This window comes from Pinus tabuliformis, chromosome 3_2 (assembly GCF_031772625.1).
Source record: "Pinus tabuliformis cultivar Carrire ecotype Pingquan chromosome 3_2, CPIR1, whole genome shotgun sequence".
Lineage (NCBI taxonomy): Eukaryota > Viridiplantae > Streptophyta > Pinopsida > Pinales > Pinaceae > Pinus > Pinus tabuliformis.
Window position 1 is genome coordinate 93,834,027 of NC_142302.1, and position 72,089 is coordinate 93,906,115.

The window sequence follows — 72,089 nt, forward strand, 5'->3', positions numbered from 1 at the left end:
TGGGGTCCGGGGCAGCGCCCTGGAAAATTTTGGTTTTGGACCCTATGTTAGGTTGGGCGAACCCACCTATGGTTTTGTGCATGATTTTCGCACATGTTTTTGGATGCGATGGTTTTCGGTCCATGGTTTTGGACGGGATGGTTTTCGGTCCATGGTATTGGATGCTTCGACATGTATAAATATGTATTGTAACATTGAAAGGAACATAATGAAAAATCAAGCTGGTAGCCCTAGTTTTGGGATCCAGGGGAAAATATATGTGTATATGTGTTTTATGTCTTATGCTCTCACATTGTTTATTTTATGTGTTTCAGAATTGCAGGTAATTTCTGTACGGGGTTAAAACCTACAGAGTGATCGTCCCAAGGATGAGGGGCAGGATCCTTGAGGTACCCAACCTCTTGGATGAGACCTTGCTACGGGAGCCCCGATGTGGAGTAGCATGAACTGACTGATTGGGTAGACATAGATGCAGATGGAGCGGCAGAGAGAGCTACAGTGCAGGGAATCCCAGGACAACGCATAGCATGCAGGCTACAACAATGCGAGAGGCACAAGTGTGTTGCATAGTGCTAGGTGGCACAGAGAGGTGTGCAATGGTGCAAGATACATGGAGATGTTGTAGTAGCGCAGATGTCAGAGAGGGAGCACTTGTCAGTAGCAGGTAGAGCTTCAACATCAGAGTATGTTTCTAGCCCAACGGAGTGGTCAATTGGGAGTGATTTTTGTTCCAAGAGTTGTTGGAGCAAGTGGACCTGGTGGATGTGTTGCATGCAGAACATTCCAGAGTTACAGGATCGGGTTTGAGAGGAAGCCTTTCTTGTTGAGAGGGAGTGTTGAAAAATGTGCAACAAGAAATGTAAAAATAGAAATTGCTAAAAATATTTGGCCAATGAGCATTTTGGCCACCTTGGGTGAGAGGTGAAACTGCTAAAAATAGCAGTTCGGCCACTTTGGGTGAGAGGTGAAACTGCTAAAAATAGAATCTTCTAAAAATAACATTTCTGGGTCCCTTCCTATTTTTAGCAGTCCCTGGTCTAACTATAGGAAGTAAAAACGAATTTGGTCTTAACAACAATTTAAAATATTAATTAATTAATCTCCATGAGTTAATTAGTTATGGAAAATTAAACTTGAAGTCTTTGTGAGATCATGCAATTATTTTCTCCCTTGATTAAAGGAGATAAGGTTCAGTTCTATAATGAGAGAATCAGTTGACTTAGTTTAACTTAGTCAAGTCCAGTTAGATTATTTTAACAAGTTAAAATAATGAAATATAGTTTGTTAATGCTTGCATGCATGTGACAACTATTATTTCAAATAACTGAGCATTCCCTCATGGATAATTGATGCATGTCAGCTCAGACAGAGACCCAGTTGAGATCAGATGAGGGATAGTGTACTATCAGATGCTTTGATATTTCTAATAAGTATTCCTTGCATGGATAAGGATCTATTTCCAAGAGAAATACGTATTATAGGATATTGGAGGACTTGTGACCTATATATTGAGGCCTAGGTAGTCTATGATCTTCATCTTCTAATTACAGAGAGAGCAAGATAGCTATTGAGTTGATTCTTTTTGTATGTTGTTGAGGATCTCCACTTGATTGATAATACAGAGTTGGGGTTTTATGCTGGTGCTTTCCATAGTGATATATTCTGTGTTATGTGTGATTAATTCCTTCTTATCAGTTATATGTGTTCATGCTTGATGTTGCTCATGTTGATTAGCTTCCGCAAAGTTTATGGTAGATGTAGATCTAGTATTATGCTTTAGTACATTGCATATATTAGTTTGATCTGCAGGAGAAATTTCTACATGACATCAGTGAGCTAGCTGATTTGTAGAGAAAATTCTACGTGGTATCAGAGGTTACTGATTTGTAGAAAAAATCTACAAAATTCTACAAATTCAACAAGCGAAAGGGTTCAAAGAACTTGGGGAAAGCTTGCGAAATGAGCTTAAGTGTTTGCAACAATCAAGGGAAAGACCAACGAAGCCTTTGAAATTTGAGTGCAAGACAAAATTTTGGAGGGTGTTGCAGCAGCTACAACACTTGGCGCACACTGGTTGAGTTCCAACTTCTATGTCTTTGTTATTTTCTTCTGTGCAGGACCTTGGTCCTTCAGGGAGTATTGATTCATCGTGCAAATTACTTTGGCTTCCCCACTTACCCCATGGGAAAACATGGTCCCCTCTATACCTTCTCTATTAAACACAACATAAGATTCAACATAATCACAATGTTTCTAGTTGGAAAGGGTAGTTTAGCTCGTGAGCTTAAGGTTTCCAGAGTATAGTTTTTCATCTCTAGTGTTGCTCCACTACCAGCGGGCCTGAATAGTGCCCCGACGGAGTCACGTAAGAACACAAACACTGGTCCACTGCTAGAGAGCTTGGACAATACCCCAGTGAAGTTGCTTGCTTCACCTCTCTGCGCAGGAAACCTTTCTCTTCTTTCACCTTTATTTATTTATTTAAAGAGAACTATGCATCGACACTTATTTATTTTGGGGTGGAAGAGGGATCCCGACTTATTGAGAGCAGGAGAGGTTGTTCCTTTAGAGAAGCATATAAATACCTTTGATTTAGGTTTGCTCGTTTAGATTTTTCCCCTTCTCCATTTCTACTAGTTGGATAGGCTTGAAAACACCAAAGCAAAAAACTGAGTATAGGCATGAAGTTTCCATACTAGACACGGGTTCATGGTTGGACCAAAACTCTCCTTATGGATGAATCGTATTTTCCATCAAAACTTCATCGGCCAAAAGATGCAACCAACGCAAAGGAAGATAGACAGAAGGTTAGCCAAGTGTTGCAGTGTCACAAGACTCTTTAGACTTCAGCCACACACACACTTAGAAGTGCAACGCGGTCAGGCACAACACTTATTCCCATGACAGAACAACACAAAACTGAAACAAATACATAAACAACAAACAACAAAAGACTATATACATATTGTGGGATGCAACCCCACATCATCATTGAAAACATTACTTTAAGTCTTGGCGATTGACAAGGAGAGAGTCAATATTTCCATGAAGTTATTGAAGACGATATATGTGTTGGCCAAGCTTTTCGTGGACTATATATGGAACAATCCACATTGATTGAAACTTAGTGTGTTTGCCTTTGTCCTCATGGGATTTATCCCACTTTAAGACTAAGTCACCCACACTAAAGCTATTTTTCCTTGCAGACTTTCTATCAAACCACCTCTTGATACGACTCTGGTGAAGTGAAATTTTTTCTTTTGCTTTCAACCTTTCTTCCTGTAACTTGTGCAAAGTGTCCATCCTACGCTGAACTAAAAGACATGGCTTGCCTTGGGATTCTTGGGACAATTAGAGAGCAGGCAAGTAGATGTTCGGCGGGAGGATGGCTTATTTTCCATATACCAAGAAGTAAGGGGAGGTGTTCAGAGAAGGTTTAGGCGTGACTCGGTCAACCCATAAGGCATTCACCAAAGCAAAGTGCCAATTTCGTTGTTAAGAGAATATGGTCTTTTTGATGATACAGATGAGGTTCTTGTTCGTGGATTCAACAAGACCATTCCCCTATGGATAATAATTAGATGAATGTTTCAATATAATACCTTTTTCTAATGCAAATCATAAAGTCTTAACAATGATAAGTATGTTGCATTATAAAAAACAAGTGACATAGGAACGCCGAACTTAGAGATGATGTTCTGTTGTAAAAAGTTGATGACTTCTTGATCATTCACCTGTTTTAGCAGAATTTCCTCTGTCCACCGTGTGAAATAGTTTGTAGTAGTTAGAATATAGCGGTGTTGCTTTGATGAGTGCGGGAAAATTTCCCCAATGATATCCAAGCCCCACTGTTGAAAGGGTTCTTCCACTCCAACAGGCTGCAATGGGGCTATTGACTTTTGATTTCTGTCGGCACAACTTTGACAGACCATACACTTGGAGCCATAGGCATGAGCATCCTTGAATAATGTAGGCCAGTAAAACCCGACCCACATGACCTTATGTGCTGTAGTGTTGTCTGCGAAGTGTCCCCCGGTTGGTCCATTGTGGAGTTCACGTAGTACCTTTTCTGAACTGTGTTCCTCCAAACACCTGAGAAATACTCCATTGTGGTGCCTCCTAAACAACACCCCATGCACCAACTGATATGATAACGCTTTGATTTAGAGTGCCCTCTTCTGTTGCATAAAGAAGTGAGAGGGAACTGTGCCATGCTCAAGGTATTGGCGCACATCTATGTAACAAGAGTTTATGTCTGAAGTGGGGGAGGCTTGGTCAATGTTTTACATTTAAATTTCTTGCTCCCATCTTGTGAGCTCTTCTTCTTCCTCTTTTGCGTTAACTGCTTCTACTGCTAATTTTCAAAGTCCATGACCCTTGATTGTGTGAACTCGTTGGATGTCAAGATCATATCCCTGTAATCCGGTCATCCAGTTCGCCCTCCTTCCACGTAGCTCTTACTGAACAAGCAGTGATCTGACTGCTAGGTGTGGAACAAAGATAATACAACGTTTTTTAACATATAGGGTCTGAAGTGCTTTACCACCTTGTAAACTGCATAAGATTGTTTGTCCATGATGGGGTAATTGAGCTTTGGTCCATGCAAGCTTGCACTCATGAAGGAGATAGGTCGTTCATTGTTCAACTCATCCTTCTGAGTAAGTATAAGAACAAGAGAGGTGTTAGAAGCAAAAGTGTAGAGCAATAAGTCTTTAACGAAGTCTGGGATGTACAATGCAAGTGCTTATGCTATAGCTTCACTACAACAAAACCAACAATTTGCGCCAGATTTTAGTGCATTTTTTTTACAATTGTGATGAGTAACTTGGCGTTAAATATGGCTCTATTGTACAATTTTTAAAGCGTCCTTTTTTGCACCTGATTTTGCATCCTTTTTCACACTAGATTTTGCATCATTTTTGACACAAATTATGCATCATTTTTTGCGTCAAATTTTGAACCAAGATTTGCATATTATTTTATGACAGGTTTTGCTTCTAGTTTTGTGTCATTTTTTACATCTATTTTTCATTGTCTTTTTCTTCCTTTTTTGTGTCATTCTTTACTTCCATTTTTGCGCCATCATTTGCATCAAGTTTACACTGTATTTTGCATCCAATTTAATGCCTTTTTCTACATCCATTTTGTGCCAGTTTTTGCATCTAGTCTTACGTCAGGTTTTGCATCTAGTCTTACACTAGTTTTTTATTCTAATTTTGTACCTATTTTTGCACTAGATTTGGTGCCTATCTTTGCACCATGTGTTGAATTTGATTTAGCACCGATTTTTGCATCCATTTTTGTGCCCATTTTTGCATCTTTTTTTGAACCATTTTTTACATCCACTTTTACGTTTGATTTGTCTCCCTTTTTCACATCCCATTTTGCACCATATTTTGCATCATTTTTTGCATCCAATTTTGCATCGTTTTTAACACCATTTCTTGCATCTAATTTTACATCCTTTTGAGCATCCAAATTTGCATCTATATTTGCATCTTATGTTGAGTCATGTGTTGTGTCCACCTTTGCATCCCATTTTGTGTCTAATGTTACATTCAATTTTGAGCCATTTTTTACGTCCACTTTTGCATTTGTTTTTGCACCAAGTTTTGCATCACTTTTTGCATCCAACATTGCATCTCCATTTGCATCCAATTTTGAGCTATTTTTATGCCCATTTTTGCACCCTTTTTTTGTGTCTACTTATGTGTCCAATGTTGCACCATTATTTACGTCCACTTTTTCATTCAATTTTGCATCCTTTTTGGTGTCTAATTTTACATCATTTTTCACCATCCAAATTTGCATCCTTTTTCTGCCTCATTTTGTGTCCACATTTGCATCTCATTTTGTGTCTAAGGTTGAGTCTAAATTTGCATCTGATTATGCATCATTTTTGGCATCTAATATGACATCCTTGGTTTCACCTTTTTTTAGCCCCATTTTGCATCTTGTTTTATGTCTTCTTCTTTTTTGCACCCAAGTTTGCATCCCAAATTTCCACCATTCTTTGCATCATCTCTTGGAATCTTAATTTGCACCATTTTTTGCTTCTATTAGCTCCCAAATTTGCATCCTATTTTACATCTAGTTGTCTATCTTTTTTGCATCTAGTTTGGTGTCCATTTATGCGTCGTTGTTTCTGTCCAATTTGGTATCCTTTTGTATGCCATGTTTTGTTCCCTTCTTTGTGTCAACTATTGCACATTTTTTCACTTCTAGTTTAAAACACTTTGTATGTCATTGTTTGCATCTTTTTTTAATTCCTAGTTTAACATCCAATTTTACTCTCAATTTTGCATCCATGGTTACATTCACATTTGACTTCTTATGCAAAGTATATTTTTCTTTACATATATGACCCCCTTTATAGATTCATTTACTAATTTCAATTGCATATTGAAATATATCATAGTTTCTAAATATCATTAAAGAAGATATCACAATTCAAATTGATCATTGTTTGTAAAGAAATGTAAGGGAAATTGACAATATCCATCCAAAAAAATAACAATGTCATCATGTACAATGATTCATTCACAATTTTCAACACACACACACACACACATATATAAAATAGCAACATAATACTAATAATATCATTATCATTTTTAATCAAAACAACTAAAATTCAAATATGATTAACATATCAAAATATTTCATGAATATCATTATTCTACGATAAATTAGCAACATACATCCAAAGATGGTAATATCATCATACATAATAATTCTCTATCAAAATAATGATTATAATTTCCAATATATACACTAAATAAAAATATAATAATGATAATATCATCATCACCTTTAATCAAATCAAAGTCATCACTTGATTACCAAATCAAAATGTTTCATTGATATAGGGTAAATTCACAACATCCATCTAAACATAGCAATCTCATTCTACGCAATCATTCTTGATAAAAAACAATGCATGTGCATGCCTAGATACCACCACCAAGATCATCCTCATAATCATCATCCTAGCCATCCTCATCAGTCTCATCCACATCATCATCACCAACACTACCACCACCACCACCATCTCCTCCTTCACCACTATCATCCCCATCATCATCATCATCTCTAGATATATGCTGAGCATAGTCTGGATCATCGTCGTGATCATCATCTTGGCAATCATTACCTATAGCATTATGGCAAAAAAAAATCAATATTACATGCTAGTATTAATTCCATAGCACAACACATGTTTCTGTTTTACAATGCTAAGCATAAAATGAGGTAAGATATAATATCTAATAGTACTGAAAAATAAAATGAAAATATGGTTCAAAAATATATTAGAAATCTAGCTATGATTACATACTTGAGACTCCATCCACACAACAAAATCAACCCATCTCTTTTGCTACAACACCTCTTTTTCCAAATGATTTAGAGGTCTTCCATATTTTATTTTATGTTAATCAGTAAATAGGGAGGAATTAGATAACAGTGATTTTCTTCTAGTACAAATTTTATTAAAAATATATCACATATTTAATACACTTACAAAAGTTGTTATCAGTGCTTTTAACCCTTTCTGACCACTATGATCCTTGTCCTTAAACATAAACCAATTCAATTTATTTTAACACAAATACACATCTAAGATACTTATAGGTATTAATACATTCTAAATAACGTTTAATGAAAAATTCAATACCTGAAGGCTCTCCTCGCCGACCTTTCCTTGTGCATCCAACTTCTCATATGATTTTACCAATTACTTCCATACTTTAGAAGGTATGTCAAATGGTCTTTGTTTCAGCCTTTGATCTTGAGGAGATTTTTAAATTTTTCTTGTTTGATTGCAACGAAACCTGTTACAGTTGAGTGACATTTGCAGTTTTACCTTCTTAACCGACCAACCAATACCAAATCCATTCTTCATGGCCTGTACCACCATATTTTTTTAGGTGAAGTGGAATCTTGGAGAAGGTGAGATGAAGATGATCTCTAAATTGTTGAAGGCATGATTCATTTAGCCTATTTATGATTTTTTTTCCTGCATCTATTCTTCTTATCTCCCCTAAAATAGGGTCATACTCTATCTTGGTACCTAAACTACCAATAGATGATGCATAAGTTGAGGATGAACAAAAATTTATGGTCCCGGGAGTTGCCACCACACAAGATGTCTCAACACAATGTTCTTCATTTTTGGTGTTTGATGTTAATGACATTTTTTTCAATTTTCTTCTTGATCCAAAAGAGGATGGGGAATTTATGATTCTCGTAGAGCTTATTGATTACATGTACCTAGTTGATTAGCTTCAGGTGTTTTTGTCTTAAGGAAATGGATCATGGATTCAACATCCAAAGCATGAAGTTTTTTAAGTCCTTCTGTCCCAAAAACATCTTCAAGCAAGGACTCTGTTATCAGACTCTTTCCCTGTCCAAGTTTCAATGATTTACTACAAAATATAATTATAAAATTATAATTCTAACTTCAAACCTAAACCAAATAATAAAACATATTATATCATGTAATTATTCTATAAAAACAAAGTAAGCTTACCTTTTCCGATCCACTTGCACCTCCTTCTCCACTTGCCATATCCCCAAAACAGAAGAGATCGACACGAAATGATGTTTTCTAGAAAAAAAAGGGTTTGTAGGTTAATAATCCCAAAATGGGTCTCTAGAAGGGCTCTCTAGCGCGAAATATGCATACAACTTAGTTAAAAATCCAAGTGAGTAATAAAAACTTTGTAAATGCTGAAATTGAATCGTATTTTTTGTTTTGACAATATCTTTGTTTCTTGGAATCAGATTCTCCAGTCCTAAGCAATATAATTGTTCAACTCTTATGCTGTCATGTTCATAAAGGACCTCATGCCATTGTTTTTCCCCTTCATGTTTTTTTAGAAAAAAACATTTCCATTTTTACATAATTACAAAATATAAACAACAATAAAGTTTTACATAATTACATACAAACAACAACAGATTTTTACCAATTAGAAATTAGATTTTTATCTAATTAGAAATTTGATAAAAATCTAATTTCTAATTGGTAAAAATCTATTGTTGTTTGTATTATGTAATTATGTAAAAATTAGTCATTGTTTATATTTTTTAATTATGTAAAAAAATTATAAATTTGATAAAAATCCAATTTCTAATTGGTAAAAATCTGTTGTTGTTTGTATATTGTAATTATGTAAAAATCTGTTGTTGTTTATAAAGGTTATAAAGGACTTCATGGAATTGTTTTTTCCCCTTCAATTTATTTATTTTTATTTTTATTTATTTTTCTTGAAAAAGAGCATTTCCCTTCTTACATAATTACAAAATGTAGACGATAGCATATTAAATTAGATAAAAATCTAATTTCTAATTAAAATTTGATAAAAATATAATTTCTAATGATGTCTTGACATCACCCATCCTAGTTAAAAGAAAAGCAACAAATTTTTACCAATTAGAAATTAGATAAAAATATAATCTCTAATTTGATAAAAATATAATTTCTAATTTAATAAAAATATAAATAGCAATTAGATAAAAATATAATTTCTAATGATGCCCTAGCATCACCCATCCTAATTAAAAGAAAAAGCCTAGGTAAAAGGGAGCAGACCCTAAATGCAGTTGCTAGGAAAAATCTACTAGTAAAAATTTATAAAATATCACTAAGGGAATACAGAAGGTGTTATTCCTGGAAGGAAGAAGTCTAAGCTTGAGAGGAGTTGGTGGTGGTAGCTCGTAGGCTGGGAGGAATGAGCACTCTCCCACAAATTTCCCAAAGGAATTTGTAAGTTGTTATTTGTGCTTAATAACAAACTTAAGCTTATTTTGAAGTGGTATATTGGTTTGTTTTCTCAGCAAGGTTATTCTGGTCAAATCATTGTTGTGGTATCTAAAATTACATGAAACTTATCTGAGTTTATGTTCATGGTTGTATATGTATGTCCAAATAAAGAGGAAAAACAATTTGTATTTAGGATTGAGCAAGAAATCATTAACATATATAGTGATCTGAAAATGAGATCTTAAATCAATATTAAGGCATTACAGATTCATGTGCAAGAATGCCTATATTATTTAGTGCAACAAATTGAAAAGATTGCGAATAATATAGACAATTTACAGTCAAAAAACATAACAGACACACACATCAACACAACAAATAATCAAGGAGTTCACCAGACTTACTGGCTACGTCCCCTGGTCCAGATTTCAGTGTCGACCTCTATATTAAGTCTTTAAGAACAGATTATTACAAGAGTGAGCTCAAAAACAGAGTCTCAACCATCAGTGACATCAAAGAGGGATCTGCTCGAAAACCTCGAGTCTAAAAGAGTGCACAGACTCTCCCTCTATCCCGTTCCTCTATCCAATCTGCCTCAATTTGTTCCCCTCTGAATGTCTCTATTCTGTCATTGGATGGCTTTTAAAGCCTAACAACGTTGTCTGTTCATGTCCCTTTTCAGGCTCTTTGGCTTCCGATCGTTTTCCTTCTTCCCCGGGCTCTCTGGCTCTCGTCGAGCGTTCATGCACCCATTGTTGAAACGCTCGGGGGCACAAGGCTGCTAATAGGATGAAATAATGGCGGACACTGGTGGAACTGACAGTTTGGCCTTCCCCCGACCAAATCCTTAAAACAATGCATTTTTGGTCTCCAATGGAACATACATAGAAAACATAGAAAATCTGACAAAACACTTTGTATCGGACTTCAAATAATATCCAATCGCTTCCATAATCCCTATCGGGTCCGGCCTTTATCACATGTCACAAGGCGCGACCCTTTCATATGGCTGCGATCCCCCTCCTCCGCCAATTGCCGATTGCCGATATCAGCGTATCGCATATCGCGGGGTCGTGTGTCTCCTGCATTGTTGCACCAATCCACTCCGTCAATCACCAATCGTCGATATCGGCATATTGCATGTTGGCCCATTGCGATGTTCTGGGTCCTTTCCCCTTCTAGTTATCTGCGATGCGATAATCGCAATCGCATATTGCAAGAGTCAGGGCTTGCGGTAAGTCCTCCCTTCGGCGATATTGTGATGCGATTCAATCTCGCTCCACCGTTGATCTGTGCGCTTGATCAATGGTTCATATGCCATCGTTGATCGCAATCGCTTTGAGGCTGAGGTTTGATGTGCCACTGGCTTCTCCGATGCAATTTGATCTCATCCGTTGATCCTGTGGATCCAACGACCCTGGTGCATTCTTGCTGCGCTTCCGTTTTCCTTTGGATTTTCGGATTTTTCCGCCATTCTTTCATTTGCACTATTAATTAATGAAGACATTAGACTTAGAGGTTTTTATACAAGATCCATTTTGGATCACGCCTTCCCATTGAAAAGCTTTTGGACCACCAAAAGTTGGTTTTAGGCATCAATCAAGTGAGGATACTGCTCCTTCACCTGTCTAACTTCTATCCATAGTGCCTTGCTTGGATTTGAACCTTTGAGTCCTACATTCAGGTACTCAACATCCCCTTGATGCATAGTTCTTACCTTCCTGTCCAGAATTGTGTCCTCCTGTAACTCATTGAGATACTCAGGCAACAAATCCCCAATAGAAGGCAACTGACTTTGCTCTTCAGGATCTTCAATCAATGAAGGTTCATACAATCTCAAGTTTTCTGCATTAACGACTGAATAGATCTGCATATAAGCTGACAAATCAAGGCGAAAAGCATTTTCACCAATTTTATCAAGTATCTTGAAAGGTCCATACCTTATTTGTTTTAGCTTCTTACCTTCACCCTTCATTCTGTCTTTGCTGATGTATAGCCAGACTTGATCACCAACTTGGAAACTATGCTCAACTCGATGCTTGTCATATCTTGCCTTGTATTTGGCTTGACTTCTTTCCAGTTGTTCCGGTATTGCCTGGTGAATTTCCTGGATTTGTTCAATGAACTTGGTTGCTTTGTCCAGATCACTGTGTCCATCAACTGCTATGTCTTTACCAAAGACAAAATCCAAGGGAGACTTTGGTATAAAACCAAAACAAGTCTCAAAAGGAGATCTTTGAGTAGAAGAGTGCTTGGCACGGTTGTAAGCATGCTGTACATAACACAAATGCTCATCCCAAAGCTTGGGATGCTTGCTGCAATAACCTCTGAGCAACTGGATCACTGTCCTGTTGACCACTTCTGTTTGACCATCTATTTGTGGATGAAATGCTGTGCTCTTCTTCAACCTGGTGTCCATCAACTCCCATAGCTTTGACCAAAACTTCCCGACAAATCGAGAATCTCGATCAGATATAATAGAAGTGGGTAACCCAAAATGAACCCATACATTCTGAAAGAACAACTTTGTTGTTTGTTTAGATGTAACCTGCTTGTTACATGGTATTAAGATACACATTTTATTGAACCTATCCACAACAACATACAAATAATCATGAACTTTCCTAGATTTTAGCAATCCCCCAACAAAATCCATGGAAACACTTTCCCAAGGACGAGAAGGAATTGGAAGTGGAGTGTAGAAGCCTAATTTTCTATTACTGGGCTTGCTTGTAGCACACATAGTACACCCTTTAATATATCTAGAAACTGTCTCATGCATTCTTGGCCAATAACAGAACCTTTGCAATTATGAAACTATTTTACTTACACCAAAATGACTTGATATGAGAGACGTATGTGCTTCTCGGATTATGTCAACTCTTTCAGTTTGTGGAATGTGTAATTTTCCCAAATGATATAAGAGTTGGTCCTTTACATAATAATCCAATTCTTCTACTTGCTTGCCATGACTTAAAGTTGCATATACATCTTTAAAATCTACATCTGGAGCATATTGTTCAATGTAACTTTTGTGCATTATTGAGTTATGCTTAAGTATAGTAGATGCATTTGTGGTTGGTCTTGATAACATGTCTGTAACCTTATTGTGTATGCCCTTCTTATATCTGATGACAAGATGAAATTGCTGTAGAAAACCCATCCACCTATAATGTCTTGATTGCTGCAATTTAGTTTGTGAGTGCAAATATTGAAGTGGTTGATGATCTGTGTGTATGATTGTTTCTTTACCCATTAGTTAATGTTTCCACTTTTTCACACTTTGTACTAATGCATACAATTCTTTATCATATGTGGGATAATTAACTACTATAGAAGTAAATGTCATAGAATGATAGCATATGGGTTTTCCGTGTTGCATCAACACTGCTCCCATGGCATAGTCACTGGCATCTGTCTCAATCTCAAATGGATGTTGAAGATCTGGCAGTGCTAGTACTGGTGCTGTACTGATTTTCTCTTTTAAGGTGTTGAAGGCTTTCTGCTGTTTGCCTCCCCACTTAAACACCCGTTTCAATCCTGTTAAAGCATGTAATGGAGCTGCAATAAATGAGAAGTTAGCAATAAACTTTATTCAATATTGTGCTACCCCTAGGAAACTCCTAACCTCTGTAGCAGATTTGGGTTTAGGCCAATTCACAATGACTTCAACCTTAGAGGGATCTATCTTCAATTCACCACCCCCTACAATATAACCCAAATAATTTAAAGATGTTCTGCCAAATTCACATTTTGATAGTTTTACATAGAGATTTTCTCTTTTTAAAACATCTAAAGTCTGCTTTACATGCTTTACATGGTCTTCCCATGTCTTACTAAAAACAAGAATGTCATCTAAATAAACAATTACAAAATCATCAATAAATGGTCTAAGTACATCATTCATAACTCTCATAAATGTAGCAGGAGCATTAGTTAAGCCAAAAGGCATAACCAACGATTCATAAAGTCCTTGCTTTCTCTTGAAAGCAGTCTTCCATGCATCCTGTTCTGCAACTTTGATCTGATGATAACCACTTTGCAAGTCTAACTTAGAAAAGTAAATTGCTTCTTTCAATTGATCTAATAAGTCGTCAATACGAGGAAGAGGATAACGATTCTTGATTGTTATTTTATTTAGTGCTCTATAATCAATGCACATTCTCCACGAACCATATTTCTTTCTCACCAGCGCGATTGGAGGTCCACATGGTGACGTGCTTGGTCGTATAAACCCTTTATCGAGCAACTCCTGTACCTGCTTCTTTATCTCTGAATTCTCTAAAGCTGATAACCTGTACATTCCAATGTTAGGTAATGGAACATCTTGCTGCAAATAAATATCATGTACTATTTCTCACTTGGGTGCAGATATTTTGGTTCTTGAAATAGAACATCATACTCTGAAACAACTTTAACTAAATCAGATTTCTGTTTAGAATCACAGCCTTCAAATGCATTGGATTTTTCAGGATCCTTTGCCTTTACAACCATCAGTAAAAATTGCTTACTTGAATTCACAATTATTTTCATTTGCCCCGAGTTTATGAGAAAATAGTTATCTTTGAGTTTATGAGCTCTTACGATGTATTCTATTCCATTTTTAGTGAGTTGGTACTTATTCTCAGCTTTATAGAAAATAACTTTCCTATCATACAAGTATGGACTTCCCAAAACAATACCACATATATCCAATGGAACTATATCTAACTCAACCTCATCTGCAAATGTTGATCCAATAGAAAACCTAAGTTTACATTGTCTCCTTACTTGCAGCTTTGTTTTATCACACACCCAACCTAATGGATATGGCTTCTCATGAGGCTTTTTTTGTAATCCCAACTTCTTTACAATTGTTTCAGAAATCAAATTTACTTGTGATCCACTATCAAACAAGGTATCAATCTTGTTATGCTTGGAAATTACTCTAATATGAAAAAGCTCATTCCTTTCCTTCTCATTACTTTCATTATCAACAGATTGTGTAGAATTACTTGTGGATGCTTCAGAATCCTTACCTTTAATACCTGTGGCTGTAACTGTTGGTTCATCGCCTGAATCTGATCCCAAGTCCCGCGGAATAGCAACAACATTCTTTTTCTTCTTTCCACCGAACTTCTTAGGTTTCAGTTCTGGATGCAAAAGCCAACAGTGTGCCTCATCGTGTCCTTCTTTCTTGCTATGAGTGCATGAAGGTTTATCCTTATTTATAGTGTTTGCTTTCCTCTCCTTCCATTTCAGTTTCTTCTTTTCCTTACTCTTGCTTACAGAATATTTAGATGATCCCCCAACCTCTGGGTTTACATTCTTACCTCTAACTTCTAGATGTGTGGCTTGAACTGATACATCATCTAAGCTAGTGGGATTAAACATGAGAATAGCTTTAAATAGCTATGAAGACCACCTATATACTTCAATAAAGTCTCAGGTGAGTCTAATGATATACCTAGAGTTAAAGCTCTCTTTCTGAATTCCTGAGCATAACTCTGTACACTCTGACCCTTCAACTGATGAAGAGTTTTCCAACTCATCATTGCCTGCTACATGTAAGCTAAAGGATAGAATTGTTTTTTTGATAGCAGAAACAAATTCATTCCAGGTAGAAATGATTTTACCATGTTTTTGCAGATCAGCTTGTGTCTTGCCTTCCCACCATAAAAGTGCAGTTCCTCCAAGTCGAAGGCTAGCCAGCTGAATCTTCTTCCTTTCTGAATCAACGTTCTGTACCTTGCAATATACATCAATTTGTCTTATCCAATTATCTAGCTTTTCTGCATTGAGTTCTCCATCATAAATTGACAAATCAAACCTCACATCTAATTTGATTAAGGGAGTTTTCTTCTTTTTCTTAGAAGAGCTAGAAGATGATGAGGATGATGAAAGTGATGATGGAGGAGATGGTGGAGGAGGCATTTCCCCTTTCCCTTTGCTTTTTGGAGGGGCAACTAGAAAAGGTTCGTCTGCTCCTTTGTCTGGTTTGGGTGTTGAAGTGCTTTCACCTCGACCCTTCTTAAACTCCAGATACATCTCTTCCACCATGGCTCAGATTGTCATAAAACTTTCTATAAATTGAGATTTTGATCCCAATGGAGCTTCTTCTGCCATTCTCCTCTGAGAATAGACTCTTCCAATCTCTGGATTAGCCTCAACAAGTTCTCCTTCTCCTAGTCTGAGCTTTAATCTAGTTAGCATTCAAATCCAACACAAGCTTGTCTAACATTAACAAAACCAAAACCAAATGCTCTAATAACACTTGATCTGAAAATGAGATCTTAAATCAATATTAAGGTATTACAGACTCATGTGCAGGAATGCCTATATTATTTAGTGCAACGGATCGAAAATATTGCGAATAATATAGAAAATTAACAGTCATAAAACATAACAGACACACACATCAACACAACAAATAATCAAGGAGTTCACCAGACTTCCTGGCTACGTCTCCTGGTCTAGCTTTCAGTGTCGACCTCTATATTAAGTCTTTAAGAACAGATTATTACAAGAGTGAGCTCAAAAACAGAGTCTCAACCAACAGTGACATCAAAGAGGGATCTGCTCGAAAACCTCGAGTCTAAAAGAGTGCACAGACTCTCCCTCTATCCTGTTCCTATATCTAGTATGCCTTAATCTGTTCCCCTCTGATTGTCTTTGTTCTATTATTGGATGGCTTTTTAAGCCTAACAACGCTGTCTGTTCATTTCCCTTTTCGGGCTCTTTGGCTTCCGGCTATTTCCCTTCTTCCTCGGGCTCTCTGGCTCCCATCAAGCATTCATGCACTCATTATTGAAACACTCGGGGGCACAAGGCTGCTAACATGAAGAAATAATGGCGGGCTTGGGTGGAACTGGCCGTTTGGCCTTCCCCCAACAAAATCCTTAAAACAATGCATTTTTTGTCTCCAAAAGAAAATACACAGAAAACATAGAAAATCCAACAAAACACTTTCTATCGGACTTCAAATAATATCCAATTGCATCCATAATCCTTATCGGGTCCGGCCTTTATCGCATGTTGCAAGGTGCGGCTCTTTCATATGGCTGCGATCCCCTCCTGCGCTGATCACTGATCGCCGATATCGGTGTATCGCATATCGCGGGGTCACGGGTATCCTGCATTGTTGCACCAATCCACTCTGCCGATCGCCAATTGCCGATATCGGCGTATCGCATGTCGGCCCATCGCAATGTTCTGGGTCCTTTCCCCTTCTGGTTATTTGCAATGCAATATTGCGATGCGATAATCACAATCGCATATCGCAAGAGTCCCTGGCCAGCAGTAAGTCCTCCCTTCTGCGATATTGCGATGCGATTCAATCTCGCTCCGCCATTGATCTGCGCGCTTGATCAACGGTTCATATGTCATTGCTGATCGAAATCGCTTTGAGGCTAAGGTTCGATGTGCCGTTGGCTTCTCCGATGCAATTTGATCTCATCCGTTGATCCCGTGGATCCAATGGCCCTGGTGCATTCCTGCTACGCTTCCGCATTCCTTTGGATTTTCGGGGTTTTCCGCCATTCTTTCATTTGCACTATTAATTAATGAAGACATTAGACTTAGAGGTTTTTATACAAGATCCATTTTGGATCATATAGATTGGAATTACATACAGTTGAAAACAAAAGCATGCTACATGAAATTCTATAAGAGGTATACCACTTTCTAATAGTGCATGTTTGTAGAAGGCACGGGTAATAGTTAAATCTGACCATTATATACTACTAAGCTATGGTAATATTTAATTTGGTATCGTGGCAATCTATGATGAAGGTCTAGAAGAACACATACTTATATTCCAAGAGACGATCTTCTAATCGAATTGGCCATCTAATAGTACTTTTATTCAATATGATTTATTTAGGAAAACAACAGAGGAAAAATAATCTCCCTGGTAACAGTACATCTCAATCCACCAATTATTGCTAGAAGCAGTCGTTGTATTTGAAAGTTGAAACATTGGTATTCTCCTCCTACCTTAACAACAAAGAGTAGATAAATGTATTCATGACATAAATCAATCAACTTATATAGTAAATACTAAATGCACATAAATGTACAAGTATATTCACTATATTGTTTGCAAACAAAGACCACATAGAATTAGATGTAGAATTAGAATTAACAGTTGTAGAATTAGCTAAATTAGACCCCCTTCCATGATTCTAACTTGGTAGCAAAGGTTCCTGAGATGAGTCTTGTTTAACACTTTCTGCATGCCACTGGTTCATTGAATCCATTCTTACTACCTACTGGAGCATGTGCCTAGGGGGCATTCTCAACATATCATATCCAGAACTTTCACTTGAACCAGTATTCATTTTACTTAGCCGACTATATCCACAATGATTCATATTACTTAAAGATTGCAAATCATATTCCCTCTGAGGACTTTTCCCAGTGTAATTAGTTCCATCTTTTACTCTCTGATTAGGATCACCCTTGCTTGCCATCTGACCAGCACTTGCGGAATCATTTTGACTATATTGTGACCTATTTATATCATTTGTATATCTCTGAGAACTGTCACAAACATTGGGAAATGGATTTAAGGCTAGTGAACTATTGCCCTGCTGATAGACTAAAGTGTTTCCAACACATCTGTTTTTGGCATAAGAGTCCAAAATAACATTATTAGAATTCAACTGGTAGTTGCTTTTTGTTGCTTGCTCATACCATTTTGCATTGCTCTCCTAATTATCTGCATTAGGATTCCTAGGAAATCTACCCATATGAAAACCTTCATGTTGTATTATCTGCCTATTATGGCTTGAATTAATGTTTGGATATTGATGCTGGAATGACACAGTTGTGTCTTTGCCTACAGTTAAACATATCTATTTTGTAATATTTTACAATCATTTCTAGGGCTATAAAATTTCCTCTCTCCATCCCTGCCAATGATGTTGGTATCCATCTATGCCAATGATGTTGGTATTGGAGTTTCCCAACACAACACAAGTTGTTATGCATGTCTCATCAATACGGATTATTAGGAATTTGTTCCATGGGTTGTGGGTGTCAATATCCCACCAATGGTGTTATGGGTTGCAATCTGATTTAGTTGTTGTTGATTTAGATGAAATGGGGAACTTGAGCCTCTGTAGCCGGTGGGGAGCATGACCTCACTAGGGCAGGATTTCTTATCTACTCTCCACTGTGTCTTGAGTAGTTTGCACCAAATATTCATGGTCCAATACTGGGTGATCGAGATTTGTATTTGCGCTAAACATATTGAAGGCCAACCGTTTGTTCTGCTAAAATATGATGCATTGAATGATAGAAAACCAAGCATACTGTGATTCTTGTTTATGTTAGGCCGACAATTCCATAAATTGCAGGAAATACTTATTTATTTGCGGTTTGTAAGTCACTTGTTGTTTATTTATCAGATGAAATATAACTGATATCTTGTCCTGCAGAAATAGTACTACATCCACAGTTTGTAAATGATCAATTATTTATATCAAACCTCAACATTCTTGGAGAGCATTGGAATCCTTATCTCGTCTAACTATATGAGAAAGGCCCCTTAATCCTATCTAACTTTACAAGAAAGGCCCCTCAATTCCCAAAATTTCAATGGGATAAGCGCTTTTTTTTATTATATAAGATGCTTTTGAGTACCCTTCTGTTGCAATAGCCCATTTAGTCCAAAAACGTGTTTATAAGGGATTTAAACTTCATTATGGAGTAATATCACCGCTTCTGCTTTAAAATCTAACTAAAACCCATTGGAAATAATGGGATTTTGAATTGTAGGATATTCTGAGATAGATTTCTCACCCAATGAAATACATTGGTTGAGAAGTAGATGCTCAATGCCTTAACCCACATGAAAATTTTATAGATAAAATCATTATTTGAATCAGATTGAAATTCCTCGTGAAAATTTTGCATTCTTCAGTAGCATTAAAAATGTCAATGTATATGTAGTTGCAATGTTGCAGTTTTGGTCCATTTAATATGACTACATTGTAACATCTCTCACTTTGACTTTGTTCTCGTAATATTATTACAATAATGTGTGGAGAAACATGGTTTGCTAATGTGTTGAATAAATTATTAAAAAATAATTATTTAAAATTGATTAATTGATGAAGGATTGCCTTATGGATCCACCGCTTAAGGGGAAAATTGTTGGCATTATGGCACAGGTTTGGAGCTATGGCACAGGTGTTGTCCTTGATGGCAGCTCTCTCTGGTGAGAGATCTCAGTTCAGGCTTTCAGAATGAAGGAAAAGACATATACGCAGGTTCACCTAGACTAAGGTGCGTATACACGCGGGTTAGACGTTACAAAGGCGCGTATGCGTATACACGCACTTTCACGCAAGGAAAAGCGCATATATGTTGGAGAACTTACCTTTGGTCCGTGGTAGTTAGTCCTTGGTATTTGAACCTATGGTTTTGGACCATGGTATCTCGTCAGAAGTGGTGATCCCAAGTATTGGGTCCATAGTATTGTGTTATTATGGTTTTGGACCGTGGTATTGTGAAAGGCCTAAGACTATAAAAGAGGAAGGAGATCATTTGGCAAAGGATAATCTGAATTAATTGAATATCTAATAAGTGCTAGATCTGAAATATTGGTGATTGGGGTTATGGTGCAGATCTGGATCTGAATGAAGGAGGAACCTTAGCGCAAAGAGAAGGATAAGTTCTATTGATGGGTCATAATCTTAAGGCTTGAATGATAGTATCTTTGTATGATTTTGATCTGTTATATGTGGCGCAGGCTTGATCTATAAATCTAATAATCTGGGTTAATTACTGTCTGAATATTTGAAAGAGTGAATTATCCTTTATAGATCTGTATGCAGGTTCAGTGAAGCGAAGGCACGTATACACGCTGGTTCAGTGAATACAAACGGCGTATACGCAGGTTGGTCCACACTCAGAGGCGTATGCACACAGGTTTCAGGTTATTGAAGTAGCGTATATCTTTTGAGTTGTGATCTAGCTGCTTCTGTTTATTGCTGCAATGTTCTGGGTTCAGAATTTGGTGTGTGGTTACTGTTACTGTGTTTTGGGTACAACTGTCAGAGAAGTATCTACTTGATTCAGTTCTAATTGGTGAAAAGGAGATTGTTTGTTGCAGAAATCCTTGATGATTGATTGATGTTCATGGATCCAGTCTGAAAATTTATGAAACATGGTCCCTGGAAGAAAGAGAAGGTTGTAGCCTTCTGTAGGCCAGCACCTACGTACTAGTATCTTGGCTAGTGCAAGAGCTAAGGGGGTTGTAGCTCCCTTCCAAGAGAAGCTGGAGAACGAGAGAGGGTTGTAGCTCTTTGCAGGTTGCAGCCTGCGTACTGGTAAAGGACTGCACCAGTACATTGTAAAAAGAAGTTTCTAATTAAAAGAAGATAGAGACGAATTGTAGCAGGTGGTTTTCACCCACATTGGGTTTCCACCTTATATCTTGTGTTCTTGTGTGTGATTGTCTTCTGCTCTGTTTTACTGTTTTTGGTTACTAGTTATTTAATTCTGATACACAGATTAACAATCAACATCTGAAAGATAAAGTAAATTATGCATTGTATACGCGGGTTTCCTTCTACATAGTTGCGTATATACGCGGGTTTAATTAACTGAAGTAACATATATTATCTGGATTTGAAAAAAAGGGAATATTTGACTTGATAATACTGATTCACCCCCCCTCTCAGTATTATTTCCAACAATTGGTATCAGAGCAGGTTCTTCTGAAGAAGCTTGATCGCTTGAAGGAAGATCCATCATCATGAGCAACTACGAGAGAGAAGCATCTATCAGGCCACCAATTTTTGATTGGACAAACTTCGTATATTGGTAGGTAAGAGTTACTGCCTATCTTCAATCGCTTGGTACAAAAGTCTGGGATATCATAGATACAGGGTACACTTTTCCATCAGCAACTCCTAAAGATCCGGCCGAGAAGAAGAAATATGAAACAAATGCAAAGGCTGTCAATACTCTATTAGGATGTCTATCTCAATTAGAATTCGTGAAGGTTATGCAGTATAAATCCGCAAAAGAAATATGGGACAAGATTGTTCTGAGCTATGAAGGAGATGAACAGGTAAAACGAGCAAAACTTCAAACCCTCAGAATTGAGTATGAAAATCTCAGAATGCACAATGATGAAAGTGTGGCTAACTATTTCCTTCGTGTAGATGAGATTGTTAATTGTATGAAAAACTTGGGTGAAGAAATAAAAGAGGCTGTTGTGGTTGAAAAAGTTCTAAGATCCTTGTCCCCTAGGTTTGAATCTAAAGTTTCTGCAATAGAAGAAAAAGAGAATCTACGAAACCTTACCATGTCACAGCTGCACGGAATTTTGACTGCTTATGAAATGAGGAAAGGAGGACCATCAGACAGGAGAGAAGTTGCCTTCAAGGCTTCAGGCAAAGGAGATTACTATGAGTCAGGACACGTGTCAGAAGAAGAAGAAGAATCAAATTTTGTCAAAAACCTTCAACGGGGTGCTGGACGATTCCGAGGTAAGTTACCTTTCAAATGCTTTGCTTGTGGAAGAGTCGGTCACTATGCTACCAAATGTCCTCATAAGGATAAGATTGACAAGGGGAAGGAACCTGTTAGATGGAACAAGAAACAGAATGCAAATAAGAAAAGCTATTACACTCATGAAGATAGTGATGGACTTTCAAATAGTGACGAAGATGAACGAGGTAATAATTATAAACTTTTAATGGCTTTTGAAGATGATGATTACATGGATGCTATAGATGAAGAAGGTCTTTATGAAGAGATTTCTAAACTCAAAATTTGTTTAGAATAGAAAAATGTGATTATTGATTCTCTGCAATGTCAACTGGCTGAAATGGAAAAACATCATGAAAAATTGGAATATGAAATTGTTGGTCTTAGAAAAGAGATTGAGAAAACAAAAGCTCTTAATCTTAAATTTGTTAAAGGATCTGAAACTCTGGATAAGATTATCAATGTGCAGCGTTCTCCACTAATCAAGATAGGTCTGAGATATAATGGAGAAGCATCTCAAGCATCCACCTCCAAAAGTTATCTTGATGCAGCAAGGTGGAGCGAGCAAAGGCCTAATAGAAATCATAAGGTAAATCAGGGACAGTTTACCTCAAGAATGAACAAAGACTATCAAGAAAATCGGGGGCAATCTACCTTAAGGACAAATAAAAGCCACAACCAGCCACAGGTAAAATCTTCCCAATTTGCCTCAAGAATGGATGTCAGTAGAAACTACAATCGGTTGGTTGATAGATTTGATAATCGCAGGAGTTTCTTCAATGGCCAATGTTTCTCTTGCCATAACTTTGGTCACAAAGCAGCTCAATGTGTTGCCTATAAGACAATCATGACTAGAGAAGCTCAAAAACAAAGAATTATGACTGGAATCACGAAAAGGACCTCTAACAACTTTTCCGCCCTTGAAAGTGAAATTGAATGTTCTATTTGTAATAACTTCGGTCATGAAGATTCTGAATGCAGGAGCAGGTTTCGGAAGACAACACAGAAGGAACAAACCTCAAATGCCAGAATATGGAGAATGAAGGAACCGCAACCAGAAATATGTGGGATAGCTTTATATGCAGAAGGATAGGAAAATCAATGGTACATCGATAGTGGATGTTCGAAGCATATGACAGGTGATAAAGAAAAACTTCAATCATATAGTGCTTTAGAAAAAGGAAAGAAAGTTTCTTTTGGAAATGATACCCCTGCAGTCATAAAAGGAAAAGGCACTGTTCAGTTGAAAGAAAAGGTCAAGGCTGGAAATGTTTTCTATGTTGATGGCTTGAAGCATAATCTACTGAGTGTTAGTCAGATGTGCGATCAAGGAACTGAGGTAATATTTCGATCAAATGGATGTAGTGTTCGTGATCTTGATACAGGAAAAACAGTGATCAAAGGCATAAGAACTCCAAATAATTTATACATATTTGAAGAAGGACAACAACAATGCTATTTGAGCAAGAATGATGAACATTGGTTATGGCACCGGAGGTTGGGGCATCTAAGCTTTTCATAGATAAGGAAAGCATGCAAATACCAGGAAGTTCGTGGTCTTCCAGACATCAGAATTCCAGACAATACAATATGCAAATCATGTCAGTTTGGTAAGCAAACCAGAACTAACTTCCCTGAGAAGGAAGGATCAGCTAGCAGGCCTCTTGAACTAGTCCATACAGATGTATGTGGTCCATCTAGGAAAAGGTCACCTCGAGGAGAAGAATACTTTATATTATTCATTGACGACTTCTCCAGGATGGTTTGGATAGGACTTATGAAGCACAAAGATGAAGCCTTCGAAAAATTCAAATCTTTCAAAGCCTTGGTTGAAAACGAATCAGATCACAAAATTAAGTGCCTCAGGTCTGATAGAGGTGGGGAGTTTACCTCAAATGAATTTTTCGATTTTTGTGAAGAACATGGAATAAGAAGGGAATTCTCTACAGCTAGGACTCCTCAGCAAAATGGAGTAGTGGAAAGGATGAACAGAACGGTTCAACAAATGGCTCGTGCTATGCTTGATGAGTCTGGAACTCCCGCAACCTTCTGGGGTGAAGCTGCATTTGCTGCGGTTGTTATTCTCAACAAAACAAATGTCCGGGTGAACAACACTCAAACTCCTCATGAGCTTTGGTATGGTGAGACTCCTTCGGTAAAACATTTCAAAATCTTTGGAAGCAAATGCTATATTAAGAATAATGATGAACATCTTGGCAAGTTTGAACCTAGAGCAGATGAAGGCATTCTCCTTGGTTATTCTCCTCACAGCAAAGCATATAAGTGTTACAACAAAAGACTTGGAAGAATAGTTGACAGCATTGATGTAGTGGTTGATGAAGAAGGAAACATTCCTAGGCAAGTAAATTATGAAAATATCGAAGAGGATGAAGACCATCCTTCAAATCAGACTGATGATGAAGAAGAACCTCAAGAGGCACCAGAGGAACAGATAAGGATAGAAGAGAAGACTCCATCCAGGTACGTTCAGAAGAATCATCCAGAATCTCAAATTTTGGGGCAGAAAGAGGCAGGTATACAAACAAGAAGAACAATTGCAGAAGCCTCAAGCTATTTGGCATTGCTCTCCTCCACTGAACCACAAAATGTAAAAGAGGCATGTAAAGATGAATGCTGGGTCAAGGCAATGGATGAAGAACTTGAGCAGATCGAAAAGAATAACACTTGGGAGTTGGTTCCTAGACCAAAAGATAAGAATGTCATAGGGACAAAATGGATCTTTAAATCAAGTTGAATGAAAATGGGGAAGTGATTAGAAACAAGGCCATACTTGTTTGTAAAGGGTATGCTCAACAAGAAGGAATAGACTTTGTAGAAACTTTTGCTCCCGTTGCTAGACTTGAGGCCATCCGAATGTTCCTTGCTCTCTCAAGCTTTTAGAAGTTCAAAGTATTTCAAATGGATGTGAAATCAGCCTTTCTGAATGGAGACTTAGAAGAAGAGGTGTACATTGAGCAACCAGATGGTTTCATTCTTGGGAATGATCCAAATCTTGTATGGAGACTAAAAAAGGCTCTTTATGGTCTTAAACAGGCTCCAAGGGCTTGGTACTATCGTTTGGACAAATATCTTCATCAACAGGATTTTCAAAGGGATCAACAGATAGCAATCTTTATATAAAAATTGAAATGACAAATTGCTAATACTTGTTGTGTATGTATATGATATTATCTTTGGCAGCAATTAAGAAACTATGAGTCAAAACTTTGCCTTGGTGATGCAGAAAGAATTCGAAATGTCATTACTTGGAGAGCTGACATATTTTCTTGGTCTACAAATCCAACAAAATGAAGGCGGTATTTTTTTGTCTCAAACCAAGTACCTCAAGCAGATTTTGAAGAAGTATGGCATGGAAGATTCAAAACCAGTATGTACCCCTATGGTTACAGGATGCAGCCTCAGTGCAAATGATGAATCAGCAGCAGTGCATCAACCAACCTATAGATCCATGATTGGAAGTCTACTTTATTTGACAGGTACCCGACCAGACATCATGCATGCAGTGGGAATAGTTGGAAGATTTCAAGCAAATCCTAAGGAAACTCATCTTCAGGCAGTTAAGAGAATCTTCAAGTACCTTCAAGGAACTCAAAACTATGGCTTATGGTATCCTAGAGATACAGATCTCACACTTCATGCTTATACAGATGCAGATTGGGCCGGAAGCGTGGATGACAGGAAGAGCACAAGTGGTGGTGCATTCTTTATGGGTTCCAGATTAGTATCTTGGTTCAACAAGAAACAAAGTTCGATTGCTTTATCTACAGCTGAAGCGGAGTATGTGGCTGCTGCATCTTGCTGCACTCAATTCCTTTGGATGATGCAGACCTTGCAGGATTTTCAAATCACTTGTACACCACCTATCTCCATCTTATGTGATAATACAAGTGCAATCAGCATTTCAAATAACCCAGTCATGCATTCAAAGACCAAGCACATAACGATCAAGTATCACTTTCTCCGGGAACAAGTGTTGGAACAAAAGGTCAAATTGGAGTATGTTCCTTCTAAGGAACAAGTTGCTGATATTCTCACCAAACCACTGCCCAGGGAAACTTTTGAATACCTTAGGCAGAAGCTGGGAGTAGTTGATGCATCATCTTGCTGTTAAAATTTGTCTGTTTCAGAGAAAAATGGGTGTACGCGAGTTTCCTGAGGGGGATCCGCGTACATACGCCGGTTTGTGCAGAGACAATCGCGTATATGGAGGTTTGATGGATATCAATAGGGACAGGCTCTGGTTGAAGATATTCTGATATGGGTCTGACAGAGACCATCCGACACAGGTTCAAGGGGAGCAGATAAACTTCTAATGATGCATTGTTGGCATTATCTTAGAAGTTTTTGGTTCTAGTTCACAACTGTTGTTAGTTTCAGGTGGAACAAAGGCAAAGGGAGAACAGAAGGAAATCTTGGTTGCTGATCTGAATGGTGATTGACAAATGCTGCTGATATCAGTTATTGGTGACTTTCATAAGTCTTGCTCTAGTTATTTCATCTCTATGTCATGTATCTCTTTTATGGTGTCAAAGGTCATGTAACGGCCTATTTTGGTTTCCCCACTATGCCTGGGATGAAGATGTAATGTACTCGGTTGTCATATGTAATTTTCTGATGTATCCCCACTTGGTTGGGTGGATGATCCCCACTTGGTTGGGTGATGGATGTATGTATTGAGTCTTTTGGTGATAGGAAGGTCTTTTATGATTTATATGTCATGGTTCTTCTTGAACAACATCTTTTTGTAGATCTTGCCTACAGTCAGGGGGAGCATGGTCAGCATAGTAGGGCAGAGATTTCAGCATGTACTTAGGGGGAGCACAACCCTTTGCCCTTGATGACAAAGGGGGAGAATGACTTTGAGGATCTTGGATCTTGGGGTTGCCATCAAGTCCAAAGGGGGAGATTGTTGGCATTATGGCACAGGTGTTGTCCTTGATGGCAACTCTCTCTGGTGACAGATCTCAGTTCAGGCTTTCAGAATGAAGGAAAAGACATATACACAGGTTCACCTAGACTAAGGCGTGTATACATGCGGGTTAGATGTTACAAAGGCGCGTATGCGTATACACACACTTTCACGCAAGGAAAAGCGCATATATGTTGGAGAACTTACCTTTGGTTCGTGGTAGTTAGTCCTTGGTATTTGAACCTATGGTTTTGGACCATGGTATCTCGTCAGAAGTGGTGATCCTAAGTATTGGGTCCATAGTATTGTGTTATTATGGTTTTGGACCGTGGTATTGTGAAAGGTCTAAGACTATAAAAGAGGAAGGAGATCATTTGGCAAAGGATAATCTGAATTAATTGAATATCTAATAAGTGCTAGATCTGAAATATTGGTGATTGGGGTTATGGTGCAGATCTGGATCTGAATGAAGGAGGAACCTTAGCGCAAAGAGAAGGATAAGTTCTATTGATGGGTCATAATCTTAAGGCTTGAATGATAGTATCTTTGTATGATTTTGATTTGTTATATGTGGCGCAGGCTTGATCTATAAATCTGATAATCTGGGTTAATTACTGTCTGAACATTTGAAAGAGTGAATTATCCTTTATAGATCTGTACGCAGGTTCAGTGAAGCGAAGGTGCGTATACACGCTGGTTAAGTGAATACAAACGGCGTATACGCAGGTTGGTCCACACTCATAGGCGTATGCACGCAGGTTTCAGGTTATTGAAGTAGTGTATATCTTTTGAGTTGTGATCTAGCTGCTTCTGTTTATTGCTGCAGTGTTCTGGGTTCAGAATTTGGTGTGTGGTTACTGTTACTGTGTTTTAGGTACAACTGTCAGAGAAGTATCTACTTGATTCAGTTCTAATTGGTGAAAAGGAGATTGTTTGATGCAGAAATCCTTGATGATTGATTGATGTTCATGGATCCAGTCTGAAAATTTATGAAACATGGTCCCTGGAAGAAAGAGAAGGTTGTAGCCTTTTGTAGGCCAGCACCTACGTACTAGTATCTTGGCTAGTGCAAGAGCTAAGGGGGTTGTAGCTCCCTTCCAGGAGAAGCTGGAGAACGAGAGAGGGTTGTAGCTCTCTGCAGATTGCAGCCTGCGTACTGGTAAAGGACTACACCAGTACATTGTAAAAAGAAGTTTCTAATGAAAAGAAGATAGAGACGAATTGTAGCAGGTGGTTTTCACCCACATTGGGTTTCCACCTTATATCTTGTGTTCTTGTGTGTGATTGTCTTCTGCTCTGTTTTACTGTTTCTGGTTACTGGTTATTTAATTCTGATACACAGATTAACAATCAACATCTGAAAGATAAAGTAAATTATAAGTTTGCATTGTATACGTGGGTTTCCTTCTACATAGTTGCGTATATACGTGGGTTTAATTAACTGAAGTAGCATATATTATCTGGATTTGAAAAAAGGGAATATTTGACTTGATAATACTGATTCACCCCCCCTCTCAGTATTATTTCCAGCAAAAATGGCTTGCTCACTAGTGTTCCATGAAAGTTGAGCCACCAGTTGAAGGCCAATAGAATCTCCTAGCAGGGGTATGGTGAGATAAGACTAGGGGTAGCCTGTTGCATGTTGTGGGAAAACTATAGCTAGCCGCATTGAAGTTCCTAACACTCTGGTTGACCAACTCACCCACTTGCACTAAAAAAAGTTGCGAGATGAGATTGGGCGGTGTGGGCAGAGGAACACACCCATCCCCATCTCACTTGTGTATCAAGGTTGGAGGGCTCACCCCTCACCCTCAAAGATGGAGGAAGTGGCATAGTCGAACAAATCTTTTCTTGATAATAGAACAATTAGAACCAATAAAAACATATATAGGGTACACATGACTCAGGAATAATGAAAAAATAGACCCCTATACAATAATAATCACACATTTATAACCTATGATATGTGAGTACAAATGATTTTACAAATATTTATAAGTGACAATTCTTTCTCATTTAATACAAAAGTCTTTAGGCTTAGGGTCCTATGTGGATTGTTTTACATGTACTTAAATTTCCACATATCTTTCTTGGTTGTTAGCATACTCCAATTCCTATGAATCAATCCTTCACTTTGTTCCTCTAGGCTTTTCGTGTCTTACTATGCTCATTTACAAAAAAGAGCCAAAGTTGACAAAACAAATTCAAGCAAATCCTATAGAATGGTCACAAAAGATGGATGCCAAGCTGCATGAAATTTGATGACGAGCAATATTTTGTTGTTACATTGATGAGTTTTTGCACCATGCTTTCACTTCTTCGAAGTACAAACATATGAAAGACATGGAATGTTTTTTCATGATTGAAGGGGAACTTATAAATGAAAATTAAGGAAATTAGTGTGATCAAAATAACATCTTTTTACACAAATTGATGTTATCACTGTGAGCTTAAATGACGTGGATGTGTGAACTAGGTTTTTTTTTTTTTCAAAATTAGGAGGTTTGAAATATTATAACTTAGCTAGAAGAATATATTTATAGGCTATCTGGGCAATCAAAGGCTTTCTTTTTTAAATAATATGATTAACTGAGAGATAACATGCTTGATAGGCATTCCCCCATTCTTTTCTTTTCTCTTAATATATAAATATATATTAATTTAATTATATATTAAGTAAATAAACAATTTGATTAAATATTTTACCCATATTACATGTTTACATGTTTTCTTAAAAATGCTCATTGAAATAAATCTAAAACTATCTTCCAATTATTCTTAAACACAAAGACCCTCCCCTCCTTGAAAAAACTCATTCCCAAAATGAGTAACTGAAACATCAGGTGAAGAAGATTTGATTGGGGCGAACAAATGCATTCTGCTCACTAAATATAGTGCGTTGTAATGTGCCACTTTCATTTGGATTATCTGACTTGCTTTGAAGGTTAAGAACATTTTGGCTCGACATAAACAATTTATAAGCACAAATTGAACATCTCAGTATATTATAATATAAAAAAACTAGTAAAAGATGGTGGAACAACAAATAGACAAATTACTGAATAAAACAACTTGAACCAAAACCTTACCTTGATAAAGATGTTGGTTTGTTTGAACCAGACATGTTTGTGGCACTGTCAAATACATATGACTTTTCATAAGCATAACCTATAGAAAATCCTTTAGGATCTCCTCCTCCCAGTTGTTCCCTTCAATTGGTTTGTAAATTTGAATTCAAAACATCCTGCAAAAGAAAAAATTGCTTACTAAAAAAGGGCTACAAACAAATCAAGCATATGATATCAACAATCTAAGCATGAGATATTTTCAATTGAGATAAAAGTACGCCCAATACTGACAAATTGAACTTCTTACAAGGATCCACAATATTCATAGATTAGATATTTCTTTCAAGTCCAAATAGAGCGAATAAATTTAATACCTCTCCCGCATTGATAATATTATTTTGTGAGCTTGTCCTAACCACCTTTGACTGCAAAAAGTTTGTCTATTCAAGATTCCTTTTCCCTTGAGAATCCATGTTCACTATTCCTCTCAAAGATGAGTCCTGTTTAACACTTTGTGCATGCCACTAGTTCATTGAATCCATTCCTATTGCCTGCTGGAGCATGTGCCTAGGGGGCATTCTCAGCATATCATTTCCAGAACTTTCACTTGAACCAGTACTCATTTTACTTAGCCGACTATATCCCCAGTGATTCATATTACTTAAAGATTGTAAATCATCTTCCCTTTAAGGACTTTTCCCAGTGTAATTAGTTCCAGCTTTTGCACTTTGATTAGGATCGCCCTTGCCTGCCATCTGACCAACACTTGTGGAATCATTTTGATTGTATTGTGACCTATTTATATCATTTGTATATCTCTGAGAACTGTCACAAACATTGGGAAATGGATTTAAGGCTAGTGAACTATTGCCCTGCTGATAAACCGAAGTGTTTCCAACACATCCGTTTTTGGCATAAGAGTCCAAAATAACATTGTTAGAATTCAACTGGTAGTTATTTTTCTTTGCTTGCTCATACCTTTCTGCATTGCTCTCCTGATTATCTACATTAGGATTCCTAGGAAATCTACCCATGTGAAAACCTTCATGCTGTATTATCTGCCCATTGTGGATTGAATTAATGTTTGGATCTTGATGTTGGAATGACACAATTGTGTCTTTTCCTACCTCATTTCTTGTGTGATATGTTTGATCCTCACCTTTTTGCACATGACTACCCAGTTGCTCCAGTTCTAAATGCGTGATATTGTCATTTTCATTCTTGTCATGCCCTTTGTTGGCATTTACTAAAAGATTATTATGTTCAGATCCCTGTGCTTCACTTTTGCTCCAACAACTTTGCTCCTTGGACGTAAGATGAAAGATTCTGTCAGATTCAGACTTAGAGTTACCTTGGTCCCCTAATGAGTTATATTGTTGCCTCCCATCAAAATTCATATAGTGGGAAGATACCCTGCCATCAGAAGGAACTTGTTCAATATCCTGACTTTTCCAAGAATTTTGTTGCTGGTCATCAAAATTAGTGTGAGAGTGAATATTGCGACTATTGTCAGAAGGTTGATAAAGAGAATGTTCTTACAATCCACTAGCTTGCACGGGTGTTTCTTGAAGAAATTGGGAGGAGGAACTTGGCTGTAACTTAATTTTATTATTATGTTGGATGTTTTCAAGTTTTAATTCAAGGTGACCCCCTACTTCTGAACCAGACTGCTGCAAACCTTGAACACTCTGAACTCCAAGCTAGGAATTTACATTATTCAAGAAATTGAAAGATCTCCCATTCATTGAGCTTGACACTGGAACATTTTGTTCACTCCAAATTCTTTGTTGTTTTGGATTAGACTGCAATCACAGGTAATCACCAGAAGCTGGTCCTGTTTTCTATAATCTCAAGCTACTCCAATCATCCTGATCAACTTCACCAGAAGGTGACTCTGCAACAACTGATTACATAAGTGCACTCCAGCTTCCTTGCAACTTAGATGCTAGACTGCCTAAAATATCAACATTTCCTATTTGATAAGAACCCTGATGCACATCTTCAGTCCAACTTCTATGATGCTAGTTCAAATTGAAGTCCTGCACTTGGGAATTTCTTGGAATAGTGGTACCTTGAGGGAAATTATTTATTCCCTGAGGAGTCTTAGATGGATGTGTAAAATTATGTGGAAATATATTCCCACATAAGGATTTGTTAAGTGCCTTTTGTTTCCCATCATTTTCAGTAGATGTTGGATCTAATGAACTTGTGCAAGAATTACCCAACACAGAAGCTCCTAATACTGGAGTACAGACTATATTTTCCACCCCCTCTGAACCGTTCCTACTGGCATGAAGTGATTTTTCCTTTCTCCAATCCATGTCCTTATGGAGTTCTAGCCTGAAAGTGACACAGAGAAGATCAAAACCATAAAAAATCTAGTTATGATTAATTCATAATAAGATGGGCATACATGACATGCACAAGAACACTGGGCATTCTCGTTAAATGATGCCCAAAAGTAGAGTTCAAAGGAAAACAAAAGTCATGGCAGATTGAGGTTTTTGGTGATATTTTCTTTCTCATGTAGACCTCTCCCAAAAGATGATTCTCCACATACTTTCCTTTCAATTCATACATTAGACAAATGACTTCTGTAATTAGTAGCAAGCATTTTATAATCAGGGAACACATTATTATTATAGAATTACAAAATCTCAAATGCATATATTAGTAATTCAGAGAACACTACAAGAAAAAAGGACATTGGTGAGGGGCGAAAAATGTCACCATAAGCTCATTGGTGACAGTCAAAAGAGCCTTCGTCACCAAAAACTGAATGCCACCAAAAGTGGCATCGCTAGAAGTATAGGTGTTGTAGTGACATTCAAATTCCATCACCAATAATGATTTATAATGACGAATAGTGACCATCACCATTTCATATGAGCAATGGTGACAGACCATAGCCTCAGTCACCAAAAACTCAACGTCACCAAAAGTATAGGTTTTGTAGTGACATTCAAAGTCTGTCACCAATAATGATTTATAATGACAGATAGTGACCGTCACAATTTCATATGAGCAATGGTGACGGACCATAGCCTCCGTCACCAAAAACTGAATGTCACCAAAGGTGGCGTCACCAAAAGTATAGGTGTTATGGTGACATTAAAGGTTCTTCACGAATATTGATTATAATGACGGATAGTGATCATCATCATTTCATATGAACAACCACAATTTAATGTGACGTATATTTTATGGCCATCACTATTGGTGCATATATATGGTGATGTTTGTTGACCCTCACCAAAAGCCGCATTGCCATAAGTATAGGTGTTGTGGTGACATTCAAGGTCCGTCACAAATAATGACTATAATTACGGACATCAACCGTCACCATTTCATATCAACAACAATGATTTATGGTTACAGACCTTTGAGGTTCGTCACTATTTATGCATATATATGGTGGCGTTCGTTGACCATCACCATTTCATATTTTGGTGAGGGTTGAAAAATGTCACCAAAGCTCATTGGTGATGGTCAAAATCTCATTCCATATGGATCATGTCAGGGCATGATGGAATCGAACCACCAACCTCCTACTTGTAAAGCAGGTGCTCTTCCATTGAGCTAGCACCCTTTAAAGAATTAGACCTTGAAACTTCATAAATTGTAAATTCTACAACTTTCAATAAATTAAAGTCTCGACAATATTTTACTAAACAAGCAAAGCAACATCGAAGCTGCAAGTCCCTACCTAATGGTTATGGAAGTTATGAAAAGTGGTTGGAGGGAAAAATAATTATGTATAAGAGAATCAATATGTTCAGTTGAATACTCAATTAGAAGTGAAACTCTGAAGACATTTATAATCTATAAATGACCTATAACTAGAAAATGCACCAAATATTGCAAATGAAATGTCATAAGTTGATAACATATGGAAGAAGAACATTGATGAAGACAGATGCAATATGTTATAGGTTGAGTGAAAGAAAAATCTCAATGTTGTTGTTGTTTGGTGTTTAGATATCTGAATGATATCTAAAATTTTGTGCAAATGTAACATGGATCTCCGGAAAACATGAATGACATATGATAAAAAAAATATATATATATATATATATGACCCCTTTACATAAACCAACATGCAATTTGGAATTTCACAAGTCCGCACTCAAAACATGAAAGCGACCAACAAATAAAAGAAATTGACTTGGACAGAAGGCAATACCTTCACCTTCATTCTTGAGTTGCTTCTGTTTATTTGAATTTGACTCATGACATTCTTTATCTGGTAAGGAATTAAAATCATCACTAGTATTAAATTCATCCAACATGGACTTTGGATATCCCACTAACATCTGCGTTTTTTTTGCCATGCTTGAAAACCATGGAGTTTCCTATTGATAGTAGAATAAGATGTGTGCCTACTGCTCAAGAACACATTCCTTATTAACCATTGTTACCTGAAAAAAACCAAAGAGAGAACACAATATCAACGTACACAAAATCCCCTACCAAAATATAATCATAACTTAGCAAAGAAGTCTAAAAGATGTTATTAATTAATAAACTTTGTATTTGGAAATACTGTTTCTTTAGATTTAAAAAAGACTATGTTGTACAACACTTTTGTCTATTTATCCAGGTAATTATATCATAGCATATGTCACATAGTAGCAATCTATAGTACCTAAAGTAAAAGACAATTTTGCTCAAGAAAATAGATTTAGAAAAGAGCTTTGAAAACTATAAGTTTGTCATCAAAGATTTAATTAATTTAACAACAAACTAGTTGGAGTTTGAAAATCAAAATCATTCATAGGAAATGAATAGGACAATGGCCAAAGTCATTATTCATACAAATAAAGCTAGAGTCACTATGTCCGTTGCAGATAACTGAAATTTGGGCAGTGGTCTAACAATTAGAGCTTATTTTCTGGGAAGACTCATCAATACAATCATTTTTTTTCCATGGTCTATTGTGTCTCTAGATCCAGATCAGATAGCTTGCCATTCTTAAGTTCTACCTTTCAAGTACTGATTTTGGCTCACCCTTTAAAACACAATTCTACCACTCCATTTTATTTTGTTTTGTCAAGAGAATTGGCAGGACCTTCCCATCCTCTGTTTTACATAATCAATAACCATCCATCAATGATATAAAGAATAACAAATACACAACAAAGGCCAAAGATGTTCTTATTGTATACCTATGTTCTAAGATTCATCTGACCTTACTGGTGCAAAAAGCTCACCCTAAAAAAATAACATCCACGTGGAATTTACAAAACTTTTTTAAATCAAGCTCCAAGTAAACCAATCAAAATATGAACACCCTTTTAATCAATAAAATATCTGACTTAAAATAAAAGTGGCCTAGAATTGAATATTATATCAACCATGTCAAGTAACTAACATCAGGTGAGAAATACAATCCATGCATATTCGACTATTGAAATAATTGATCCGGTAAAGCTCAAAAACAGATGACTTAGAGCTAAGAAACACAAATAAATGACTTAGAACTAAGACATGAGGTTGTCCTTTCAAACCTGTCGTTAAATAACTCTTGTTTATGTCACTTACCATTAAACTTTTTCTGATACCAGGTGGAAGTGGTATTGTAACATTAACCTCTGATAATCTGTTTCCACGACTACTTCTGAAGATCCTCTCCATTACCAGCATTTGGGTCTAGATAAGATACATGCAAAAACATCAACATGAAAATGAAATCTACATCCTTGTTAAAAATGGGAGGAAAAAAAATATCCACAAATTGAAACAAACTGTAGGATACCTCATTCCTGCAACATGATTATCTTGTCATGAACAATAAAAAAATAAATCAGGTGAAATGTAATTTTTGCCACATTTTGACAATGAAATCTTTTGCATATTCTATGAACAATTGATGAAAAAAGTCAGCTAAAGCTTGTCAACATCAGGATTATAGTAAAACATAAAGGAACCGCTCCAACACATATATAATCCTAAGCATAATAATCTATACATATAAGTATTTAGTGAGAACATTGTATTTTGTGAAAATATGGAAGTCAAATCTTTGAAATAACAAAATTTATGGTACCACTGCCTTACGAAGTCCATTCATTCGAGTATTTACAAATTCCATTCAGGAATTTATTCAAAGTTCCAAGTTCAAACAATTAACATGTAGCCTAAAAAAGCTCAGATTTGAAAAGGAGATAACCCAAAGATGTAGAGTATATATCTCACATTTATATATCCTAATTTCCAGACATTGAAATGACACTTTTTAGCATACCATTGTGAATTTAGCCCAAAATGATAGAAAAAAATATTGATGGCTATTTTGCTAATGTAGAAGTTTTATACATGCATTTATTTAAACAGTTAACTTGCAATCTCAAACATATCTAAGGATGCACACAATACGTTGCATCTTTAGCATTGGTGTGTGAACTTGAGACAACGAAGTCCAACATTTAACAGTTTGCCTACAATATGCACTAGCCAAATAGGTGAACAATAGTATTGTAGGTATGTGTTATGAATATATGTATTGCAGGCCAATAAGAGTATGGTTGGAACAGTCATGTCCAACCCTTCCAAGTTTGCCTATAATTTTCACTGGTCTAATAGGTGAACAACAGAACTATAGGTGTGCATTCTATATCACTTACCTAAATCCAACACCTTCAGCATAGAAATTTTAAAGAATATGTCCAGAACGGGTAGGTAATTTGGAAAATGAAAGAGTTGGCTTGATTGTTTTTGGAGAAGACTAGATTCTTACATTGTTCAATGTAAATTCATGACACTTTTCCAAGCTTAGATTGAACAAAAAGGAACCAAGCTAGAAGGTTATTTAAAGAATCCTTCCTTAGCTAGGGTAAACTGTTAGCCCTTTTTTGTCAAAAAGCATAAATGTAAAAACTTTAAGAAATTTAGTGAAGAGACTGTAGAAATGTTCTTATCAAACCATTAACATAAACAAAGCTAAGAAATATTGCTTTGTAAAAGAGATATTCAAGGTCAAATTAACAAGAAAGTGACCTTTTAGCATAGTTAATGCACTAGTGCTCATGTCATAGTGTCCCAGGGCATGCCAGGGACTACAGGGAGTGCTCATGTACATCTAGAGAAGAGGTGGGGAGACATCGAGTTGTAGTCAAGAGGACTACAGGCAATGAGGGGCAAATCCTTGAGGTGCCCAACCTCTTGGATTATACCTTGCTACGGGAGCCTCGAAGAGAGAGTAACAGGACTGGCAGATGTGGGTAGAGACAGATGCGGATGAAGCAACAGAGAGTTCTACAGTGCAAGAGTCCCCTGGCAGGGTGAGGCTAGCAGGTTGCGATAGTGCAAGCCCTAGTTGCAGTCACAAAGGGGCCCTAGCTGCAGTCATAAAGGGAGACCTAGACGCAGTCTTGAAGGAGCTCTAGCCACAGTAAAAAAGGAAGCCCTAGCTGCAGTAAAAGGCAGCCCTAACCACAGTCAAAAGGAGGCTTAGCCATAGCAAGAGAGAGGCTTAAGACGTAGTCTAGAGAGAGGCCTAAGATGCAGTCAAGAGAGGCATAAAGACGTAGTCAATAGAGGCCAGATACGCAACAAAAGGAAGGCTCTTATCCACAGCAAAGGAGGCCCTAATCCGTAGCAAGAGGGAGGCCCTTATCAGCCATCAAGAAGAAGCATATATCCACAGTCAAGGAAGGTCTAAAGCAGCACTCAGAGAGGCCCTAGACACCGTCAAAGGGAGGCCCTAGCCACTACAAGAAGGATCCATAAGACAATAAGAAAGAAGCCCTAGAAGCAATGTGGAAGTCATATGTTTTGTTGTAGGTACAACGTGTGAAAGAGAGGTTGTTTTAAGTGTTGTTCTTGGGTGCTCTTGTAGGGAGAAAGGATGAAGTTTGAAGTTTAAGATCATAGCAAGAAGAGGCATTCAATGTGGGTGAAATAGGGTTGTTCTGTAGCCATTCCAGGAACTTGACTGAAGCGCTGAGAAGAGGCCGAGTATCTTGCTTGAAGCTTCAACTAAAGGATGAAACTCAAATAAAGGATGAATTTGCTTAATAAAGTTCATGATGGCCTTTTACAATTAGATACTTATGAGCGAACCCAACTCTTATTATTGGGACTTATCCCAGTGTCCTAATAGGTGGGATATAGAGGACAAATACGATCTCCCTTTCTCCATTGCATTCCTCCCACCTTGAAAATCAAAAGGGGACATAATGAGTTTCACATACACATACTTAATAGATATATATTCCCAATCTCTTGCCATCTGCTAGTTGCACCTGCTTTAGCCAGGCTAAAGCAATTAGTCAATCCGAAGCATGCATATCCCTACTTATTCTCCATAGGCCTCTGGGTGGATCTCTCTATCCCTGTAGTGCCAGCAAAAGGGTTTGGGTATGGTAAGGGCTGCTAGCTAGTTTTTTGAACCTCTGTATTTACATCTATTTTCACCTAGCCTTACCCTACTCTCGTCTCTATGTATTCTGAAATTAAACCAACTACATAATTAGAAACTTTGTTCTTGTGTGGTATCTCAAAATACTTTTCAAACATAAAATTACAACATATTTTCACAAGGAGACTACTCATGGTTTAATAGATCAAACTTGACATCTTACATTAACAATTTCCTTTTACATGATGCCAGTCTTCTGCCCAGGCCTTGGAACCATGGCTAAAGGGGTGTACTACATGACCGGGGGTTTGCACTGCCAGTCAACTTAATTATAACTAATTATGAGAATAATATAGCATTGTTTATATACCAGATTGCTTAAATTAAAGATTAGCTTCCTGTATGAATTACAGTGCACTGATAGAAACAGAGATAGTTTCCAACAAAAAGCACCCAAAAAAGCAGCAAAAGTCATAGGAGACACTTATTTCGCTTCTTCGATTCTGGTCTTTGAAGACCTCCACCATCATCATCACTTCCACATTCATCCTCCTGCACCTCAAGAGCTGCAAGTACCACTTTGCCCCTGTTTCTTGAAGTCTCTCTGATAGAAGTCTCTGCAGCCTTCTCAGAACAAGGAATCATAAGTGGATTGGTTCTGTGAGGCATTAACTCCTCACCACTAGCTTCCATCATCAACTTACAGTCTTTAAAATCAAACCAAAAAACAAATTGGCTATAAGAAGCTTCTCCAATGCCATTTCTATAGCTCTGGGAGAATTTTTGGGGACAACAAAATGTTTTCCATTTTCATCCACATTTATTTCAACTCTACCATCCTTTACTAGAAATGATAACACAAAGATGTTTTCTACTGTCTGGGAAAATGATATTCTATTTAGAACCAAATTATCTAATCGGCTTGCTTCTGTTTTCACAAAATGTTAAATATGCTTGCCATATTCTTGTATGTTTCTGATTTTTCATCTTCCGGGGACTCTTTCACTGCTTCAGGTCAAGTGCTTTCTGTCGGCTTAGTCTATTTTATTTGTACTATAGCTTTCCTTTGCTTGGGTTCATTATCCATTGGTCCAAGCATAGTGCAAATTACTGCCGCATCTTGGAAAACAGAAGCAGCTAAAAGCCCAATATTTCTCCATGATATTTGGGTTTGATCGTCATTTCCCTCCAAAGACCTGCTTCCATATGCTTGGTCACTATAGTTTCTTAGAATATCACTACTAATAAAATCAACTGGAGTAGCACCATCATTGTTTTGTGATTTGTTAACAGTAGCGAGGAGTGTGGATGTGAGATCAAAGAGTGTATCAGCATCTGCAACATGCTCACGAGGTCTTTGAACCAGATTGTGAAAGCTTTCCACTTTGCTAATTATAACCTCAAATTTGCCAGATTCTGCTTTTAAAATATTTTCTCTCTCCTCAACAATCGAAGTCTTGAGGGCATGATAATGGGACCTTAATATATGGTGTTGCGCCATACTCTAATTGTTACCACTGCATGCAGTAGCATCTTCTTTCTCTCTCGGGGGCTTACTGTGGCCTTGTTGTGATCCTTTTACCCCACGAAAGGAGTCTTGTAGTGTCTGACTCAATGTTTTTTTTGCTTTAACTCTAGCTTGGGTACCAAGCCTTCTACCCATCCTTTCTATCACCTGCTTTTGGAGTTGAGAGAAATGCAAATATTCAACCAAAGTTGGAAGGAAGGGCTTGAAATTGAGATTTCTGATTGAAGAACTGTCGTGAAATGGAAAGAGAGCAAGAAAATATTTTCGTGTTGCATTGAAATGAGGGAGGGCAGGGAGTTGTGATTTCCCCTACCCTGAGAAGTCTTCTTTGTAATAAAAGAGGGATGAAGGCCCACTACAGTGGATACAAAGTCCCAAGACATACACATTGTCGAATGAAATGCATAGGTGTAGTGTGCCAATTAAGCATGAGGATTGGGAGAAGTGACACATGTGGGAGAGTGGCCATATTATTGAAGAATTGTTTACATTGAGGAAGGACACCATTTGAATATGGTAAGAATGTCAATTCTAAATGGTACTCATGGTTCCCTCACCCTTCAGTCTGAGAAATTTAACGTGGAGAGTTTCCAACACCACTTTCTCATCTACATGAGGGAGTTTACAATTTGTATATCTTTGTCTCAATCCCATGGCGAATATATTAGTGTGAGGATCCACTGTTTCATGATCCATATGTTGGATGATTTGCTGAACTTGAGATTTATAAGGAAATCTCTTTAGATATCCAGAATGTCTCAAAAATTTATTTGAACAATTATTGTCTTGCAACAATGTTTATTGATGATAAATTGCTTGGTAATGTACACATGCATAGAAGAGTGTGATTGATGACATGGATACTCGGCCTTTCAGGTCGAAATGGCCACCTCTAAAGATAATATTTGGAATATCCTTTGAACCTTTCTTTGAGATGGCATCCAAGAAGTTGGAGTGAAGACATTAAGGAACTCTATATTTTGACATATTCCAGCTGAATCGCCAAACATGCAAGAGAAACTAAAACCAGGGGTTATATAAGTAATAGGCCCAGTGTATGGGAAATCCAGGCTTTTAGAGGAATATTTCCGCATTTAATAATTGGATGAGGATGAATATTTCTGTTAAATTGTGTGTTGTATTGATATTTTTGGACGTTTTGGGTGAACACTTGGCCCATCTTCAAGAACATCCAATAACTTTCGAGTCCAAGACAAATTTAAAGAGATCATTTATCAAATTAGTTGTCCAGCTATGAAAGACAATCAAGTTTTGGAAGAGATACATCATAGTACTATCAAAGAAGATTGTGGACCATGTTAGAAAATGGATCAAAAAGGTTTTCAGAATGTCTGCTAAAATTTGACATTTAGCATTGTCTTAGCATTTTCTTATCAACTTTCATGGAGGCAAAAAGTGATAGGAGAAACTTGCACAATAATGGCGGCCACTAGAATGAGAAACACGATGAATTAGCAAAATGGAATCTATTGCTATGATGACACATGGGAAGATACTTATTACTCTCAACGTGGTTGTACAGGAAAAATAGTTTTTGCCTTTGAGTATAGTTGATGTATCGTAATGTAGCAGTTGTTTCCCTGCTGCAATAAAACAAATATATATCCATCTCAAGGTGAAAGAATAACACCAGTATATCTTTGAATGATATGGGCTATGTGTTGTGCTCAACAACTAGGAAAGTCTCTATCGGTCATAGTGCGATGAAGCGAGGGGTTTGGGTTTCCGTGCTCGTCTTGTCAAAGTATATCGATACAAGTGATGAAAAACATATGTTCAATTCCCTGGAACATATCTTATTTTCATTACTTGTCCAGGATAAATCCACGACCATAGTTGAGAAACGTAATCAAAAGAAAATAAATATGTATTTTATTTAAACAAATGTGGCCTGAGCGGAAAAAATATGCAGCAAATTACAAAATGCGAAAGTCAAAGTTCTGTATAAAAGTTCTAAATTAAAAAACTTCAAACAGTTGCTAGGAAGTTTAACGAATGCAACTGCCCAACACTCATCCAATGGCCATTCGAGGAGGGTCGAAGCCATCTATCAATATGAAGAGATATATAAAAGCAAACAGGGACTTTGAAGAAGGGATTCCTGTTTTTTCATACCCAAATGTTGCCTGATTATTGAGAAAGGGCCTGACGAGTTAGTGAGGGTTTCCCTTTTGTTTTTGTTTCAATCTATTTTCATGCTTAGATTTTTGCTAATATGATGTCATTGGTGGACCTTAATATACAACGCTGCACCATACTCTGATTGTTACCACTAAATGCGGTAGCATCTTCATTCTCTATCGGGGGCTTATTGTGGCCTTGTTGTGATCCTTTTACCCCACAAGAGGAATCTTGCAGTGTGTGACTCAATGTTTCTTCCTCTTTAACTCTATCTCGGGTACCAAGCTTTCTACTCATCCTTTCTATCACCTGCTTTTGGAGTTGAGAGCAATGCAAAAATTCAACCAAAGCTAGAAGGAAGGGCTTGAAATCTATGTTACTAGAAACCAGAAAGAGGAAACGAAACGAGAAACAACAACGGGACAAGAAACGAAGTTTGGAGGTTTCATATTCAAGAAACGAGGAGATAGAAAAACAAGAAAAATATGAAACATAAAACGAAGCATTTGTTTCATATTCAAGAAACGAGGAGAGAGAAAAAACAAGAAAAATATGAAACATAAAACCAAACATTCATCATTAACATTCTCGAATACTATGGTTCATAGGTCGTTGCTCATGGGCTTTAGCTGCTCACATGGGCCATTCCTTAATACTTGTAGTTATCAACAAAGCTTCCATTGCTCACATAAGCCATTCTTGAATACCCATGTTTGATCCTCTAGGCTGGCAAATACAATAGTGAAGAAACACTTGGCACCGAATTCAAGTTTGATTTAACCTTTGCATTTTCCAAATGAGTACATGATCCCACATACATTGTATATATTCTTGGATGTGACTTGAGTGGACCTCAAATTTGGGATCTATTGTAGCATTTGCCACACAGTTATTGGGTTATTGTTTTCATGGTTGGGTAACAAGATGGTGGAGATTGAGTTGATCTCCATTGGATATAGAGCCAAAAATAGAGGGTTGTCTTGAACTATTGCCACTTGCAGAAACATAAATACTACAACATGTGTTTGAAGACAAAATCTAAAGAGAAAACTTTCAAAACTTTATCTTTAATCCGTTATAATAGAAAACTAATCTTTATAATAATAAAAATAGTATATTTTAAAAGTATAGTTGAACTAGATATTAAATTGCTAGTTTGTGAGCAAAAAAAATTAATTAAATTATCTAACTGCTAATTTATAAATATATATATATATATATATATATATATATATATATATATATAAAGTATCTATATACATTACTAATTTATAAAAGAGATTTGATCCCTTTAGGGTGTTGGTATATCGAAATTAAGATGGATCTAGGCTAGTATATATTATTTACCATAATTATTGTTAAAGTGTATAATGGTTGTCTCATATTTGTATTTGCATTGATTAAATGATTATTATATGTAGTCATGTTTTATATTAATTATTTTAATGCATCATATATATGGTTTTGTGTAGTAAATTTATTTTTATGTTAAATTTTAATAGTTAAATTTAGATATTCTTTCTTGATATTAGTTATTTTTTATTAATTTTGATTTTATTCTTTTGGATCCATTAAAATTTGTTCTCTGAGTTAATGTTTCCAATTAACAAGTGTGGTTGATCAATATAAATAAGCGAAATAAATTATTAAATTGTGATTGTTTTAATTTCTACTTAGTTAAATATTATATATAAATATCACTTGTGGTTATAACATACCAAATCATTCATTTTTAGTTGTTAAATGTGATTATGTTAAAATAACTTTTAAAAAAATGTTATCACCCATGGTTAGAACTTACCAAACCATTCTTTTTTAGTCCCTATATTTGTTTATGTTAAAATAACTTTTGAAAAAATGTTATCCTCAATAGTTTTGTTATATTCCATGGTTTTGTACTTTATATTCATTTAATTTGCTAGTTTTTGCACATGGTTTTGTTAGACCCTTTCCCGTTGGGGAATATGTTATAATATTTGGCTTTTTAACTTAGTAAAAAAAAAATCAAATAAAAAAATTAAAAAACATAAAATTCTCTAACGCATGGTTTTTTCTTGTCCATGGTTTTTTCCCATGGTACTCCTAACCCATGGTTTTTGTCCATGGTATTTTTCTACAATGTAGCCTATTCAAAGGCTAATAACTAAAGCAATCTAGATCCATTTTAACTATGGATCAAGCATTGAGAGGATCAAATCTCTTCACCTAAAGAGGTTTGTAGCTCGAGAGAGAGAGAGAGAGAGAGAGAGAGATTTGATCGATCTACGCTGGTTATTTATAAATGAAGAGGGGTATTTTCTTGTAGTAGTATTCCTATTTGTTTTGTATTTAAAATTTATTAAATGGTGGATTTTTATTTTGTGTTTTGATTTTTGAGACTTGTTTATTTTTATAAATTTACAATTATTTCTATTCACTATTTTTATGTAATTATGAAACTTTCCATATTTATCATAATTGAAATTATGTTTGTATTATAGACATATTAATCAATAGCTTGTTGCTCTTAAGCTTTATTATTGCAAATTACCTAACATAATCTCTCTTATCACCAATGAAAAAAGTATTTATGGGATAAAACTATTAATGGGATGGATAATAGATAATTATTATTTTTTATATATTAAATTAATGTCTTTGGTTAATGATATTTAATATTATAGATAGTCTAATAGTTGATAAAAGTTTCTATAGGATGGTTTTATCAAAATCCTTTTCCAATCATTTGAAAGGCTGTAAACCAGACCAATGACAAAAAAAATACTGTGTCACAATGTTTATATAAAATAATAAATTAACTAGAAAAATTAACTAAATTATTTGACCACTAATTTATAAAAATATATATAAAATATCTATATACATTAATAATTTATAAAAATATATATAAAAAAACCTTATACATTTAAATTTATAATTTTATATAAAAATACACATTTTAAATATTAGATACAATCACTAAATCCACTTTTAAATAAAAGCAACACAAAAATAACAATTTTATTTTTTGTAAAAACTTAACCATACACCGCTACACATCAATGGCTACAATTAAAAAAATAACATAACTTTAACTAATAAAATCCCTAAATAGTCAACATTGTTAAAGATATATTAAGCACTATTGCAGGGTGTTGTCACTAGGGAGAACGCCCAACCTATTTGCAACAAACCTGTTCCGTTAGCACCTAAGCTATATATGGTTGACTTCTAACCATAGACTATGAAAATGCCTTCGAAAACTATCCAGAAAACCAAACTCTACTTTTTATGATTCATGTCGATGTCCAATCGGGAAGAGACCCATATTGCAAATGAACCAGATTAACGTTTTCCATAAAACAATTTCAAGAAACGAACCTTTTGCATTAAAAAATGAAAACTATCGTATAAAACACCGTTTTTCGTACCGTTCCATTTTTTAAACGGTTTTTTTCATAGAGGAAGACTTCTGTTCCGTTTTTGGTAACAGAGCTTGAAATTGAGATTTCTGATTAAGTTTTTTATACGGTTTTTTTCATAAAGGAAGACTTCCGTTCCGTTTCTAGTAACAGAGCTTGAAATTGAGATTTCTGATTAAGAACTACCGTGAAATGGAAAGAGAGCAAGAAAATATTTTCGTGTTGCATTGAAATGAGGGAGGGCAGGGAGTTACCCTGAGAAGTCTGCGTTGTTGTTTTTTCTGTTTTCCCGTTGGGTTTTTCCGGTTTTTGTAATTTCTGGTGTGGTATACTACCAACTACTATAAGAGTTTAGCGTATATTTAATAGAAATTTCATTGTCAATATAGTAATTGTGGGGCTAGTTCATTTGAAGCTTCATTGTCAATATAGTAAATGTGGGGCTAGTTCATTTGAAGCTAAATTCTTGAAAAAACAAAACCCAAATAACCTAATTTTAGGTGAAAAAGTTGGTAGATTGTTTGAAGCAATTGAAATCGAGGAAGGAATTAAAGGAGAGAAAGGGTACATGTGCAAGTATTTTCTTGGGTTCTTGAAAGAAGAATAAGGCTTCTGATCCTTCCATCATGGTCCAAATTTTCCCAGCGAAAATAGATCCATGTTTTGTGAGCAAGCCATTGAAGAGATCCTCCTCAATCTTATCTCTCAATGCATCCAAATTCAACCATGAAACAATAACTGCCAACGAATCACTGCAACATTTCATGTGAAAATATAAAACAAATTTGCAAATCAATTCTAAGAATGACAATCGATCTAGAAACCCTAAAAATCGATCCAGCGATGCGTACCTTTTTCCATATAGCCATTGTGCCCATGGTCTTTCCTTTTTTTTTCAACTACTCAACATTCATTCGAATACACTAAGGCATAGAAGAAAACTTGTTCTGGTCTTTCCTTTTTTTTATCAATTACTCAAGATTCATTCGAATACACTAAGGCGGGGAATAAAACACGACATAATGGTCTTTCCTCTTTTTTAAACTAGTTAACATTCATTCAAATACACTAAGGCGGGGAAGAAAACGCAGTAGCATGGTCTTTCCTTTATTTTCAACTACTCAACATTCATAATGGTCTTTCCTCTTTTTTAAACTAGTTAACATTCATTCAAATACACTAAGGCGGGGAAGAAAACGCAGTAGCATGGTCTTTCCTTTGTTTTCAACTACTCAACATTCATTCGAATACACTAAGGTGGGAAAGAAAACGCGGTAGAAATTAAATTTTTAATTTGGATGATCGTTAATTTTTTTAATTATAATTATTTATTTTTTTATATATTTTAAAAACATTATATTTTATGAATATATCAAAATGTATGGAATGTATATTTTCTTATCTTATTGTATACTCATTTCAAAAAATTATATTTTTTATTTTTCAAAATTACAAAATAATTAACCATGTTGTAAGTTGTAATTTTAAACAAATTCAAATTTGGATTTTATATAATTAAACAAAAAAACTATAAATATTTTTTTTATTAATGTTTAATTATCTAATACTAATATTATGGGTTTCCATGTTATACAACAAATGAGATTTGGTTTTATAATTATTATGTCAAACTTTAAAGCTAAAAATTAACTTTTAACAATGCAATCTTTTATAACCAATTTGGATGTAGTTCATTGTTATGGCAGTAAAAAATGAATCTCATGAGTTCTGCCTTCGCATAAATCCTCTGTAATCAATTTGGTTGTAGTTCATTGTGATGGTAGTAAAAAATGAATCTCATGAGCCTAGTCCCACCCACACATTGGTATAGTTCCACCCAAGGAACCATTGATCTTTCTCCATGAATCAATAATATTGTACCAAGAAGCACCATAATGTATGGAATTTTTATTTCCCACAATTGAAAAAACACCATAAATCCTTCTACATGAGCATTTTGCTTCCGTATTGTTGAACTAAACATGGAAAGACCTTCCTGTGGCAATAAGAATTTCTGAAACCCTCGTCCCCCTATCACAATATATCTTAGAATCTGTCATGTTGGAGTGTAGTATCCCTAGTAAACATATAGGAGTGCAGGGGAACACAACCTCAAAGTCAATGGGAAGCCAAGGGGAAAGGTTTATGCATCTAAGAGGGATACCTTGATTACATAGATGTGGTTTTCTAAGCTTTTGCATTAATCAAATGTATAGTTGAGGGGCAATTCAGCCATAAAAAAATGCTTGACTGAATTTTCATACACAAGGGTTGATTCTGCTTCGAATTTTGATACTTTGTGTTTACTCACTTTAATGTCATTACATATAACTAATAATTTGCAAGTCCTTGTCTCATTTGATCTCATTTCATTTCAATTGTGAAGTGACTAAGCCATGAACCCCAAATCGTCATAGCTAAGATTTACAAAGTATGCATTGCCTCATTTCCTCTCATTTTACTTCAGTTAAATGGAGCAACTATGCCTTAGCCCCAAACCCACACAACTAAGCTTTGCACACTACAAAATCCTCTCTCTCCTAAGCATTGCACACTACAGAATCCTCTCTCTCCCTGGTATTGCACTTGGTTTAGATATACTTTTCTTAGAAGAGAAGCAATGTCTCACTAAATACCTTACATGTTAACTTATCAGCTGATCCCATTACATTTTCCAAGCATTGAGGACATTAATAAAATTTCAAAATTCAATTTCACACTCATTTGGCGTAATCACCATGTTCCATCAATTTCAGGTAAACTCTACAAATAAATGTAAGTAATTATTTTTATTTTTTTCATTGATTCTAAATTAGCAAGTGAGAAAACTGTAGATGCATCTTTATTTTTAAAGTACAATCATCCAAAAAAACTCATCAAAGACTAAAGATAGGTTAAAATCTTTATGGAGTGAAAACTATTGTTGGCATCCTCCAGAATAACACTACTTTCAGAAGCTGGGTTCAGATTTTACCACAAATGCAAGAACCAAAGTGAGAAACTTATTTTAAAGTTTTTATAACATAATATATTATAAAAAAAATTGAAGAAGCACACAATACAAAAAAGTTTTGTATCTAGTATCATTCTAGATAGAGAAAAGTACTCATTAGGCTATCTATGACACGAGTAAGAATTGCTACCCACTTACTTTCAAAATCATCATGGACATTTAAAGATTAAAAAAGGAATTGATTAGGCTACCTATGACTAAATAAGAGTTATTCCCCACCTTTCCAAACTATCATGTACGTTTAAGCTATCAGATTTTATCAACATCCTTTCTATGCTGCAACACGTTACAACTTTCCATTATGTTTATGTATTATATGAGTTGATGTACTTGTAAGGTGCATAAATTCCAAAATAATTGTCCAAATACCCATGTTTCCACTAAATTAATTGTATAAGTAAAAGACACATTTTATTGTAGGAAGCATGCATCAATCAAACACTTCTCTACTCATAGTTTACAAACCAAACCAAATTTTCATACACAAACACATTCAAGACTAATCCATAATAACAAACAATGCTCAAAAAAATATTCTTCATCAAACATCTACCAATGCATAAAAAATGAGGAGACAAGAGACACATCAAATATCCGATCAACCAGGGCCAAAACCTCTCCAACATGAGAGGAAAACCCAAATGAGATCTTCTTCATATATAGACTTCAATTGACGAATACCAAGACCATGGCCTAGACCCTTGACTCAATGACCTCTCCAAGATCAAGTCACAAGCCTCCTTGATTCAGCTTACTTCTTTTTCCTTGAGTCAATGATGATCAGGCTTCTTCCTTCAATAACTCGACTATCCTTCAAATTCTAGTTCCATGGATCAGATTTGTAGTTCTTGGCCCTCTTGCATAAACCCTAGAACATGTGGTTGACCAACCTTTTGAACCTTGATCTTCTTCGCTTGGATGGTATGAACTCTTATTATAATTCAGCATGTAACCTTTCTTATCTTCTTCCTTGATTCAACTTCTTGGACAACAACAAGATCTTTGACCTTTTCTGTAGTAGATAGTTCTTTCTTCCTTTGCACGTGTGGATCTATTAGCCCTAAAATAGACCCATAAACAACACCAAAATCTTCTCTCTTTGTTTCCTTCTCTTAGTTGGTTATCTTTGCACTTCTTATTATAGACTTACTTAACCAAATTTGCTTGTCCACAAATGGAGGATGAGCTGCCCTATATATATTGTTTTTTCCATTAAAAACACATGCTAGGAAGTGTTAAGGAGTGATAGGGGAACACAAGGGAGTAATAGGTGAAAATAATGCATGCAAATGAACGATTAAGATTTCGTGATAGGAAGTGTTAGTGAGTTCTAGGTGTGCTAAGGACGGAGTGATAAGGTATGCTAGGCAGTGTTAAGGCATGTTAGAAGCTAGGGAAACATGCCAAGATGTGTTAGGTGCTAGGGTGTGCCAATGCATGCCAGGGAGTGTTATGGAGTGCCAGGGAAACATAAGGGAGAACTAGTTTCAAATGCATGGAAATGATTGACTAAGAGTGTGTGACAAGGAGTGTCAGCGAGTTATAGGTGTGCTAAGGAGGGGATGACGAGGTATGTTAGGTGGTGCCAAGAAATGCTAGAGTGTTAGAGCGACATGCCAGGGTATGCCAATGCGTGTTAGGGTGTGCCAATGCATGTCAAGGAGTGTTAGGGAGTGCAACATAAACACAAAGAAAAACTAGTTCAAAATGCATGGAAATGAACAAATAAGAGTGTATGATAGGGAGTGTTAGTGACTTCCAAGTGTGCTCAGGAGGGATTGACTAAGTTATATGCTAGGTAGTTCCAAGGCATGCAAGAGTGCCATGACATGTCAAGGAGTGGTACAGTATGATAGGGAGTGCTAAAGCATGCCATGGAATGCAGGTAATGCAAACATGTGCCACATAGTGCCAAGGGATTGTTAGACATGCCAGGTGTTATGCCATGTCAAGATGTAAACTATGTTGCTTAATTGTTTTATGGCCATGGTTAGACGTGAGCCTTGACTTGGTAACTTCTTAAGTGGGATGAGCTAAGATTGGGCATGAGTAGCCTAAGATGAGTTATAGGCCATTCTTAGGTGAGCAAGGGATAGTATACTTGTAGTAACTATAACTTGGTCAAGATGTTGTAGTCGAGGTAGGACTTGGTTGGTTCCCAAGTCTTAAAACCAATAAGGTTAGTTATGAGGGCATGATAGCTAAGGAGTGCCAAGGCATGCCAAGGAATGAAAAGGCATGATAACACATGCCTGACAGTGTCAATGCATGTCGAGGAGTGTTGGGGAGTGTGGGGGCATCACAAGGGAGAACTAGGTCAAAGTGCATGGAAACAAACGAATAAGAGTGTCTTTGAGGTGTCCCAAGGATGATGTGTATTAGGATAATTTCATAATAGGACTTGTAATAGGTAAGCCTACAATTACGATAAGGGGATGGAAAAATCAATTTTAGACAAAGGGAGACTTTTGTCTAGGGACAACATTATTTTTTCAATGACTTGGTTGGGTTCCCAAGTCACAAAAAAAGTAAGGCTATCTATGAGGGCATGACGGTTAGGGGTGCCAAGGTGTGCAAGGAATGCCAGGAAGTGATAACACATGCTAGAAAGTTCCAAGGCATGTTAGTCATTCCAAGACATGCCAAGTGCTAAGGCATGCCAAGAGGTGTTAGGTGCTAGGGTGTGGTGCCAACGCATGCTAGGGAGTGCCAGGGAAACACAAGGGAGAACTAATTTTAATTGCATGTAAATGAATGAATAAGAGTGTGTGATAGGGAGTGTTAGAAAGTTATGGGTGTGCTAAGGAGGCATTGACAAGGTATGTTAGGTAGTGCTAGGGAAAAACAAGGAAGGAATAGCTTCAATTGCATGGAAATGAATGAATAATTGTGTATGATAGGGAGTGTTAACAAGTTCTGGGTGTGCTAAGGAGGCATCTCTGGACAAATTTTGGGAGGGTTTGGAGAAAATTTTGTGTTTTGGTGCAGAATTGCAATTTTCTATCTAGGAGTGCAGCGAGCTCACGCTGTGCTTCTTCCTCAGGGCTCCAAATGATGTAAAATTAGCATTTTTGGAAAGCATATGACCCCATCTCAAACCCCATTTTCCCACTTTCCTAGTCTGGGGCTCAGGTTTTGAGTAATTTACAAAAAAAGAGGCCAAAAATCACCTTTCTGCCCCTTTCTTTCCATTTTGTTGCGCACCTGGAGACACCTTGGGAGAATGGCCATATCTCAGCCAAAAATGGGTCATTTTGAGTGAACAAATACTCTAAAGACATCTATGCTCTCCCAGACTTCCAGAAAAGGCTTCTAATATGGATTTGGACTTCAGAAAGGCACTCACAAATGGCCTCCAATAGCTCGCTATACACCTGGAAATTTCTGAGATTTTTGTAAAATTTTCACTGCGTAATTTTTTGTAATTCCTAGTTTGACTTTGGTAAAAGTCAAAAGGGTGAAGTAGATGAATGTGAGGGGTAAAAGTAAATGTAAATAATGGGTGGTTAGTATTTATAATTTGTTTTGATGTAAATTTGACCTCATTTAAGAGAGAGTGGTTGGAGTCAAAGTTAATTGTAGAAGTCACTTTTAACTTCCCTAAACATTAGGGGTTGGTTAGAACACCTCATGGGACAGTTCCTAGAGTCATTGATTCGACCCCTAAGAGCGGGGACATGTTTATTCAGTCTTTATGTATCAGTTTCTCAATGATAGAATGGGTTGTATTTTAGGGGAGAGAACTATTGTAGCTTGTACTTGGACATTTTCCAGAAATCAAAGGACACAATTTGCAACTATTATCTAGGAATTCATGTGCAGTAAGTTGGTGATGTTATTTTTTCTTTGTTATAGCTTTATATGAAATATATTAATCTTCTCTTTCCATTCATCAATTATTCAATGGTTTTCCTTACAGTTTATAAACAAAATTCTTTGCATAAAGCTCTGTTTTGATGGAAAAATCATTATGTGTTACTTTATTTCTTGCTTAATGAATTCATGTTTCATGCTCATTAAGACCTTTCACTTCTTCTAAACACTACACTACACCAACAAACCCTAAGATCCATCACAAAAATAATGCTACCTTGCTCCTTTTTATATTTGTTGTTGTAACCCTTTGATCTTGCGCTAGCTACCTGGTTTTTCTCCCTTATCCCTCAACAAAACCCTAAATTTTCCAAAACCCACCTGAGCCTAGCTATCTAGCCTAAAATCCTTTACATTCCAATCATCTCTTTGTTGTGATTTCATAGAGAAAGCCCTCTTTGGTTTGGTAGGGCTAGCTACCAAACTAAAAGCTTGGTCTGTGATTACCTCCGTCGATCTCCTCATCAGCCTGGGACATTGTGGAGGATAATAGAGGGCATGAAAACTAGGGAGTGCCAAGGTGTTCTAGTGAATGTAATGTTACCAAGTCATGGAAAAATGTAATGCTAGTTGTAAGGTCATGACTGCCAAGGTGTGTTAGGGAATGCTAGGGCATGCTAACATGTGCCAGATAGTACGAAGACATGTCAAACAAGATAAGATGTGCCAAGTGCTAAGGCATGCCAAGATGTACAAGGGTGTGACAATGCATGCCAGGGACTGTCAAGGGAACAAAAGGGAGGAACAAGTTAAACTACAAGGAAATGAGCACATAATAGGGTTAATAAGTCATCAATTTACCTTTTCCATGAGGGGCATGCTAGGAAAACCAACACTAGGTGCCAATAGGTGCCAAGTGCCAAGTGTCAATGCATTCTAAGTGCCAAATCTTCCTCTGTTTCTTCTCATCTAGTTTCCAATAATTGATCTCAAATAACTTTAATATTAAACCATGCCAAATCATACCAAGTCATCTCAATGCATGCCAAACATGCTAATACTTGCCAAGTGCCAACACGTGCCAAGTGCCAATGTGCGTCAGGGAGTGTGATGCATGCTATGAAGTGGAATAGCATATTGAATAGTGCTAAGGTGTGCTAGAGAGTGCCAATGCATGCTGAGGAGTGTTAGGGAGTAGTAGGACAACATAAGGGAGCACTAGGTCAAAATGCATGGAAGTGAATGAATATAAGGGTGTGTCGGGGAGTGTTAATGAGTGCTAGTTGTCATGTCAAGGAGGGAGTGACAAGGTATGCTAAGCAAGGGTAAGGCACGCTAGGGAATATTAGGGAATGTCAAGAAGTGGAGTGTGCTAGGTATTTTCGGGGTGTGCTAGCATGTGCCGAATAGTGCTAAGGCATTCCAGGTGCTAAGACATGCTAGGATGTGCATGGTGCCATAGTATGCCAATATGCAACAAGGAGTTTCAAGGAAACAAAAGGAATAACCAAGTTAAAATGCAAGGAAATGAACACATAAGAGGGTTAATAAGTCAAGACTTTATCTTTTTCAAAATGGGCATGCTAGGCACACTAATAATATGTTCCAATACATGCCAAGTGCCAATGTGTTCCAAGTGATAATGTTTTTCAATGCAATATTATGCCAAGGTGTTCCAGGGCATGCCAACACATGATATGGGAGTGCTATGCTATGCTAGGGCATGCCAACATGTGCTTGGGTGTCCTACTTAGGGCAAGATGTTCTAGGTACAAAGATGTTCCAGGACATGTGAGGTGCCAAGGAATGTTAGTGTACCATTCTAAAGCATGTTAAGGTGTGCCATGAGTGTTGAGGAGTGCTAGGTCTCTCTCATTAATAGAATTGATAGAGCTTGATTATGTATTAAATAATATAGTTCCTACACACACTAGTGGAACTTTATTTAAAGGAAATTTGCTACATAATAAATCTAATAGAGATAAATCATGTGTTAACTCATAGGAAAACTCTATTCTTATGAGTTGAGGGAAATGATACACACTAATTAATTCTTAACAAATTGACTGACTATTATAACCACTATGATCTTGGACACATAATAAAAAAGACTCCACAACAATGGTCTTAAATCGTTATCTTTTGACAAAAAATATAGTAAGAAGTACATAGCTTCATCAAAAGCTCATTGGAATGATTAATGATGACGAACATTTTTTGACCATCACCGAAAGTAACCAAAAAGAGCATTGGTGAGGTTCAATAAAATATCGTCACTAGAAGTGTCACCAAAAAGAGAATTAGTGATGGGCCTTTAACGATCCTCACCAAAAGTGTCACCAAAGAGAAAATTAGTGACGGGCCTTTAACGACCCTCACCAAAAGTGTCATTGAAAATGGATTTGGTGACAAACCTTAAAGGACCATCACTATATACACTTACAACAATGATTTTTTAAAGACCGTCACCATATGCGACATTGGTGATGGACCTTAAAGGTCCGTCATAGGAATGAAGCGTCATAAAAAACTCATTGGAATGATCAATGATGATGAACATTTATTGACCGTCACCAAAAGTAACCAAAAAGATCATTGGTGATGGTCAATAAAATATCGTCACTAGAAGTGTCACCAAAGAGAGAATTAGTGATGGGCATTTAACGACCCTCACCAAAAGTGTCACCAAAGAGAGAATTAGTGACGGGCCTTTAACGACCCTCACCAAAAGTGTCATTGAAAATGGTTTTGGTGACAAACCTTAAAGGACCATCACTATATACACTTACAACAACGCTTTTTTAAAGACCGTCACCATGTGTCGCATTGGTGATGGACATTAAAGGTCCGTCACAGGCATGACCCTCACCAATGACCTTTTTTCTTGTAGTGGAAGCAAGTCCAATAGTTAGAACACTAAGATAATTTCAGATGTCTTACTTTTTTCTCTAACTGCTAGGCTTGCTACTGTCAGAATATGACAGATTTGCAGTTATATGTGTGATAGATTGCACCCTAATTTAGCTCCCAACTACATACCAAAAAAGTAGGGTAGCACATCTACGTAAACAACTCTTGCGTAGCCCTTTCCATGTCACACATGAAGATACTACCCTTCTTAACATAGGTTGTGCCAAGATACATTTATCACCCTAGAAATTTTCAAATGTCTATTTTCTAGACACTAAGAAAAATCAAGCAGTTAGGAATATATTTGAAAAAAATGTTTACGAAATTGCATATAAATGTAGTTCTTTTTTCTAGTACCTTCCATGGCTATGAAAATGTGTTTCTTCTACATTGAAAAGCACACCACCCAAGGAGTTGATGCCAGAGCCATCCCAAAAATCAAGTGAAGGAGAAGTGGAATTTGTCACCAGGAAGAGCCTCTAAATTAGAAATGTTTTCTAAATACTTCAAGTCAGAAATAGCCCTAATTGTATACATTGTTGAGTTATAGATATCAAATTTCTACTATTTGATTGAAGAGTTATAATTTGTAAGTTAAGTTATATGACATATAAGTTATAAGAGTTATACGATATCAATTGTATTTTATTTATTGTAAGTGAAGAGTTTCATAAGTTAGATGGCCTCCTTACAGGCATGAGTAGCTGCCACGTACTTCGCTTTTCAGTGGACAAAACAACCATAGTTCATCACGACTCGCTTGTTTTTCCAATTCATTGCTTTACCAAAAACTGAAACCCATAACCACTCGCAGATCCCCTTCTATTTACATCCCCAACCCAGTCAAAGTCAAGATAACCTTGTATATCCACTGAGAGTGGGTCCTTAGAAACGTGAATATAATAGAAAATGTAATATTCAAAGGTATCTCGCGAATACCTAAAGACCCTCGTCATTCCAACCTAATGGTCATGTCCCAGATTAGCGATTAACTGACTCAAGGCTTACAATGCTTGGGTAATGTATGGTCTAGTAAAAACCATAACATACATCAAATTCCCAATTGCACTAGCGTAAGGAATAGAATCCATATCCTCCATATTTGTAGGTGTTGTAGAACACTGCTCAACTGAAAGTTTAGTTCTCGCAGAAATTAGAATAATTAATGGTTTTCAATATGGCATCCAAAATTGTTATTTAACATACAGTTTACATATTTTTCCTCAACCAAATCCGTTTACTTTCTTTGCCTCTTTGTTTTCCATTCCTAAGATATCTTTTGCAATCACCAAGTCCATATCAAATTGCATTGAATTTCAAATCACAAATCAAGTTTTTACTATTACCAAAGAATACCATATCATTTACATATACAATGCTTGTAAGGAAATGATCACCATATTATTTGGAATATAAACAATAATTTGATTTAGATCTCAGAAATCCTACGCAACACAAAAAAATCAAACTTCTAGTACCCCTTCGAATAGTATTTCCTTAGACAAAACTTGTATATTGACCCTACTTCCACATACTCTCAGGAGTATTGGTAGTCCCATAGGTTACCTGCAACTAACCATTTGGTCATCTGACTACAACACTGGCACCAAGAACAACACTTGGGAAGATATTCACGTGTATTGTGGTAATCGGTAATACAATTAAGGATACAATGGATCCTTCTTAGTTGGAGCTCTTAGATATTGGGCCAACTACTACTATACAAGCTTGTTGGTATATTAGAGAATTATAACAGAAAATAAACCTTTTTTCTATGCGAAATTCCAAGCCCAAAAATTTGCTAATTTAATCTATGTTACTTAACCAACATTTGCACTTTATTACTTAATATATTAATCTTTCATTCTTTGCAAATACATTTCTTAAAACATGTGGTTGATATGTTCCAGACACTCCACCAACTTGCACCATTAATCATTCAAATAATTTTCAATCAACAGTAGACCAAATTCTTTTAGAGTAAGTTAAAAGTTTATTCCTAGCCATATTCTCATCCATATTAAACAATAGGCTTAGAATTAAGTATAGCATAACCTATATATATATATGCAGAATATGGTAGTATAGAGGTTGCATGAAACTTATTCGACAAAGTCCCTAAAATAAACGTGTGAATGCTATGGTCATTTGATATGCCGAGTATGGTTATGCCAATGAGGAAATATTCCTCGTAATCGAATAAAATTAGAATATTTGGAACCAGATACAATAACCAAAGTAAGTGTGCTCATGTATGTTTGCATTCAACAAATCTACAAAAAGGTATGTCAATCCATGAGTATGTGGTCCAGACTCACATGATGTTCTTTGTATTGTGTGATCTACATTCAATGATCAGAGCTTCCTGTTGGTTGTTCATAGCATCCATTATTGATTTTCTTCATTAAGGGGTTCTTTGAGGACATGCACAATTAGGCACTCAATCAGAACTTAGCCTGATATTACAGTGGAAGATATTGCAACTCAAAAACAAGTAATATAGAATGCAATCACCATTGATGTAGGAAGGAATAGCTCAACACAAAACTGCCAGATTCTGTTATTCTTGGTCTCTGAAGTTCATGAAAAAATTGGGGATGGATGGAAAGCTAATCATTGTAAGTTGTATATGATTTGAGAAAATTCCATATTCTTAGCAAAAAAATGAGGCGTGCATTGAATTTGTCAGTAAAAACAGTTGCAAAGATTGAGAGAGTTATTTCTTTTAGTAGGATTGTTCCTTTTCATAGTTTTTCTCTTTTAACCAAATAACTGCAGGTAAATGCTCCACTTCATAACAATTCTATGGCTGCCTTGTCACAACAAGAGGCCAAAAGCGGTTATTGTAACTCAGAAGTCATACAACTGCCAATTAACTTATGAAAAGAAGATTGGATAGTATTGTTTTATTCATTTGAATTCAAGGTAAAACTCGTCCAAATTGCAAAAACATATAAGAGATATCAATTTGTTATAAACACGACATCTTCAACTCCCTCTGCTGTCTGTTGTGAAATTTTTCATTTAGATAGCCAACCTGTTATTTTGATGAAGAGGGTTCTGATAACCTCTAAAGGTAGAATTGTCTTCTCTGCAAAGGCATCATCTTTGTAAAAGAAAACACCTCATCTTTGCAAAAGCTATCAATTCATTTCTACGCAGAATGTGGTGAATTATTTGTTCCTAAAAGATTGTAGTCATGGTGTGAATGAGTAGCCCAATTGTAAGTTATATTATCCTTGCTTCATTTATTTGACGAGATGGTTGATGGTCCTTACTGTTACAATGTATATTTCCTATCTTTCAACAAATTTTGAGAGTGTGCTCTAGAAATTTTAATAAGGGGATTTTTGGCTATATTCTTCATGATTACTCTTACCGGTATTTCAATATGATTGATAATTTAGAAGAAACATGTCAAGCCTTGCTATTCAGATGGTATCAACTAAAGAAAGTTAACTTGGATTATACTCTAGCTTTAATTTGTCATTCCTTGTCATAATGGAAAGGACTACTCTCAGATATTCTCCACTTGATCAATTATAGATCTACATGTCGCCCATGTGGCTTATAAATTTGGAAGGGATGAGGATTTCCATTATGTCAAATTAAACTAACTCAACATGCAATTTCCTAAACTGATCCTTAAATGTCAACAAGAAATCCCTTGTGTACTTTCTATCTTCCAGGCCTCTTGCCTTTGGTACAACCATTTGCTTTGCATCAGTAGATACCATGGAATAATCTTCTATCGCAATATTTTTGGTAGGAAATTCAACTACATCTTCCCATTCATTAGTTCTTTCTGACCTCCCTTCTCAGATTCATTGACAACATTAACAACGGGAACAACTACAGTAGATGCATCTGGATAACTTACATCTTTTTGCTTTTCTTCTGGTGCCTTGTATACATTATACAAATCACCAGTGGAACTAGAAGAATCAACTTTAACCAAACATTCCTTCCTCTTCTTCTTGCTATGAGCTCTCTTTATTCCAACACCAATGGAGGTTGTGGCTACAACCTGATGATTGGTAACAGGAAGGGTACTTTCATTCTTTTCAATAGTATCATGGACTATATTCATAACCTTGTCCCTCAAATTAACATTACATTTTTTTTGCAACACCATATAATACTTACTCAGCTTTAAATTCACTAGCAAAAGAGGGAAATTGTTCATACACTGCCATTGTTTCTCTGGAAATGCCACTAGATTCAGAAGATAGCTCCATATCATGTGAAATTTATTTGAGTTGATAAGAGTCACCTTTCCTAAACTTCGCAAAATTTGCAATGCTATCTTTGTTCTCCTTTCTAATGACGTCAATCTGTGTCAATTATTCATCCAAATATGGAAAAGACAAGTCTTGAACACTTACATTTGAGCTCAAGTGTTTTTTCATGTGGTTCATCAAGAGCCATGCTTAACTTAGCAGCTAACGAATAACTCCATGCCTTTTATTTCCCCAGTCGTTGATAAGTTTTGAGATTTTATTCACACATTCCCACATCGATGACAATGCCATTGGATTATTTATGATTCACATCAAATAAAGAGAGATTTTCTTAATATGATTAAGAGTTATAAATATCTTTGGTTTGACTTTCATACTGATGGACAACCTGAATATTGACTGCAGGAACCTCGTTGCCAACATATAAGTTTTTCATAGAAAAATTATCCCCACTAGGGATTTTAGTTGTGCTTTGTATCTTGAAATTTATGATAGTTACATCTGATTCTTAATCTGCTTGATTGGGTATTGAGCAACTTGATTCTAATTTATTAAAACTTTCAGTGACCTGACCAATGTCCACATACCTTACATTGTCCACAGAATTATTAATTGCTTCACATCTATCTTCTACAAACTCATACGCATGTCCTAAGGGTCCATCGATCCTTTTTATTAGAAATGTTGAGGTCCCCGCATTTAATGAGCTCACATCATTCGTTGATTTCCGTGATTGATGTAAAGTTGATGAAATTTCAATAGATAAGGAATTGCGAACATGACTTGGGAAAGAGACAACATAAACATAATCGAGTTCTTGAGTACACTTTGTAAAGGCAATGAAGGAGGTACAGATTGGGCTAGAGGTAGTGGATGCAACACTGGAAGCTACACCTGTTCCTATTAAAGTGTGAGCTAACGAAGATTGTTGTGAGGAAGTTTTGCATCGAATGTACACTCATGGTTTTTGGAGATGTCAGGAGTTGTGGAAAGAGATGTCCTAGCAGTGAAAAAAAAAAGAGGATTTTCTCTTTGTGGGCTAGTTTAGATTTTAAGCATATAAGATTTTTGAAGAATATTTTTTACGCATGTAGGATTTTAAGCATATAAGCATACAAGCTTTCATATTAATGAGACATATCCAAAATTTAACTTTTGATTTTTTTTTTAAAATTTCCCTTGTAACTTGGATTCGATATTGAAAATTTCACCAACTCTTTAAGACAATTGGGATGAGATGGTTATAAATCGCTGTTGACTCCAAAATTGATAAACGATACTTGCTAGATTTTGTTGGACTAGGTATAGGTTCAGGTTCAGACTTGGTTCAGGTTTGGATTCCAAACCCTTTTAGCCAACTAAATCTCTAGAACTTTCTTAAAAAAACCTCAGGGAAAAAGCCTAAATAGCTTGATTTAAAGGCTAAGCAAGACTAATTTAGATGTCCTAGATGTTCTAGCCTACTTTAACCCCACTTTATGCTCTAGCCTCTAAACTTGAAAAATGTTAATGTTATTGGGATTTATGTATATCTCCTCTTTGAATTGGTAATTTTTGTGTATTTTTCTGTGATTATTTGAGTTTCTGAGTATGTTTATAATGTTAAGCATAATTTTATAACTTTCATATTTCCAAACCCTGCCCTTGATATTCAGATATTTATTTCAAATCCTGGTATATTTGGAGTCATTTTAGAGTTCTAGTACTTCCCATTGGATGCCTATGGGGTAAACCATCAGTACCTAAGTTCCCAACCACCTAAATTTTGAGGGGATCAATAGAGTTGAACCTGTGATCTCCCCAACTTGGGGAGAGATCTTGTGTCTGGCTTGTGACCACTTGAGCTAACCTTTGGGGCTCAACAAATCCTTATTTACTTACATTCCCTTTTCTTTTGCAACTTCTTGATGCCTATTTTTCATTTTAGAGTTCTAGTACTATCCGATGGATGCCTAGTATATCTGCAGTGGCTATAAGACCCGTGGCATTGGAATGTTCTTTTCTTTTTAATATAGAGAATAGGTTGATCAACTTCCATACTTCAGTGAACAAGAACTTGAATCATATGAGGTCATTACATTTCATTTTTGACGTCTGTTCCAACTTAGAAAGCCCAAGAGACCTCTCTGGAATGCTGACATTAATATTATCTTTTCTGAACCTAGTTGGTTTATATGGTGCTCACATTTTTACCTTGGCAGTTTGGAGACTATGTTCTGATTCATGTTTGTTCTTTATAGAACAACTTATATAATCTTTTGTATTAGAAAATTCAAAACATTGAGATTGTGATTTGGGGAGTGGAGATTAACATTTCAATCAATTTTAATGGAGATTACATTTCAATCAATTTTTTCAGCAAAATCCATATGTACTTACATGCCTTTTGTTTTGTAGCTTCTTGATGAATTACAGAGGGATCAATGGCCAGTAGGAGCTAATAGTAGAGCTAATAATAGTTCTCTTTCAACTTAATGAAAAAATATCTAATCCACAAGGTGCAACCCAAGAAGGAACTACTAGAATAATCACCACTATCGCCAAAGCAACCTATCCTCTTATTTTTGGTTGACTCTTCCCCAACTCAAGGGGGTTCTCTGTAGGAATGAGGATTAGTAAATCTATAATCAATGATACTCAAAGGTGATGTGAAGAGATAGATCTAACGTTATGTTGGGAGGCTTTACGTGTGATACCTCACTACCTCTCAAGGCACATACCCCATCCTAATGTCCATAAGGTATGTCCTTTTAGGACTATTCTTATCTTGGATTCTTGGCCCTGAATCCTCAAAGAATATTGGTCCTCTTCACCCACTCTTATCTTGGAAACATGTCACATCGTCAAAGAGTATCGATCCCTTTCCTTTCTTGGATGTTCTATCCTCAAGGAAACAACAGATGCTTATCTAATCCTCTACTATTCTCTCTCCAAGGCCTTCACTTAGACTTATGGCTGTTAGTCTTGGTTGTGCTTGACACATGAAGCAAAGAATGTACATGTGATGTCCAACATCACTCCCTCTCAATTGGAGAGAATATCCCTATTCTCTTTTTAACTTGAGAATAGATTCTTGCTCCTCTATAAGGAGACTTACTTCACTACCTCTCAAATCTAGAGGAGATTCATGACTTCCTTTCTACTTGGGAAGTCATATTCACAAGCCTTATATCTTGTCCTCATAAGAGTATCAGCTGTCAATTCTTCATAGTTGCTTGGCTCCCTCTTTTCTCGACATCTCATTGTTTCGAGCCTACTTTCTTCAGAGGTATCATGGAGCCATCTTCTTCAATATTGTGACAGGTTCTAGGTCATTAATTTTTCATATCATTTTCAACTTGTCAATTTCACTGAAGGCATTATATTTGAGCCTTTCCAAGTTCCTGTTGGTTATAGCTTCCCTAAGAAAGTGATATCCTTTGACCTTCGGGTTATCTTCTTGCACTACTACCTTTCAATCCCAAGATGAGTGCATCTTGACTTCATAGTTTCTAGGTACAAGATATTGAGCTTCCCTCAATGTTCTTCATACATATAGTTGAACATGTCTCAACTGTCATATTCCAACATTCTACTAGGTAGCAAGACAATATGTCAACTAGATAACCAACAATAAATATTAACGTCAGACATACCTCATTGTGACAACTTTCTCGTCGTCAACATCTTCAAGGTTCATCTCCATATGATTCTTCCTTCATACATCAATGAGCCCAAATATTGAACTGATTACCAAGTTACCATTTTCTTTCAAAGATTGTACTTGATATTGATTATTAGTAAATATAAGGCCAGCAAGAAAGTCTTAGCATTCTATTCATTCTGGAGTAAGTCAAATTCATCTCTTTAGACATCATATAATCAAATGAAAGATTCATTATGCTTGTGACCAACCTTTCTTTCAGGATTATATGAATCCTACCCAAAGGTTACTTTTAAACATGCATTCCTAATCTTTCACACAATCATATAGCTATATGTATTTCATAATGAGCCTTCAACTTGACCAACTACATTCCTTCATCATTTTCACATACTAGTCTTGTCATAATGCTTCTTTCAAGAGCCTTCCAAGATGACGACTCTTACAAGATCATGATGATCCATCTTAGAAAAATGACTTCCTTTAACATAATGTTAGACAATGTATGGATAAACACTTATGCAAAAGGGTCCCAAATCTTTTCATTAAAGGACTAGATGATTTCAAGCAATTCAAACAAGTAGACTTTAAATATGCTACTATCACATGCTTCTACCTATGATGCCATACTAGATCAAGATGCATGCTTACTCCTTTAGACATTAGTTTCTTTGGGGTCCTTTCAGTTCCCTCCATTCATCATGCAAGGACTGCTTTTTCTAGTCCATCGTTCTCATTTTTCTTTCTTCATTATGTACCTGCAATATTTACCAACAAGTACGACCAAGCAAAATACAAGTACAAGAGCATGATAATGACCTAGGGTTTCATGATTTTCATAGAGGTTATTCTCCTAGGATTCATAGACACAAGCCCTAACTTCCTTTGATATTTCTCATAGAAACATCAACCCTAGGGTTTAGAGGACATATCCTAGATTTCAGTTCCACCCTTGCTCAAGATTACCAAATACCCTAGATTATCTACAAACCCTAAAAGTCAAGAGTTAGAGTTTCTATGAGGGAACAATCAGATTAGGGTTAGGGTTTCCACTAGGGTTTTACTAATCCAAGCACCATCTAGGGTTTTCAATCCCTAGATACAAAAACCTTCAACAAGATGAAGTATGCAAACCCTAGAATCAGAATATGCATCAAAACCCTAATACATTTTATGCATACCCTTTACAAATACTATACTTAGAAATAATACTTACCTTAAGGACTACATACCTTTGTCTTTCATGATCACTGGAGGCTGCTTCAAAGCCTTCTTCTTGATCTCATAGTCTTAGGCATTGTTACTTCCTTCAAGATTTAATTATGGGCTTGCTTCAAATGATCCTAAGACACTTAAAATTTATTTATTTATTTTATTTATTTTTATTTTTATTTATTTATTTATTTTTTTAGGATGCCAAGCTACTGCTCCTTAAGACTTCATGTTAGGGTATATTGTAATTACCATTATAGTCCTTCTTCTTTAATTTGGTTGTCTTATAAATATACTTGGTGTTTGTCTAGTGCATATTTCTTGCAACTTCAACCCTCTTAGTTAGGGCCTACAACAATCATTGCAAAACCTTGATATTAGATCCACAATGCCTTTCCAATATTTTGTCTAATATCCTTTACAAGGTGTCTTCCTTCACTCGCTAGAAATATTGCTATGAGCTTGAGTCTAGACCTTACAGACTTTGGATTAGGTCTAAAACCATTATAGGAATATGCGGCCTGTAATAGAGGCTTGTTCACACCTCTCAAATCTCGATTTTTCTACAAGCTTATGCAACTTGCTACCCTTTAAGACACCTCCATCACTTCCAACAACTACTATAGGAACTAAACCTTCTCACTATTGTTGTAAAAATTTCGGCCTTGTTTCTATGTCCCTGTAGTAACCCTTGATGTGCCCTAATAGGCCCTCCTTTCTTTGTGTTTTATAACTTGAGATAGTTCGGCCCATGAGTTTGTAAAATGTAAGCCTTGTGTCTTCCATAATAGCTTTAGAACTCGTACATAATTTCTATATGATCTTTGCCTAACAATGACTTGGGAATAGTTCTTTCTAACTCGGATTTACTTCAAGGAGATTATAATCAACCCCTTCTTTTAGGCTTTTGGAGCATTGTATTCTTATACTCTTTCCTGAAGCTCTGATACCATGTTGGAAAATTTTGATTATGGCAACATTTAATTTACTTTTCCAAACCATGACAATTATTTGTGATTTACATTCTTCTTCTTGATTATTATGCTTATTTTCTTAACATCAAATAAATGACAAAACAAAAAGATCATAGCAATACACAATGACCACAAGATATAAGCTCTAATCTAGGGAAAAACCCCTCCAAGGGAAACCCAAAAAGAACTTCTCTTCTTAGAGAATCAACTTCAAAGGAGACTTCCAAGACCAAACCCTAGACCCAAGCAACCACTAAGAACCACATTAGCCACCCAATTCTTTCCTTTCCACAACAAGATAAGGTCTTCCAAGAGTAGTGAAGCAATGTTCCTTCGAAGCAAGGCACTTCTAGTGATTTGATTCTCCAAGCGAAGTCTGCAACTTATCCTACAATTTTCAAACCTCAAGTGTATCCAAAATCCCTAGGTTTCTTGCACGTGTGGGTAGAAACATGCAAATTTGGACCTTCGACTTCTTCAAGAGCTTCTTCCTTCTTTTCACTAGCCTTCCCTACTTTCCTAGGACCCTCACATTCCTCTTCAACTTCAGGCCGAATTCATGATGAGTGGTCATCGAATGTGTGTCTCAATAAGTCGAGTGCCTTCCCTTTTATAGTCTTTCTTAGGGATCAAACATCCATCACAAGGCTGACTTTATGTAGGATGGAAAAATTGGTTCTTAGGAGCCTTCTAGATATTTTTCATATACAAAAATAATGATACAAGTGTCGAAAAGGGTATTTTGGAATAACAATGACTCTTTGACTCGTGATAAACCTAGGAGACCTAATGATAAATAATTTGAGCATGAAACCCATGCTTCAAAAATATTTTTTCTTTTATTCTTTACATCGTTTTCTTTCTCCAAATAATAATTACATCATTACATGAGTCAAATGACAATTATGAAGACTGAAACTAGTTACATTCTTCAACAAAAGGACAAGGAGAACCATGCCCTGGCAGGCAAGAGTAGCAAGGCTAAGGGAAACAAGGGCCAAGGAGAGGCCAAGTCCAATGAGAAGGGAAAGAAAAAGGATATAAGTCTGATCAAGTGCTTCCATTGCCATGAGTTTGAACACTATGCTAATAAGTGTCCTAATAAGAAGGAGTCCAGTAAGAATCATGTTGTTGCATCAGTGAAGGGCTTGTTAACATGCTTTTTGCACATATACATATATCTCAAGATGTAAATTAGTTAATAGCATACTGACAACTAGGTGAAGTTATTCCCCTTAACCTTCAATTTGCCTTAATGGACAACCAAGCATATTTAACTCAACCATTGTCTAACAAGCAAAAATCCACAGAGAGGCATGTCATAGGAAACACTAACCCTAAGGTGGTATTAATAAACCCTAACTTTTGTTGGCACTTTGTAATATGTAATCTCTCACAACTCTAGAAATAGTCTGGAATACCAAGGTGTTACACACGGGACACTATAGAAAATGCGAGCAATGTACACAAGGTTCATTTCTTGCAAACAATGTTTTTCTTATATGTAATCAAACTAATCCACTGGACAGACCAGAATCATAACTGAATTCTAACCCTTATTTGTATTTATCTATACATGCCAACCAAAAATATGTAATCCACTAGAACACAATTAATCTTCAATGAAAATTTGGTGAATGCCAGAGGAGGTCATACATGCAGTAGTCCAATTTAAGTCCTTGACTTGTACATCCAAGACGAATTAACAATCTTGAAAATTATTTCTGGACACATTGATCTATGAAAGGTCCATTTTCCATTTTCTAGGGGACAAGAGCCTCTCGATACACTTTATCTTCAACATTACATTTGGATCTATGAGTTTAGGGTTAATAGACTTCTACTTAAATTGGTCAATGCATTGTTAGATAGATTGGTCAATTGATTGACAAAAGGAGAAACTATTGTTGGTGAGCTTCTCATGGAAGCCAAGCAGGAAGAAGTGTTCTCTGTTGATGGTATACAAAACAGTATAATCAACAAACATGGCATATATAATTCATTATACATCAAATTCATCGATTACTCAAACTCCAAAAGAAGCAGCAAGCACACTCATATACACTTAATGTCCTAGAGAAAGATTCAAGTGTCAATGCAGCTCTAAGCATTCCAAACTGTTTGGAAAAAAATTAATGTTGTAAGACCTCTAAATGACAGTCACATGCCATTTGTAACATAACCAGAAATTTGTATCACATCCTCAGAAAAAAAATTAAGCCTGTAGCATTCTAAGAGCCTAGGCTTGTGGAAACCGAGCTTAGCAAGCTAATGCAATGCAAAAAAGGTGCCTGCTTGTCTCATACTAAATATCGACTGACCATGTTGACAGGGGAAGGTTGTGTTGTGCACTACATTGCTATTCCAAAACTGTATTCCTATGCAGAGGACTTCATTCTTGAAGAATAAATCCAAACAAACTGAATGGAAAGTATTAACATTTCCAGGAAATACAAATTGAAACTTCATAAGACTGGGATTCCCCAAAAAATTTAGGCCTTAATGCAAGTACTATCAGTTGCATTACTTCATACAAATAGTGAAGCAACAAGTCATAAAGCCTATGAATTGGGAGACTGTCTACAACTTTGGTTTGTAAGAAAATCAATAGATATTCCTACAATTCCAATAGGCATTACTTTGTTAATGTGCCATAGTCATGCTTTACTATAAACTGTTAGGGCCTAAATCTACCTCAGGCTGAGAAAGGTAGGATCTAGGGTAACATCAAACCACGCTTAACCTGGTAGCTAGCCCTACCAGGTTGGGAGAGGGCTCTCTCCTTGTCAATCTTAGAAAATATGGCCTATGAAGCTTGAGATGACTGATGTATTAACTGATTTTAGGCTAGGTATGTGTACAAAGGTGTTTGATTGAATTTGATGATGTTTTGTTGGCTCAAATGTGAAAGGCAGGTTTGGGTCCGGGGAATGAGGCTCAATTTTGCAGAGATCTCTATGGGGCAAGGTAGGAAATTGATTTGGTACTTCAAATTGAGTGAGATGGAGAGCTTTTAAACAGGTGAGGAGTTGAAAAGGGCATGAAAAAACTCAGGGATCCTTTTCAAACAACTGAAAACATAGATAACTAAAGCAAAAACTAATTCGTATATTCATTCAATCAGGTAGGTCTGTTATATACATGAGGGAGAGACTGTTCAGTTCATCTCCCGATGACTGTTCACATTTCTCATTTATTTATTTACAATAATTCACCCAATCACAAGGATTAGGTGTCAACATTCCCCCCCTTAATCTGAAGGGATGTTGGTGAGTCCAAGCATCATTCTGAATCGTTCAAGCTTTTCCCTTCCAAGTGCTTTGGTGAAGATGTCTGCAATTTGCTCATTTGTGGGACAATGACGGAGATGGATTGTTTTGGCCTCAACATGATGTCGAATCAGATGATATTTAGTATTGATGTGCTTCGTTCGATCATGGAACTTTGGGTTCTTGGCCAACTTTATTGCAGAGGTATTTTCAATCATGAGTGGAGTTGATTGTACTTGTTTTACCTGCAAATCTTCAAGAATTTTCCTGAGCCACACAATTTCTTTTTTTGCTTCAGCTGCTGCCACATATTCTGCTTCTGTTGTGGAATCTGCTGGAACTGATTGTTTGCGTGATCTCCAGGAGACAGCTCCTGATCCAAGACTCATAGCATATCCTGAAGTAGATACCCCAATTTCTTTATCTCCATCGAAGTCTGAATCAGAGTATCCAATCAAGCTGAAGTCATCCACCCGTGTGTACTTGATTCCAAAGTCTTGAGTTCCCTTCAAGTACTTTAGAACTCTTTTTGCAGCAGACCAATGTCCCTCAGAAGGCTTTTGCATAAACCTGGAGAGGATTCCAACAACAAATGAAATGTCTGGTCTGGTAGTAGTAAGGTAGTTGAGACTTCCTACAAGCTGTATATACTTTGTTGCATCCTCAAATTCCTTTCCTTCAATAGATGTGAGCTTTAAGTTTTGTTCCATTGGAGTAGTAAGAGGATTGCACTCTGTCATGCCAAACCTGTTCAACAAATCTCCAATGTATTTCTTTTGAGAAAGAAATATGCACTTTGGATGTTGGGTTACTTCAATGCCAAGATAGTAATGAACATAGCCCAAATCAGTCATTTCAAAACTTTTCCCCAATTCCTTCTTTATGGATGCAATGTAGCTTTCATTGTTCCCTGTCATTAAAAGATCATCTACATATACCACAAGATATACAACTGTTTTGCCAACTTTATTGACAAATAAAGTTGCATTATCAAGATCAAAATGATTGAAATTGAGTTTAAGAAGATGCTCAGTTAGTTTTTCATACCAGGCTCGCAGTGCTTGTTTGAGGCCATACAAGGACTTCACAAGTTTGCATACTTTATGTTCATGTCCTTTCACAGCAAATCCTTCAGGCTGGGACATAAAAACATTCTCTTTTAGATCTCCATTCAACAAAGCATTTTTTACATCCATTTGATGGACTTTCCAACCTTTCTGAGTTGCTAGTGCAAAGAGTGTCTGGATTGTAGCCCATTTTGATGTGGGGGCAAAAGTCTCCTCATAATCGACCCCTTCCTTCTGTGCAAAACCTTTTGCCACAAGCCTAGCTTTGTGCTTGTCAAGTGAGCCATCAACTTTATACTTGTTCTTGTAGACCCACTTGCAGCCAATTGGTTTAGTTCCTAATGGAGGATCAACCAGCTTCCAAGTGCCATTCTTTATGAGGGCATCATACTCCTTTTGCATCGCTTATTTCCATTCATCATGAGAAGCGGCTTCTTTAAAGAAGTTGGTTCAAAATCTGTAGACAAGTTCAATTCACAATCATAAGAAACATCCATATCAACAGGTGAATTAGAGTCATCTACATCACCTCCATTTTGCCGGTTTGAATTTCTGGTTCCTGTCTTTCCAACTTCATCAGGATGAACACTTTCAAGTGTCTTTGTCAGCCACTTTGGGGGACCTTTCTGAGATGGTCCAGGCTGCCCTGTTGATTGAGTTGGGACTGAATCAAGATTGAGTCTCCCAATTATATCAATTACATCACTTAAAGCATCATCCATTGTTGGAGTTTCATGCGGGGGAGAGTGTTATTCAGAAGAAGATTCCACATGTTGATCTAGTATAGGAATCCCCCCTTCAAGATGTGGAATCTGATTATCAAATTCTTGAAATGATTTTGCTTTTGCGAATCTATCCAAGCGATCAAGTTGCCGCTCAACAACATTGTCAGTTTTGGATGATTCAAGAAAAATTACATCTCTAGATACAACAAACTTTTTATTTACTTCATCATAGAGGCAGTATGCTTTGGAGGTGTTTGAGTACCCCAGGAAGATACACTTACGACTTCTAGCACCAAGTTTGTTTCTATGTACCTATGGTATCAAAGCATAACAGGTGGAACCAAAGACCCTGAGATGTTTTACCGAAGGAACATGTCCATACCACATTTCATAAGGAGTCTTGTTTCTTATAGCATTAGATGGACATCTATTCTTTATATATGCAGCACATAGAATAGCATTAGCCCAAAACATTATCTTTACATTTTTGAAGAAAAGCATGGATCGTACCATATTTAAGATTGTTCTATTCATTCTTTCAACTACACCATTCTATTGGGGATTATAAGGCACAGTTGTTTGATGTTTGATCCCATGTTGGCGAAGATAGTTTTCAAATTCATTTGATGTGTATTCTTTTCCATTATTAGTGCGAATAGACCCAATATGAGATTGTGCATCATTTTCAATCCATTTATGAAAATTCTTGAATTTTTGAAAAGCATCAGATTTGTTCTTCAATAAATAAACCCAACACATTCTGGTGTAGTCATCAATAAATGTCATGATATATTTATTTCCATTTGCAGAAGGAACAGGCATTGGACCACATAAATCTGAATGAATGAGTTCAAGTTTCCTATGTGCTCTTGAATGTGAATCATGAAAAGACTGTTTGCTATGCTTTCCTAGAATGCAAGCATCACATTGCTTAAGTTTCCTAGGAATTGTAGGCAAACCAGCAACACCATTTTTCTTCAACAAGCAGAGACTGTCATAGTTCAAATGTCCAAATCTAGCATGCCATAATAAACTTGATGGAAGTGTACCTTCTTCATGATGAGAATTATATGAGAAATGTTGTGCATGAGCAGAGGTTCCTTGCAGTTTGAGAAGCCTTTCTTCTTCTATTCCCCTCATGACAAGTGAGTGGTCAGATGCTTTTCTTACCTCAAGTTTGCCATCAAACATATGAATGGAGTGACCTTGCTGGCGGATGTGAACCAAGGACAACAAGTTTCTCTTGAGCTGTGGGAGATATAGAACATGATCCAGAAGAAAGTCTGGAAGACCAGGCAGTTTAAGCCTGATTGTGCCAAGCCCTGATGGCTTGATTTTTGATTGATCTGCAAAGTATACTGCTCCATCAACATTGTCAGTGAAATCTTCAAAAAAATCTTTTCTATGAGTCATGTGACAGGTTGCTCCTGAATTAAGCAACCAATCATTTTTCCATGAAGCAAGTGAAGCATTAAACAAATCTTCATTTACTCCAATGTTACATTGTGCCTCAACATAGTGAGCGGATTCAGGTGCTTTACCTTT